The 72,080-nt window shown below is 42.6% G+C and overlaps 1 protein-coding gene across 1 annotated transcript; it reads right to left on the bottom strand.

Annotated features, from left to right (window-relative positions):
* Positions 1-38,307: 38,307 nt before the first annotated feature.
* On the bottom strand, positions 38,308-62,103 carry LOC116817534 (receptor-interacting serine/threonine-protein kinase 2-like). Its single transcript, XM_032767732.2, has 13 exons — positions 62,010-62,103; positions 59,433-59,681; positions 55,754-55,927; positions 51,630-51,783; positions 51,233-51,388; positions 50,898-51,040; positions 47,929-47,978; positions 44,690-44,851; positions 43,561-43,646; positions 41,789-41,857; positions 41,449-41,608; positions 39,278-39,484; positions 38,308-38,635 (listed from the first exon to the last, which is right to left on the bottom strand). The coding sequence occupies exons 3-13, from the start codon at positions 55,903-55,905 to the stop codon at positions 38,313-38,315; spliced, it is 1,662 nt and encodes a 553-aa protein (XP_032623623.1). The 5' UTR covers positions 55,906-55,927; positions 59,433-59,681; positions 62,010-62,103; the 3' UTR covers positions 38,308-38,312.
* Positions 62,104-72,080: the final 9,977 nt, after the last annotated feature.

Genomic DNA, 72,080 nt, shown 5'->3' with positions numbered 1-72,080 from the left:
GGGACAAAGGACCAAAGGGGAGACCAGTAGATGAATGGAGTGCTGGGAAGACTCCTGATAATCAAGCATTAAAAAGTAGTAGCAAAGTATCTTGTATAATTATACTTTATGCTGACTGCCTTTTTGAAGTGTTAGCGAAAGAAACAGAAAGTGGAAAAAAAATGTCTACCTTGGAGACAGAAATTGATCCATTTCAGATGACTGCGTGCTAACTTACTGCAGGGGCACATGACATCGGGCCTGCAAACAAATCCGCATCAGTAGTTGTAGAAGAACTTCAATGGACGTTAATCTCCAAATGTAAATAGTGCAAAGTTTACCAACATTTGAGTTTTAAAGGGGGTACTGGTGGGGTAAACCACGTACAAGTCAAATTCCCTTGCTCAGGCAAGACTCCTGAAGTCAAGAGGAGCTTTGTTGTGAGTAAGGAAAATAGTAAAAGTCTCAGATTGATTCCTGTATTTGTGAAACACACACTCTGCCTTATGTTACACATAACACCCAGGTTATAAAACTTATGAATTCAACTCTCAGCTTTACCTATATAGTGCAGCTTTAGTCTCACTTTTTGCATATCAACTTAGGCTTGGAGAATGAGGATAGACTAGTCAGTTTTCACTATTGTTTATATTCAGGTTTGTAGTTAGTTTCTTTAGGCATTGTAGCCTGCGCCTGAGCATAAATAATAACTGGGGTGCCTCATTCTTGGAAGACAGGAGAAGGAGGTAAATGTGGTTAGCAGGCGAAAAAGGATTCTTTGTGCTAAAACTAAGTAAATGGGTCGTAGCTAAGAGGACAGAATGTAATGTTCTCCAAGATACAAAGGGGACACATCCCAGGGCCTCTTTACTAAAAAAACAAAAAACACAAATAAATGCAAGGATAGTCAAGAATGTAAAGATGGAGTAAAGAGTCAGGTCCAGCGTCAACAGTATGTGAACAGGGATTGAGTTCGTGACCCATGTAACCCCAGCCAGCTCCAAAATGTGTAATGCAGGTATATAGTAATAGGCTAAGATTTTGTCCATGTTCTATTTTTAATAAAAGTCATGGAACAGGTCCTAGCACCTGCCCTGAACTTTTACTAAAAATATCCATGATAAAGTGACAGGGTATCTGGGCAGCTGTGGAGTGGCTTGGAGGCCGCACCATCCACCCCAATAGGGCTCAGCAGCTCCGGGGTCCCCCTTACCCACCAGCTAGCGGAGGGAGAGCTGCAGGGTCCACCCGCGTCCTCCCCATGGCGAGGAAGTGTGGGAATCGCTCTTGGCGGCTCACCATGGCAGGAGCTTCAGGGTTCCCCCTGCCCTCCTGGGGTGGAGGGGAGCTGCCAGGGTCCGGCCCAGCGCCTGCCACGGGGGCAAGGGAGATGGGGGTCCCCCTTGTCCCCGCTGCGGGTGTCCAGGCTGAGCTGTGGGGACTCCCTCTTGCTATCATGGCTGGTGTGGAGCTGGCAGGGATCCCCCATCTTGCCTGTGGCGGGTCGGAGTACCCCTGCTGGTGCCAGGGGGTGCTGGGCACTTGGGGCATCATTGCACCTCAGCTCGCCTGGCTGGTGCGAGAGGCGCAGGCACCCTGCATGCTCCAGTCTCGCGCGTGGGGGCCATTTGCCGGAAGACAGCGCGTTGTCTTTGGAAAGCATGGATTCCTTTATGTTTTAAACCTCGGGGGCAAGAGGACATCTATTTAAAAACAATTTCTTGAGAATTCTCTGATCTCAACCTATACATCAGCCTTTGATCAGACAAGGACAAGTAAAACTCATCTGGACAATTCCCTGCTCCTTTTATAAGTTCAGTGAACACCCGAGGCTTTAACTGCTTAGTTGGCTTGTTTCCGGAAGTTCGTATGCTTGTGTTCTCTCTTCCCTGGGATGGCTAGATCCTAAGGGGGGTGTTAATCAGCCTTAGCTTACCACCAATTCACACCAGTCAAAGATGTGGTTTAACATTGGTTCATTAAATGTAGTTAATTTTAGGTGTCTCCATATAAGAAACCACGCTCTTATAAAACAATGCACATTACCAAGTGGTGCAATTTGCACAAAATAAGTTCGCCAAAGGCAGATTAAAAAACATAACACTGCACAAATGTCAATAACAGAACCTACTAGTAGACACATAAAAGGAAAAAAAGGCCTTGGACCTTGCCAGAAGGAACGTTAAGAAGGAACTTAAAAGGATAGATTGCACTGGCAGATTGGTGCTTTCTTTTGGCTACCTGTGTTGGCGCCAGAGCGTACCACAATCAGGGCTAGCATGTTGTTGAGTTAGGAGGTTGATATTGCGAGTCTGAATTTCTTTTATGTATACTACTTTACAAAGAATGTACATACGTCCTGTTTTCATCTAATACAACAGGAGTAAAACAGCAGGTGACAGCTTCTATGCCCAGTGTTCCAAAGCCTTTTCCTGCACAGCACTTAGTTCCACAGGTTCTCTCTAGGCCTTTTTCCAGGAACTACGTCCTGATGCTGTGTCATTGGATTATCTGCTGCTGCTCTAACTCAGCTTTTCTCTGGTTGCTTCCTTTTTTCTCACAACATCTACAACACATCACAACACATTCTCCTAAAACTCAATGGCCGTGGAAACCTCTCCTCCCACATGCAGGCCTGCTCTTTTGTTTGACCAGTGCTCTATTATTGCAGCTACTTTGTCGCTGAAATGGACTTAAGGGCATCATTAATATTTATCCCAAATGTAGGTCTGGTTTTACAACCACCAGTTTCACAAGGTTACAACAATACACAATAGAAGCCTTCAGAACATAGGCTTCTTGATATCATTTGAATTGTGTCCAGCCTTTTGAAAATATTCACTTCCCACTATGCTCAGCTCTATACAGCTATGATAGAGTTGACAGAAGTAGAAACTGGACCTTCATACACTGTCATGCACCGGACAGTTGCAGTGTGTATCAACAGAACCGGTAATTATTGATAAGTGTTGATGTCATCATGGCCTCATGTCTCCCAGCTCCAAGCTACGCTACCATGCCCGGATCTCAGTCAAGGTTTATTTTTCTAACGAGTGTAGGAATGAACGAACGCTGTTTAACCAGATTCTAGTCCCAGGCTTCGAAGCCACCTTCCGGGGGGCTCTGGCGACATTAACCAGCTTCTGGCAATTTCCAGCTTCACTGCCAAGCTCTACTCCCCCACTTGGAGCAGCAGAGTACAGGGCTTTCCCTGGCCGCTTGTTCTAGGAGACTGCCACAAGAAGTTAGCTCGCACTCGTACAGCTTCCTTCTAGTGCCGGTTTCAAAGCCTGTCTCATCCTTCCTCCAGATGCCTGCTAGCTAGCTCCTTTGTAGGCAGGTGCCCTAGCACCTCTTTATTAGCTTAATTCCAAGAGGCGCTGGCTCTGTTCTGTCCACAGGGACCAGCTACCACTGTGACTGTGTTGGACAAAAATGGGTAAAAGGACATGTCACGGCATAACACAGTAAACATGTTACTGAAAGATAACAGAGGCAGGAACGGGTGAGAAATGAGGAGAGGAAGTGGGATGAGTGAGTTTATTTCCCTACTATGAACTTTGCAGACTAGGGAGTGCAGACCAAGATTTTTCAGTACTAAAGGGCCTAAAATTCAAGCCTCAAAAGCATACCGAATAGAGCATCGGAACGTTGGCTGGCTGTCAACAGTACTTGATAATCAGACAATATTTAAGTGCTTATTAAATCTATAAGCAAATATAGATTTAGAAGCCCAAATGCAGACATTTTTTTTAATCTTCAACTGCATTTTTTTATCCCCCCTCAAATTGCCATTAATTTTGTCGTTGTATGGTGTTTGCACTCAACCACTTGCCTTGAGTGGGCGTATGCATGCTCTTGTTAAGATCTGTTGTAACACCTCTAACCAACCTACATATTCTCAACCTCCTACTATACCTGAAAAAAAAAGTCTCTCTTGTTGACACAAAGTTGTTTGTTTTTGTGGTAGAATATATGTTCACAAATACAGCACGGGAACAGAGGTAACACTGTAAGTAAATTAATCGTTATCCATCTTAGAAAAGCAAGAGCAACAAACAACGAGCATTAAATTGCCTAAACAAGAATCTCTTCTGTTTCTAAAGTGCAGCGGGAAACATTATACATATATATGGATACGAGGATGATGCACTCAGCACCAGCTATATGTGCCCATGTATTCGAGAAAATTTTTCCAAAATCCACATATTAAACCCTTGTTCCAGAGAAAGCATGTGAAGACTGAGGCGAGTAGAATATATGGAATTTTATTTTCCATTTTAAAAAGCATTCCATAACTTGTAACCCAAAAATAGTGGACAAAGCACTTAAATTTGTAACATCATTAGCTTCGAATATTTCCCTCTACTCCTAAGTCATGCAGAATGATAAGGATAGTAGTGCACTGAGCTCAGGTTGATACGGTTGGAGGTAGTGAGGTTGGTACATGAACATCTTACAAGGAGGAGTCCTTAGAATTGGAAAATCTGCCAATAGCAATTTGTCCCACCCATAGTAATACAGTCTCTCTCCAAAGCCTATTTTATGAGCCCACTGACAAATCTCCGCAAGAATACTTATAGCGGATGCTCAGTAAACATCAATAGAAGCTGGAAAGTGACCCAACACCCAACTTTGATGGCGGAACTTCAGCAGGGGTCCATAGTAGTACTCACAATGTGCTCACTGATAAGTCAGCCTCTCTCTGACATTGCACTGGGGATCGAGTCATTCAGTGTCATGTAACTGTTATCTCTACTGGCTCCCTGCAGGGCCAGTTCCCTACGGGACTTACTATCAGATGTGCAGAGCAATGGCCCGCTCTTCTTGGATGTTAAACGGTATGAAAGTGCTTTGCTGGCTTCATAATCAGGACCAAATTTCGCCAGTTAATAATATATGGACTAGTGTGCTTGATTGCTCTTAGTTTGGCAGAATTCCCCTAGTTTTGTCAGATTTGATTTTTGTTTAGTTTCAGGAGCGTTGTATGTCAGTCTTTCCTTCATTATTATTTTATTTGGTCTAGTGATTTTCATTGTTTCGATTTTTTTTTTCTGTTTTGTTTGTTCAACACTGCATTTCTATGTTGATGTGATTTTGACTTGAATCTTTGGCTCTGTCAACAGGGTAACTTCCGCCCTTGGTAAAAGCCTGGGGTATGAGGCTAGCCGTGGTTACAGATGAGCTCATCTGAGAGGAGGCAGGTGATTCTCAAGATATACAAAGGCGAGCCACAGATATCGGCGAGGGTTTGTTAGATGGATGAGCTGGACCAGCGCTCAGGCGCTGCTCAGAGCAGACTGGCTGAAGTCTGCCTGTTTCTTGGGTTGCCCTTACCATGTAAAACTAGGAAAGACATGGATTGGTTTTGCGGGATGGTTTGTGAAAACTCTGCTGTCAGCTTGAGAGAGTGGAATGCAAGGCACTTAAGCCAAATGTGAGTGGAAATGTGAGTTGCCTTAAAGGGACCCCTGATAAGGGGAAATGGGGATTAGTAGCAGCTGCGAACTAGGCTCAAAAAAAGGTAAAACTCAGATACTCATTAGTTTTTATAAGCCGCTGTTCTGGTGGATCTTTGGGGGGGCAGAGGGAGGAGACATAGGTGTGTTTACCCTTTTTAGAACTAACGTGGTAAAGGGCTGCGTGAAGAAATATCTGACTTCTCGCATAGTCTTAATTGCCTTGCGTAGTCATGCACAAAACTACGAGTCCTTATTCTTGTTATAGTTTGTCATGGTTGAGCCAACTTGCATATAACACACCTTTTTCCTAGAGATGTGCATTTTAAAAATACTCATTATCCAATCCAATATTTTGTATATTTCTACTGTTATTGTTAGCAAGTCTATATTGAGTCTCACTTAGGCACTATTATTTTGTCCTGGAAACTTAAATCTAAAAAGATCACAGTCTGTGAGTTATGAGTGGATATAATATCTCACTTGAAAGATAACAGGGCCAGGAGGTTATTATACTTCCCCTCACTGACTACCTGACCCATGGGTGAACCTTACACCTGTTAGGAACAGATAGTAAATGCAATAAAGCTTTGCAATGCAAGTCTTTAATTGTTAAAGATCTCAAGGGTGATATTTTTTCAGGTCCTGTGATATGAAGCAAACAAGTTCTTGGTCTTCACTCATACTTGATTCAAGATCAAGAAAAGGATACTTAACATTTAGCGAAGATACTTAGTGAAATATAGATTGTCCGTGTCTCTTTGAGGTTGTGGTAACCTGTATTGTTACTGTTAATGGATAAATTACCATGTGTACTAATTGCCCATTATTTGGAGAAGGAGTTAAGCCTATGTTTTCCCTAGGCCGAAAGGCTGCTAAATGGATAAAGAACCCTGGACATATCCTATTTCATCTCATCCCTGCTTGGGTTTCAAGGAGGGGGAAATTTTAACCACAAGGATTGAGCATCCCAGTCTTGACTGGCACCGCCTGAATATACAGATTGGACGTATACATTATGAACTCTATATGAAAGGATTTTTGGTAACTACACTCACCTTCTGATTATCTGAACCTCCAAGAATGACATTAAGTCGTATCCAGCTGATCCTTTTAACCAATCTCGCTTCTTTTTAATAGGATTTCAGCTTAGTATAATAGATGGCTAGTTAGTGTTATTTTGGATAGATCTAAGTTATTAAGTTGAAACCTGGGAGTGGCTTGATCTTTGGATGAAGAACCTTTCTTTCATTGATGCGGTAACTTTTCAGTAATCATTTCATATCCTGATGTGTGGTGTCTGGACTGAGGCCTGAGCTGGGGTACTAAGGAACTGGTGCGTTTTGGACTCTAATAACCCAGTGAGGACTAGAGAAGTGTTGTTGCTGGCTTGTAAATCTAAGTAGAATAACTACCCACTGTTTGGGGTTTGTCTGCCCCAATATTTGTGTTGCCGTTCACCCTGATTGAGTGACCTCAGCTGGGCCCCGAAAGCACTGTCAACAGAACTGAAGATGTAATTTGCAATTCCAGAGTTCCTGAAATAATAACGTATGGATTCCACGGTCAGACGGCGACCATTGGATACATTAGTCTGACCGTTACTACAGGCTATAAGAACTTCCCTATAATAATTCCTAGAGCAATCTTTAGAAAAACATCGAGTCTTGATTTTAAAATTTGCACAATGAAAGTTGCATGTAGAATCCCAATCATGACCTTGGAAATGTTCATGGTTAATTACTGTTAAATGATAGGTTCAGCTAAACTTATTCAACTCTGTACGCTTACTTGTATGTTTGTAAGTCAGGGCCCGGGTAGCTCTCTAGTGTCCCTGCGTAGTAAGGATAGAGAAGGGATGGTGCGCCTGAGGGAGGAGCCGACTTTACCAATGTACATTGGCCAAAGAAGCACAGTCAATAGTCAGCGCCCCTTCCCAGTGCCTCACCCACGGCAGCCCACCGATCAGCACCTCCCCCTCCTCACTTCTCTCCGATACGTTTAGTGTTAACAGGAGGCTCTGGGGGGGGGGGAGGAGAGGAGTGAGTATGGGAGGTGGAGTGGGAGCAGAGCCGGGGTTGAGCAGTGACGCCTCGGCACATGGGAAGTTGGGTGCCTATAGCAAGCCCGGAGTCTGTCTTTAAAAAAGACCTATTAACTTTGAATTGAGCCGAATGTGCCTAGCCACCCAGTGGTTGCCATCCCCTGACTGGAGGCTTACACTGCTCTGCCGTATCAGTCGACCCGGAGACAACTTACTGTGCTATGCCCATAACCCTCCTACAGATGGGTATAAAATCTCTACCTCACATGATAATTGTGAAATTAGTTCTACTGAATCTATCCTTTACCATAAGAATAAGACATCCTGGATAGACCAATGGTCCATTTAGCCCAGTAGCCTGTTCTTCCGACCATGCCAATGTAGTGCTTCAGAGCAAATGAACAGAACAGGTAATCATAAAGTGATTCCTAACCCCTGCACCAGAGTCCCAGCTTCTGGCGCAAAGGCTAGGATGCTCAAGCATGTTATTCTGCGTACGGGCTGAGTGAGTGAGTAATAGCCATTGATGGCCTATCCTCCATCAACTCAGCAGTTCGTTTTTTTTTTTTTTTTTTTTTTAAAGCCAACGTTTAGTCTTGGCCTTAACATCCTCTGGCACAAGGGTTCCACAGGTGACTGCTGTGCTTTTGAAGGATATCTCTTGTTTTACACTCTGCGCTATTACTTTCATTGGTGACGCCTTGGCTTCTGTGTATGGACGATGGTAAATATCTTATGTTACTTTTTCCACCCCATCCATGATTTTATAGACCTCTACATTCCCCCTTAGTATCTCTTTTCCAAGCTGAAAATCCTCGGTCTATTAATCTCTCCTCATATGAACGTTCCAATACCCAATGCACTTTTGTTGTCCTTTCAGTACTTTTTCCAATTCTAATATAGCTTTTTTTGGAGCATCACCAGACCTGCATGCAGTATCAAGAGGAACATACCAGGATTTACATGTGGCATTTAGAATTTGCTGTCTATCTACCTTTGGCAAATGAATTCCAAACAGTCCAGCTTTACTGCTGCTTGCATACTAATGGATGGTATTTCAGGACTATCCACATGACTCTCTCTGTTCCTTTAATGGGTAACAGCTAATGGAGACTCCATTTTGTATGCATAGTGGATTATTTTTATCCCAATGTCATCTTTGCCATTATCAAATTTGGATTTCATCTGCCATTTTGGTCTCTTGGTAACTCTCATACTGTTTGGATCTAACATTCTTGATAGTTTTGTATCAGCCAATTTGCATCTCACTTCTTCTACCCTTATTATCAAATGAGCTGGAAATGTGAATAACTGGCCAGTACAGACGCTGGGAGACACTACTATTTACTCCATCTGAACTGATCATTTATATCTAGCCTTTGTTTCTAGTGGTTACGCGGTTACAGATCCATGAGAAGACTCTATCTCTTCTACTCGACACTTTACTTTGGCCTAAAGCCTCTGGTGAGAGATCTGTCAAAGGCTTTCTGAAAATCTAAGTACACATCAGCCACTGGATTACCTTGCCACATGCCTTGTGTGACCCCTCAAAGAATTGCTCGAATGGTACGCATGACCTTCCCATTCAAAAAACTACCACTGACTCTTCCAAAAAATCTGGTCATCGATTTCTGATCAACTCTGTTCTTTACTATAAGTGTTCAACCAATTGCCTGGTACTGAATTAGGCATTACTGGTCTTAAAGTGTCAAATCACTCTGGAGCCTTTAAAAAAAAAATCACATTAGCTAGTCTCTAGTCATCTTGGTAGCAGAAGTGAATGAAGTGAGAGGTACCTCCCACCAGCTGGTAGTTCTGCCTTTCATTTGAGGTCCTCAGAACTCTTGGGTGAATACATCTGGTATGTACTTCTATCTTTAATTTATAATTGTTAACGCCACCCAAGTGGCTCCAAAGACCTGGAGTGAGTGAAGGACCTGCCCCCAAAATGCCGCCCAAGACTCCGAGCACTCTCCGGTGAGTACAAACCCCACGTGGTTTTTTTACATTTTTTTTAAGTTATCCCTGCGGGCCCCGCCAAAACTGTTCGAATTGGGCCCGGCCCTGGGGAGATGATGGTCTCTGAAGCTCAGGAACTGCGAGCCGGATTTTCCTCTCCGTCCTCAGCGCCGCGCCTCGCCCCGCAGCTAGAAGAGGGGGGCGGGCGGCGCGGTCCTCGCGGCGGCGGGGGATGCGCTGCCGGATACCGGCACGGGGGAGGGGGGTCCCGCACGCCTCGTTACGCAGCGGGCGCTGGCAGGAGACGGCCGCGGAACCTGAACCCACCCAGCCAGCCAGCCTGCCGCAGCCCCGGGAGAGCCCGGCCACAGCGCCAGGCGCTCGCCGCGCTCCCTCCGACCGTCTCACCGGCGCTCCCCGCCCCGGCCCGGCCCCTTCCCTGAGGAGAGTTTTACCCCCTCTCCTCCCGGCGCCCCCGTTACCTCTCCTGCTCCCTGCCGTTACCGCCCCGGTCGCCGCGGCTTGGGGGATGCTCGTAGCCCGCCCAGCCTCTGCGGAGCAGCACGTGATGCCCGGCCCGCTCCGCCCTGGATTGGGTGGGGATGGCGGGTGTTTAGGCACCGCCTCCCGCCCTTGCGACGGGCCCCTCACCTCAGCCATGGCTGAGCCCCTCGCCCCCCGAGTGTGACCTGCGCTCCCCACGAGCGATTTGCGACGCCTCCCCCGTGTGGGGAGCGAAACGCGCCCGTTCTGCGGCCGGGGACTTCGCGCTCCCGTGGCTGTGGGACGGGCCTTCCTCAGCGCCAGGCGGGGTAAAGCCTCCCCCACAAAGGTAGGGGAGGGGGCAGTGCATGAGTCCCCTCTCCCGGGTGTGTAAGCGATCTCCTGGGGACTCGAGAGAGCGTCCACCGCCGCCGAGGGGACCCTAGACGTAGGATGGAGGAAAGGGGCTCCCTGGAGTATTTAGGCTAGTCCCCTACCCCGAGGCAGGACTAAGAGTTATCTATACGGTGGTTCTCACTCAGAGGGCTGCATCCCCCTGGGGATACGTAGAGGTCATCCAGGGGGTACATCAGCTCCCGGAGATATTTGCCTAATTTTATAACAGGCTAGAGCCCTGCAGCAGAACTGGGATCTCCTAGGTCCGAACGGACCAGCTGCCATCATAGCAGGAGCAGGATAAAAATTCAACAAACAGAAGAGGAAAGGGTAATTGTGGGAAAGGAAGGGGATTAAAAAAAATAGGCCTTGTGCACCACCATTAACACCTCGGCCAGCAGCCACTAGGCTTTGGCTACCCACCATTAAAGGTAGCACGGCCACCAGCAGTAGTACAGAAGGGTGGCACTACCAAACCATGCAACTGTCACTTCTGCACTGCTACTGGCTATCTAGCTCTGAAAGGGATACAGTAGTTTGGAGAGGTTGAAAAACAATGCTCTGCACCCCCCCCTCCCCCCGGACAGGTGTTTGTATTTGGGTAAATCTCTCCCACCTCCTCCAGAGTAGATAAAGGAGACTGCTGGTTATTTGTGGCATCAAAACAGCAGCCTGTGCAGATACCGCCTGTACAGCAGGAAGACAATCTGCTAGTACATATGTGAGGTATATTATGATACTTCTGTGCATGGGTGTACCTTGGACCACATAGGTTTCTATCCAGATGGGCAAATTCATCCCTATTTTCACCCCCACCGGAATTAAAACAAGATACATTTGGCCCTGAAGTCTAGCCCCTGGTTTCTTTGACTGTTTTGTAGGAGAAGTCCAGGGAAGCCAGGCACACCAAAGTAGCAGATTGTTCCGCGGAGATCTAGAGGATGAAATTTCATTTAGACCTTCAGAAGAGATTCCTTATAAGAGCATACCAGCAAGATACTTTCAGGAAGACATTAATAGATAAAACCCTAAACACTTGTTATATGGAGGGCTTTGGCGTAAGAAGCTACAATTATTGCTCCGGTGATGTGTGACAACAGAGCAATCCCATAGAGGTACTCAATTAAAAGCACTTACAAAGCAGAGTGCTTACATCCATCAGAAGCAGGAAGCTGCAAACCACCAGTGGGACGGACAGGCGATTGAGATGAAGGAGCACTCAAGGAGATAAGCCATTGCAGAGAAATAAATGATTCTTTGCATCAATCTCATGTCTGATGTGAGGGAGCTCAGATTGTCACCTGAAAAAGCATGGCTCAGGTTTGGGAAACGCCAGAATGAGTGCTGCGTAAAACAAATTGATAAATTAAAGATAAGAAGTACAATACCAGATGTATTCACCCAAGAGTTCTGAAGGACTCAAATATGAAAGAGCAGAACTACCAGCTGTGGACGGTAACTCTCACTTCACACAGCTTCTGTACCAAGATGACTAGAGAGTAGCTAATGTGATATTTTTTTTAAAAGGCTCCAGAGGTGATCTTGACATTATACGACCAGTAAGCCTAATTCAGTACCAGGCAAATTGGTTGAACTATAGTAAAGAACAGAATTATCAGAATCGATGACCATGATTTTTGGGAAGGTCAGTGGTAGTTTTTAAATGGGAGGTCATGCCTCACCACAGCAGAATTCTTTGAGGGGTCAACAAGCATGTGGACAAGGGTAATCCAGTGGCATAGTGTACTTAGATTTCAGAAAGCCTTTGAGCAGATCCTCACCAGAGGCTCTTAGGCAACAGTAAGCGATGTAGAAGAGATAGAGTCTTCTCAGGATCTGTAACCGCGTACACTAGGAAACAAAGGGTAGATATAAATGATCAGTTCAGAGTGGAGTAAATAGTGATGTCTCCCAGGCGTCTGTACTGGGACCAGTTATTCGACATGTTCCAGCTCATTATTAATAAGGGTAAAAAGTGAGATAGCAAAATTGGCTGATACAAACTACTCAAGAATGTTAAGTCCAAAGCAGTTATGAAGAGTTACAAGAGACAAATGGCAGATGAAATCCAATTTGATAATGCAAAGTAATGCACATGGATAAAAATAATCCCACTATGCATACAAAATGGAGTCCCATTAGCTGTTACCATTAAGGAAAGAGAGAGTCAATGTGGATAGTTCCTGAAAACATCCACTAGTAGCGCAGCAGTCAAAAAAGCTGACTGTTTGGAATCATTTGCAAAGGGATAGATAAGAAGCAATCAAATGCCACATGAAATCCATGGTATGTTCACATCTTGAATACTGCATGCAGGTCTGGTGATGCTCTCAAAAAAAAGCTATATTAGAAGGAAAAAGGTACTGAAAAGGACAACAAAAGTGATGGGGTATGGAACGTTCCATATGAGGAGAATTAATAACACGAGGAATTTTCAGCTTGGAAAAGAGATGACTAAGGGGGATATGAAGAGGTCTATAAAATCAGAGATGGGGTGGAAAAAGTAAATAAGTATTATTACTCTGTCTCATAACAGAAAGCCAAGCGGTCACCAAATGAAATAATAGGCAGCAGTTAAAAACAAAGAATATCCTTCACATAACACATCAGTCAACCTGTGGAACCCTTTGCCAGAGGATGTTGAAGGCCAAGACTATAACCTGTAAAAAAAAAAAAAAAAAAAAACGAACTGCATAGAGTTGATGGAGGATAGGCCCCATCAATAGGCTATTACTCACTCACTCATGCCCGTAGCAGAAAAAACCATGCTCTGAGCATCCCTAGCCTTTGTCGCCAGAAGCTGGGATTGGTGCAGGGGATAGATCACTTTATGATTACCTGTTCTGTTCATTTGCTCTGAAGCAACCTACTTGGCCATGTCGAAACAGGATACTGGGCTAAATGGAATTGGTCTGATCCAGGATGTTCTATTCTTATGGTTAAAGGATTAGATATCAGTAACTAATTTCCAATTAATCATGTGAGGTAGAATGTTTATACCCATCTGTAGGAGGGTATGGGCATAGCACAGTAAGTGTATCTCCAGGTGTCACTGATGGCAGAGCAAGTGTAACCCTCCAGTCAGGGATGGCATATCCACTGTGCTCCAGAGCCACATTCGGCTCTTCAGAAGTTAATATGGGTCTCTTTGTATAGAGACAGACTCCAGGGCTGGCTATAGGCATCAACTTTCCAATGTGCCGAGGGTGCTCACTGCTCAACCCCTGGCTCTGCTCCCACTCCACCCCTTCCTATACCCTCACTCCTCCTCCTCCCCCCCCCCCAGAGCCTCCTGTACACCACTAAACAGCTGATCGGGAGGAATGGGAGGGGGAGGTGCTGATCGGTGGGGCTGCCAGTGGGTGGGAGGCACTGGGAAGGGGCTGCTGACATATTACTGTGGCTCTTTGGCAATGTACATTGGTAAAGTCTGGCTCCTCCTCAGGCTAGCCACCCCTTCTCTAGTCCTTACTGCAGGACACTAGAGAAGGCTACCCCGGCCCTGATCTTACAAACATACAAGTAAGCTTACAGAGTTGAATAGTTTAGCTGAACCTATCATTTTTAACAGTAATTAACCATTGGAACATTTACCAAGGGTCATGATTGATTCTACATGACTATGTCATTGTGAATTTTAAAATCAAGACTGGATGTTTTTCTAAAAGATATGCTCTAGGAATTATTATAGGGAAGTTCTATAGCCTGTATTATACAGGGGGTCAGACTAGATGATCACAATGGTCTCGTCTGACCGTGGAATCCATAAGTTAGTATTTCCAGGACTTGGAATTGCAAATTACATCTGTTCAGGTTGCATGTGTGACAGTGCTTTCCGTGGGAGCCAGCTGAGGTCACTCAATCAGGGTGAACGGCAAACAAAATGGGGCAGACAAACCCCAAACAGTGGTAGTTATTCCAATACTTAGATTTACCAAGCCAGCACAAAACAGCTTCTATAGTACCTCACTGGTTACTTAGAAGTCCAAACCACGCAGTTCCCTTAAAGTACCCAGCTTCAGGCCTCCATCCAGACACACACATCAGATATGAAAATGATTACTGAAAACGTTACCGCATCATATAAAAGAAAAGGTTCTTCCAATCCCAAAGGATCAGCCACATACCCAGGTTCAATTATAACTTAGATCTTATCCAAAATACACACTAATAGCCAATTCTTATTAACTAAGCTGAAATCTATTAAAAAAGAAGAGAGAGTTGGTTAAAAGATCAGTGTACATACAGACTTTAATTCAATTCTTGAGGTTCAGATACATAGCAGAGGTGAGCTTGTAGTTACCAAAAATCCTTTCAGATATAGTTCATAAGTTATAGTCCAATCTTTATATTCAGGGTGGCTCCAGTCAATGACTGGGGATCTCAATCCTTGTGGCTTAAAATTTCCCCCTCTTGAAACCCAAAGCAGATCTGAGATGAAGTAGGATCATGTCCCAGGGTTCTTATCCATTTCCAGCAGCCTTTCGGCCTGAGAAAACAATAGGCTTAACTCCTTCTCCCAAATAGTCTGGCAATTAGTACATGGTAATTTATCCATTAAAACAGTACAAATACAGGTTACCACAACCTTCAAAGAGACACAGACAATTCTACTATTTCACTTAAGTATCTTCCTAAATGTTAATATTCCTTTTTTGATCTTTGAATCAAAGCTATAGTGATAGACAAGACTTGTTTGCTCATATCACAAGACCTGAAAAAATATCTACCCTTGAGATCTTTAACAATAAAGACTTGCATTTCAAAGCTTTATTCATTTACATATCTTCCTAACCAGTCTTAAGGTTCACCCATGGGTCAGGTCAGTCAGTGAGGTGAGTTAATTAACTCTCTGGCCCTGTTATCTTTCAGTGAGATATTATATCACACTCATAACATCACAGTGTGATCTGTTAAGAATTTATAGTTTTGCCAGGACAAAATAATAGTGCCATAAGTAAGCTCAAATATAACTTGCTAACAAAATAACAGCTAGAAATATAAAAAATATTGATTGGATATATGAGTATTTTAAAATGCACATCTCTAGGAAAAAGGTGTTGTTATAATGCAAGTTAGCTCATACATGACAAACTCATAACAAGAAATAAGGCACTTCGTAGTTTTTGCATGACTTAGCAAGTCAAATTAAAGACTATGGAGAAGTCTAGAATTTTCTTCACGCAGCCTTTACCACGTTAGTTAACACAAGGTAAGAACACACCATTGTCTCCTCCCCTCTGCCCCTCCCCAAAGATACTACCAAACAGGGCTTTATAAAACTTAATGATGTATCTGAGTTTTACCTTTTTTTATGAGCCTAGTTCTGCAGCTGCTACTAATCTCCATTTCCCCTTTATCAGGGTCCCTTTAAGAACTCACATTTTCCACTCACATTTTGAGCCTTAAGTCCTTTGATTCACTCTTCATCAGGCTGACAGCAGAGTTTGTCAAAAACATCCCAAAACAAATACAGTCTTTCTCTAGTTTTACATAGTAAGGTGGCAAACCCCAAGAAACAGGAGACTATCAGACCATCTGCCTCTAGCAGCCTGAGCTGCTGCTTCCATCCATCCATCTAACCAAACCCTCCCTATATCCTGTGGCTGCCTTTTATATTTGAATCACCTGCTTCCTCTCAGATGGAGCTCATCTTGTAACCACGGCTAGCTCAACCCCAGGCTTTTCAGCCAAGGGGGAAGTTACTCTGTTACAGAGCCAAAGATTTCCAAGTAAACACATCAACATAGAAATCAGTTGAACAAACTAAAAAAAAAAAAAAAATCGAAACAAATGAAAATCACTAAACAAATGAAAATAAAATTTGAAGGAAAGCTGACATACAAGGCTCCTGAAACTAAACAAAAATCAAAATCTGACAAAACTAGGGGAATATCTGCAAATAAGAGCAATCCAAGCACACTAGTCAATTATTTATTAACTGGCGAAATTTGTCCTGATATGAAGAGCCAGCATAAGCCTTTCCATACCGTTTAACATCCAAGAAGGCAGGGTGCCATTGCTTCTGCATCCCTTGTATAGTGATAGTCCAGGGGAACTGGCCCTGCAGGTAGCCAGTAGGATAGACAGTTACATGGAACTAGATGACTCAGTACCCAGTGCAAATGTCATAGAGAGGCTGCTTATAGTGACACATTGGTGAGTACTTATATGGACCCCTGCTGAAGTTCTGCCATCAAAGTTGGGTGTTGGGGTCACTTTCCAGCTTCTATTGATGTTTACTGGACACTCCTATAGTATTCTTGCCGGAGATTTGTCAGTGGGGCTCATAAATATGCTTTGGGAGAGAGACTGTATTACCTATGGAGTGGACCAAATTTGACTAATTGGCAGATTTTCCAATTTCTAATGGGACTCCTTCCTTGTAAGATGTTCATACCAACCTCACCACCTCAAACCGTACAACCTGAGCTCAGTGCACTACTATCCTTATATTCTGCATAGCTTTCAGGAGAGCAATGGAAATATTTCAAGCTAATGATGTTACAAATTTAAGTGCTTTTGTCACTATTTTGGGTTAAAGTTATGAATTGCTTTTTAAAAATAGGAAAATAAATTCATATATTCTCCCTCAGTGCTTCACATGCTTTTCTGGAACAAGGGTTTAATTTTGGATTATTGGAAAAATTTTCTAATACATGGGCAGCATATCACTGGTGCTGCAGTTGCTATCCTGTCCATAAGTATTTATGTTTCACACCCTGATTTAGAAACAAAGAATCATTCTTGTTAGGCAATTTAATGGCCTGTTGTTGCTTGCTCTGCTTTTCTAAGATGGATGTAAAGATAATTATTCTTACTGTTTACCCGTGTTCCCCAGTGCTTCATTTGTGGAACAATATTCTACACAAAACAAAGCAACTTTTGTGTCAACAAGAGAGACTTTTTTTTTTCAGGTAAGTAGGAGGTTGGAATATTAGGTGTGGTAGAGTGTTACAACAGAATCTTAACAAGAGCATGCATACGCCCACTTCAGGCAAGCGTGAGTGCAAACACCATACAACAGACAAAATGTATGCAATGTTGAGGGGGGAGATAAAAAAATGCAGTTGAAGATTTAAAAAAATAAATGTCTGCATTTGGGCTTCTAAATCTATATTTCTTATAGATTTATAAGCACTTAAATAAGTTGTCTGATTATTCCAAAGTACTGAGCAGCCAGCAACTTCCTTTATTCGGATGCTTTGGAGGCTAATTTTAGGCCCTTATACTGAAAATCTTGGTCTCACTCACTAGTCTGCAAAAGTTCATAGAGGTGAAATAAACTCACTCATCCCATCTTCCTTCCTCATTTCTCACCCGTCTGCCTCTGTTATCTTTCAAGTAACATTTTACTTGTTATTGCCTGACATTGTCCTTTTACCCATTTTTGTCCACAGTCACAGGGTAGCTGGTCCCTGTGGACAGACAGAGCCAGGCTCCTCTGGAAATTAAGCTAATTAAAGAGGGCTAGGGTACACCTGGGCCTACAAAGGGCTGCTAGCAGGCATCTGGAGGAAGGACTGAGACAGGCTGAAACCGGCACTAGCAGAGGAAGCTGTACTGGAGTGGAGCTAACTTCTGTGGCAGTCCCTAGAGCAAGCGGCCAGGGAAACAGCCCTGTGACTGCTGCTCCAAGTGGGGAGTAGAGCTGAGTGAAGCTGGAAAGCTGCCAGAAGCTGGAATGTCGCCAGAGACCCCTGGAAGAGGTGGCTCTGAAGCCTGGGACTAAGAACTGGGTTAAGACACAGTTTTCTGTTCATTTCCTAACCTCAGTTATGAAAAATAAACCTTGACTGAGACTGGGCATGGTAGCGTATGCTTTGGAGCTGGGGAGAAGTGATGGGCCTGATGACATCAACACTTATCAATAATTACCGGTTTGTTGATACACACAACTGTCGTGCGTGAGTCCAGTTTCTACTTCTTCAACTCTATCCATGCTGTAGAGCTGAGCTGGGGAATGATATTTTCAAAAGGCTGGACACAATTTCCAAATGATATCAAGAAACCTTGAATGTTATGGGTTTGGTAAACCTTGTTGAAACTGGTGGTTGTAACAACCAACCTACATTTGGGATAAATATAAGATGCCCTTAAGTCCATTTATGGAACAAAGTAGCTGAAATAATAGGAGCACTGTCCAAACCAAAAGCACAGGCCCATGTCAGTGGAGAGGTTTCACTGGGTAATATTTTAGGAGAAGTGTGTATGTGTGTGTGTGTGTATGAGAAAAATAGGAAGAACACCAGAGAAGCTGATAGAGAAGCAGCAGAAATCCAATGACACAGCCATCAGGAACGTAGTCCTGAGAAAAGCCTAGAGAGACCTGTGGAACTAAGTGCTGGCAGGAAAGAGGCTTGGAACACTGGGCAAAGAAGCTGTCACCTGCTGTTTTACTCCTGTTGTGTTAATGAAAACAGGAGTATGTACATTCTTTGTAAATAGTATTACATAAAAGAAATACCAGACTCCAATATCAACCTCCTAACTCAAACAACATGCTAGCCTGAATTGTGGTTAACCGCTTGGGCCAAAAAGGTAGCACAAGAAAGCAACCAATCTGCCAGTGCAATCTATTCCTTTTAAGTCCTTCTTAACCGTCCTTCTGGGCAATGTCCAAGGCCTTTTTTTCCTTTTATTGTCTACTAGTAGGTTCTTTATTGGACATTTTGTGCAGTGTTTATGGTTTCTTTAATCTGCCTTTGGGACTTATTTGTGCAAATTGATCACTTGTAATTGTGATTGTTTTAAGTGTGGTTGTCTTTATTATGGAGACACCTAAAATTAACTACATTTAATGAACAATGTTAAACCACATCTTTGACTGGTGTAAATTGGTATAGCTAAGCTGATTTAAACCCACTGAGGATCTAGCCCATCTCCAGTGTAAAGAGAGAACACAAGCATAACTTCCTGGAAAACAATATAGCAGTTAAAGCCTCTGTTTCACTGGAACTTATAAAAGAGCAGGGATTTGTACAGATAGTGTTTACTTGTCCTTGTCTGACTCAAAGGCTGATGTACTAGGTTGGAGTCAGGAGAATTCTCACAATTGTTTTGAAAAATGTCCTATTTGCCCACAGTTAAAACAAAAGGAATCCATGACTTCCAAAGACAACCGTGTCTTCAGCCCGGGCGGCTGGGAGCTGCAGGGTCCTGCCGCCTCTCGCACCAGCAGGGAGCTGAGGTGATGGGCCCCCAAGTTCCCAGCCCCCTTGGACAGCAGGGGTACTCAGCCGCCACAGGCATGGGGATCCCTGCAGCTCCACACCAGCCATGATAGCAAGGAGGTCCCCACAGCTCCCTGGCCACCGCAGCGGGACAGGGGGACCCCCTCAGCTCCCTTGCCCCCGTGGCAGGGCTGGGGGACCCTGGCAGCTCCCCTCCACCCCAGGAGGGCAGGGGGAACCCTGAAACTCCCTGCCATGGTGGCGCCAGAGGGATTCCCACAACTTCCTGCCACTGGGGAGGAGGCGGGGGGACCCTGCAGCTCCCCTCCGCTGCGGTGGGTAGGGGGACCCCGGAGCTCTGAGCTCTATTGGGTGGTGGGGGCCTCCCAGCCACTCCACAGCTGCCCAGTCCCTTCACATTTTATCATGGATATTTTTAGTAAAAGTCAGGGACAGGTGCCTAGGACCTGTCCATGACTTTTATTAAAAATAGACATGACAAAATCTTAGCCTTTACTATATACACTGCATTACACATTTTTGGAGTGGCTTGGGTTACATGGTAGAGACTAATCCCTGTTCACATACTGTTGACGCTGGACCTACTCTTTACCTCATCTTTACATTCCTGACTTATCTTGTTCATTATCTTGTTTGTAGTAAAGAGTTCCCTGGATGTTCCCCTTTGTATCTTGAGAGAACATTACATTCTGTCTCTTAGCTTACTGACCCATTTACTTATCTTAGCACAAAGAATCCTTTTCAGCCTGCTAACCAATTTACCTCCCTTCTCCTGTCTTCCAAGAAATGAGGCACCCCCATGTTTAATTATTTATGTCAGGCCAGGCCTACAATCCTAAAGAAACTAACTACAAACTGAATATAAACAATAGTGAAACTGACTAGTCTATACTCATTCTCAAAGCTAAGTGATATGCAAAAAGTGAGCAAAGTGCATATATAGTGTAAAGCTGAGAGTTTGAATTCTAAGTTTTAATAACCTGGGTGTTATGTGTAACATAAGGGAAAGTGTGTGTTTCACAAATACAGGAATCAATCTGAAGACTTTTTACTTGTTCCTTACTCACACAAAGCTCCTCTTGACTTCAGGGAGTCTTGCCTGAGCAAGGATTTGACTTGTAGTGTTTACCCCAACAGTACCCCTTTAAAACTCAAATGTGTAACTTTGCACTATTTTGACATTCTGGAAGATTAAGTCAATTGAATTCTTTACAACTACATGAGGATTTGTTGCAGGCCCATGTCATGTGCCCCTGCAGTAAGTAGCACAGTCATATGAAATGGATCCAAATTTCTGTCTCCCAAGTAGACATTTTTTTTCCAACTTCTGTTCTTTGCTAACATCAAAAGGCAGTCAGCCATAAAGTGATAATTACAGATAACTTTGCTAACTTTCTTAATGTGATTTCAGGAGCTCCCAGCACTCCATTATCTATGGTCTCCCCTTTGTTCCTTTGTCCCGCACTTGACTTTTGATTGCTTGATGCATACAGTGTCCCACTGAGCAAACCAGTGGACTAATTAAAAACTACTTCAAGCTATGTGAGATCCTCACAAATATGAAAAGCCTTTTCAAAGCCATATGGTTGTTTACTCTGAAGTGCCATAAAATTAAACTTTGAAAAACAATCAAAGCTCTGTGCATATACTCCTAAGTATATTTCAGTCCAAGAAAAAAGCTGTTACTTCTGTTGTACGTTGCTACTAATCTTTTTTCACTACCCGATGGCCATTACTGAATGCTACGTGGAAAAGCTTTTTGAATTCTGGCGATTTGATTCCATCAGATGTGATTACATATGACAAAACTGGAGAGACATTTACCCTTAAATTTACTTGATCCAGAAAATATAATTGAAGTACAGGCCCAGCATTAGTGAGTTTATATCACAGTTCAGTCAATGTGACAAGGGAAACCAAACCTCATGCCTCTGTATGTCATATAATTGCCTGTGGAGGTCAGGAAGATGTTTTTGTCTCCATATCATATCATATATATGTAAGCAGGGGAATGGTCCCACTATTGTGAGGAACTTTCCTGGCTTCTGCACTACCCCGGTGCAGTAGGCTAAAGTAGGCTAGCGAAAGGATCTGAGTCCTCGCTCCCACTTCTTTTACCCAGAGGCCTCTCTGCCCTTGAGGACTCCCCTTCCATTCTCCTGTCTGGCAGAGTCCTCATAACCCTGACAAGGCTGGCCCCTGAATTCCTGGGGGGCTCAACCCCCAACCCAGCTGTGGTCACCCAGGACAGGGGCTAGGGTTTCCCCACTCCAGGGTACTCTCTTTGCACTGCGCACCACCCTGACCCACTGATCACATCATACAATTTAAAGCAAATACAAGTTATTTAATTAACAATTTTAAAAAAGAATAAGGGAAAATGGGAAAGGTTAAAGGAAAACACTTCACCCTGCTCTGTGGCAAACAGTGTCTCTGGACATCAGCGCAGTTCACAGCCTGTTCCTTGTAGGTCCCAGGTCTCCCTCTCAGGCCCTGGCTGTGCTGCAGCAATGCTGCAGGTTGGACACTTGCTCTGGTGGTGGCCATACACCTCTGGGCTTTGGGTGGTGGGACCCTTCCCAGCGTCAGTCCCCGTCAAGTTAGGATCCTCCTCCCAGTCTGGCCTGTAAGGACCCTTGGCTGGGGGTGTCTTTCTGTGCTGGGCCCCTTTGCCCAAGGTCCCCCCTGTGGCTGGCCCCAGTTGCTCACCACACGTGGCTCTGTGGCTGCAGCTCTGCTCCCAGCACAGGATCTGTTCTCCCTGGGCTGTCTCTAGCTTCGTGGCTGCAGCTCTGCTCCCAGCACAGGATCTGTTCTCCCTGGGCTGTCTCTAGCTCCGTGGCTGCAGCTCTGCTCCCAGCACAGGATCTGCTCTCCCTGGGCTGTCTCTGGCTCTGTGGCTGCAGCTCTGCTCCCAGCACAGGATCTGTTCTCCCTGGGCTGTCTCTAGCTCCATGGCTGCAGTTCTGGCCGCTCTGGGTCTGGTAAGGCTCTGGTCCCCAGCTCAGCTTGGGCTCCTGCTTTCTCCTTAGGTTGGCCCCACTCTGTCTGACCCAGGCAATTCCAACTCACATGGAGGACAAGACGGCCCCACCAGGACTCCTGACTCCCTGATTAGCCTGTCCACTCTGTCAGCCAGGCTGACCTGGAGCATTGACCTCTCCCCATTGTTACTGGGGACTGTCAGTCTCAGGGTCTTGATTTCCCATCGACCCTTCCCCTTTTAGTTCTGGGAGCTAGCCAACCAAAACACCCCCACTGAATATTAGTAAGGGGGCAACAGGGTGAGCAGACAGTAAAAGTGAAAAATCGGGATGGGGTGGGGGGTAATAGGAGCCTATATTAGAAAAAGACCCAAAAATCGGACTGCCCCTATAAAATTGGGACATCTGGTCACCCTAGCAACAGCCCCTTACATATAGCATAATTGGGGAACCTTGACCTTCTCTTGAAACTTAATGGCCACCAATGGAAGCAGGAAGATAGTCTGGATGGGCCATCAGAGTGATCCAGTATAACAGCCTTCGTGGTCAGAGTCTTGCAGAGTTTGGAGTGCCACTGGCTCACTTTGTAAGATCAGGAGCTGTGCTCTTAAAAGCTCAGACTCTCATGGTCTTCCTTTTAGTGTTTGTTACTGAAGTGCTTTTGGAACAGTGGGGAACCTCTCCCTCTTTGGATTCAAGTTAGACAGTCCTACACTGGTGATGATTTTCTCTGTTTTCCCCAACCTGAAGCAGATACTCACCAGCAACTACACACCACACCACACCACAGAAACTCTAACCCAGGAACCAATCCCTGTAACAAACGTTATTGCCTACTCTGTCCCCATATCTACTCTAGCGACACCATCAGAGGACCCAACCACATCAGCCACACCATCAGGGACTCATTCACCTGCACAGCTACCAATGTGAGATATGCCATCATGTGCCAGCAATGCACCTCTGCCATATACATTGGCAAAACTGGACAGTCTCTACGTAAAAGAATAAATGGACACAAATTGAATAACAGGAATAGTAACTATAAAAGCCAGTAGGAGAACACTTCAATCTCCCTGGTCATTCTATAACAGATTTAAAAGTAGCCATACTTGAACAAAAAAACTTTAAAAAGACTTCAAAAAGAAACTGCAGAATTAAAATTCATTTGCAAATTTAATACCATTAATTTGGGCTTGAATAGGGACTGGGAGTGGCTGGCTCACTACAAAAGCAACTTTCCCTCTCCTGGCATTGACACCTCCTCATCAATTATTGGGAGTGGACTACATCCACCCTGATTGAACTGGCCCTGTCAGCACTGGTTCTCCACTTGTTAGGTAACTCCCTTCTCTTCATGTGTCAGTATATAATGCCTGCATCTGTAATTTTCACTCCATGCATCTGAAGAAGTGGGTTTTTTTTACCTATGAAAGCTTATGCCCAAATAAATCTGTTAGTCTTTAAGGTGCCACCAGACTCCTCGTTGTTTTTGTGGATACAGACTAACACGGCTACCCCCTGACACTTTTCACTGTTTTACTTTGCCAATGTAGTTACAGCTCTACAGTTGTTGTAGTTGTCATGCAGCTAAATTCAGTACCTATGAGATCTAGCAAATGCAGCCAAAGGCAAAACAAAAAGATTTCATCTCGTGGCCAAAGTACTCAAAAGTCACAAATTAAGACCAATTCCTGTGAGCATCTCCTCCACAGCTGGCATAATTGGTACTAGTCAGTGCAATCAGTTGACACTGTCACATTCTAAGAACTGTTGTAGCTGTGTTGATCCCAAGGTATTAGAGAGAGAAGGTAGGTGAGGTGTAATATCAGAAAAATATATGGGAAGATTAAGCTCCCCTCCCTCCCAGGTCATAATTGTAGGTAATGGGCTGAGGGAGAATGAGAGTTTACATTTCTGGTGCCCGATTTGAATTAATGGACTTTGGCCTCCAGGACTGCCAATCAACTACCTTTTACCAGCACTGAAAATTCATTTTCTTTTGTCTTAAAACCAGACAAAGAATTAGCTACAATTACCAGAGAGATTCCATCTTAACACATGAAGGAGAATAGCCAAGACTATTCCTCCCGCTGAATTACAATAATTCATTATCAAAGCTGAGCAGTTCAAACAAATAACTACATTCTGTATTACATACAGAAAATTAAATGGCAAATTATCAAATCTTGGCCTAGATTTGTCAAGAAAAATCACAGGTGCTCATATTTCATTTACTTACAGCTCAGTGTCCAAATGTCTGCTCTTCTGACATCTTTCATTTAATCTAAACCTAAATAAATGAGGTTTCCTGCTTCAGCTATAGTGCTAAAGTTCAGAATAGAGTTGCCGTATCTTTGGTGAAAAGGGCTTTAGCCAGTGCTGCAAAGATCCATATTTGAATTTGTTTTAGGATTCATGTCATTCAGACTGGGTGGGATGAGGCAGGAGTATATGCTTGTTTTTTCAGACAACTTCTCTATGTTGAAATCTTTCTTTACCCTTAAAGTCTGCTTTTTCTTACATGTGAAACTTGCATTAAAATGACACAGTCAACCTAATAACCATACTTCTGTGTGAGATCTTACCAAACAGATACAAGTAATCCTAATTAAAGAAGATTGGAGAAACATTTCTAGTTTTTTATTGGCATTTGACAACACTTCTTGTATACTCAGTTTCTCATTTTGTTCATGTGGCTCCATGACACTGCAACAGTGAAGAGAAAGTATCTTTAACCCCCTCCCCCCACCCCCACAGATACATCTGATTGTAAATCCAGATAAACTGACAGAGGAGTTTGGGGAACCTGCAGACCTGAATTTACTTTTAACTAGGTCTATCAAGTGATTAAAAACTTAATAGTGATTAAATATTTAAATACAGTATCTCCTCGCTTTACGTTGTAGTTATGTTCCTGAAAAATGCTACTCTAAGTGAAATGATGTTAAGCAAATCCGATTTCCCCATAAGAATGTAAATGGGGAGGTTAGGTTCCAGGGAAATTTTTTTCACCAGACGACTATATATATATATGTGTGTGAGAGAGAGAGAGATAGGGAGAGACAGAGACACACCTTGTGTGTGAGAGAGACATTCATTGCTCCTTTAAGTATGCTGACCCCACTATAAGTACACGGCCTTTTTAAGTAGATCAGCAAGTTGAGACAGCAGCTGCTGCCAGCAAGCTCCCTCTCTCCAAAGCTCTGTTGTATCCTCCCCACCCCGCTCTGTGGAGATGGGATACAGGAGCAGGGGAGGGGGACACCCTGACATTAGCACTCCTGTTCCTCTCTCCCCCCACCCCCCTATGCTGCACAGCAAGCAGGAGTCTCTGGGAGCAGCTCCAAGGCAGAGGGCAAGAGCAGCATAGGGCAGTGGGGGGAGGGACAGCTGAATTGCCAGACAATTGATAGCCTGATGGACAGCTGCCACACAGGGAACTTTGTGGAGCTGATAGGGGGGCTGCTGGTCCACCATGGTTCCAAGCCACCACCAGCTAGCTCCAAAGGCTGCTCTTTCTGTGAGCAGTAGACAAAGCAGGCAGCTGCCAAACAGCATTATAAGGGAGCATTTGCGCAACTTTAAACAAGCTCGTTTTCTAATTCATTAGCAACATAACAAAACAACGTTAACCAGGATGACATTAAAGTGAGGAGTTACTGTAATGGTATCCTATTGTTTAAATAATAGAATACCATTTATTTAAATATTTTTTATGTTTTCTACATTTTCAAATATATTGATTTCAGTTACAACACAGAATGCAAAGTGTACAGTGCTCACTTCATATTATTTTTATTTACAAATATTTGCACTGTAAAAAAACAAAAAAAATAGTATTTTTCAATTTACCTAATACAAGTACTGTAGTGCAATCTCTTTATCATGAAAGTTGAACTTACAAATGTAGAACTATGTACAAAACAAACTGCATTCAAAAATAAACAATATAAAATTTTAGACCCTGCAAGTCTACTCAGACCTACTTCTTATTCAGCCAATAGCTCAGACAAACAAGTTTCTTTACATTTGCAGGAGATAATGTTGCCCACTTCTTGTTTACAGTGTCACCTGAAAGTGAGAACATGCGTTCTCATGGGACTGTTCTGGCCAGCATCACAAAATATTTATGTGCCAGATGCGTTCAAGATTCACATGTCCCTTCATGCTTCAACCACCATTCCAGGAGATGTGTCCATGCCAATGAGGGGTTCTGCTTGATAACAATCCAAAGCAGTGTAGACCAATACATGTTTATTTTCATTATCTGAGTCAGATGCCACCAACAGAAGGTTGATTTTCTTTTTTGGTGGTTCGGGTTCTGTAGTTTCCACATTGGAGTGTTGCTTTTTTAAGACTTCTGAAAGCATTTCCCACACCTCATCCTTCTCAGATTTTGGAAGGAACTTCAGATTCTTAAACCTTGGGTCAAGTGCTGTAGCTATCTTTAGAAATCTCACATTGGTACGTTCTTTGCAGTTTGTCAAATCTGCAATGAAAATGTTCTTAAAATGAACAACATGTACTAAGTCGGAGACTAATAAATTTATCTGAGCATAAGCTTTCGTGGGCTACAGCCCACTTCTTCGGATGCATCCCACGAAAGCTTATGCTCAAATAAATTTGTTAGTCTCTAAGGTGCCACATGTACTCCTGTTCTTTTTACAGATATAGACTAACACGGCTGCTACTCTGATTCCCAATATGCATTTTTTTGCCAATGTGACTCAGCCTAGAGGTGGAAAGCCTAGTTCTCAGATTAGATGGCAGTTCATATATAGCCTTCTCAAATGATAGTCATTTTACTGAGGCAGCCACCAAAGGAGCTAATTATGCAGTTTATTTACTCATTAATCATTATGGGCACCCGAGTCCCATCAAACAGGGTGGGCAGTAGTGTTTTCCTACAGTGCAATACATTCATAGGGCTAGAGTGTCAACACTAGAGGGCAGTGGCTTTTGGCACTCTGGGACAGGGTTACTTTGACTTGGGTCTGTACATTACAGTGTGGATACCAGAACCCTAGGTTCAAGCCTAGGTCAGAAAATCCTCAAGCTATGGTTAAAATACAGTGCAGATTCCCAAGGGTTCCCTGACATAGGTCAGCTGACTTGAGTTCCAGTAACCCTAGGCTTACATTGCTGTGTAGACATATTCATAGAGCTCTTCTTCAGGTCTGGGAAAGGAACTCCCAGCATCACAGCAAAATGCCAGGTGGAATAGAACGTTTACACAGGGGTTGGCAACCTTTCAGAAGTGGTGTGCCGAGTCTTCATTTATTCACTCTAATTTAAGGTTTCACGTGCCAGTAATACATTTTAACGTTTTTAGAAGGTCTCTTTCTATTAGTTTATAATAGTATAACTAAACTATTGTTGTATGTGAAGTTAAATAAGGTTTTAAAATGTATTAAAGCTTCATTTAAAATTAAATTAAAACGCAGAGCCCCCGACGGTTGGCCAGGACCCGGCAGTGTGAGTGCCACTGAAAATCAGCTCGCGTGTCGGCCTTCAGCAAGCATGCCATAGGTGCGTAACCTCGTTTAGCGATAAGCAATTAGCACATATTGTAAGGATATTCAAGACATTCTTGAAGGCTGGTGTGCGCTGTGCTAACATCTTAGAACTTTTTTTGTTTCAAGACCTACAGTAGAAATCAATTTCTCTCTCTCTCTCTCTGAAAAAAAGCTTTTCCACAAGCGCATGCTGTATTTCAAACAATACAACAAAACAGGTAAGTTTCTTAATATGAAGAATAAGCTAATATATAATCAGATTCACAGTTTGATACACATTGTAGAGTTGCACATTGTTATTCTGTAACGAACACACAGGAAAAATGTTTCTATCTATGGCAGAGTTACAAAGATAAATTGTTAGAGCAGTGAAATATTACACGTGCAAATTCACATTTGGCATGAAGCGCTAACTCTCTGTTTTTTTTCGGAGTTTTTCCAGACTGGCTGCCACACTTAATCTTCTTTACGTTACATGGTATATTAAATCTGAGTTAACATTACAGATAACTCCGTTCCTCGTCTAAAGTGTCCCAGTTAATGTTTCATTGTGTCATGTTGCGCATCAATTTAGAGAACTGCCTTGTTTAAAGTTGTGCCAATGCTCGCCTTATAACGTTGTTGCAGCGCCGCTGCTTTGTCCATGCATTGCAGAGAAGAGCAGTCGTCTGGAGCTAGGTGGCGGGGGCTTGGAATCAGGATGCGGCAGCCCCCCTATCAGCTGCACACCCTAAGTTCCTCGTGCGGCAGCGATCAGGCAGCTATCAATTTCAGGGCAGTTCAGCTGTCCCGTCTCGCCCACTACCATTGTGCTGCTCCTGTCCTCTGCCGTGTAGTTGCTCCCGGAGCCTCCTGCTTGCTGTGTTGGGGACAGAGGAGCTAATGCTAAGGGTGTCCCCCACCCCCCCTGCTCTGCACCCCATTACCCATCTCCATTAGACAGGGACATGGACAGGACTCAGGACAGAGGAGCTGCTGCAGCAGCTGCTTCTCTCAACTTGCTGATCACTAAAAACGGCAATTGGACTTAGAGTAGCTCAGCATACTTAAAGGCTGGAATATGCTCTCCTTTCACTCACAAAACAGGGTGTGTGTGATCTGTCTCGCTGCCATGCCAGTCCTCCTTCCCTTCCATTTTGTGCTGCCTTGCTTTAGATGTAGGCCTACATAACAATGTGCTTAACTCTTGCCGCTCACCAAGTCTATTCATTAGTTCAGCAGTAATGCATTCCCTGGGAAATATCCCACCCTCATCCACCCTCTTGACTTCACCATCTCAACCAAGCCTTCATAATCATCATGACTGTGCTACAGTATTACATTGTTTAAAACTTAACTCTGTGTGTGTGTGTATAGTATAGAGAAGAGAGAGAGAGAGAGAGTCTTTTGTCTGGTGAAAAAAATTTCCCTGGAACCTAACCTCCGCCACCCCCATTTATATTAATCCTTATGGGGAAATTGGATTTGCTTAACATCATTTCACTTAAAGTCACATTTTTCAGGAACATAACTACAATGTTAAGCGAGGAGTTACTGTAATCCTGGCTAAATTCTTTGGACTAAATGGAAAATGCGACTGAGTCATAGAACCAAGCAAAAATTATAGTAGATATAAAGGAAAAGATGGTTGCTACCAACTGAGCAATGATACTCCCAGTTCTGAACTAACACACTCCAACTAAATGCAGAATGCAATGTTCTCCTTTCTCACCTGGAACTTTGTGTATGTTTCTGAGTGACTGGCCCATGCTGCCCTTGCTTCATTGCTGTTCTTATTTGAGTTAGTTAAATCAAAGCTAGCTCCGGTGTGTCAACATGTGCTGCAGTCACACCTCTGAGTACAGTGTAGATATACCTATTCTTTGAGTGCAACAGAATTGTATTAGTTCATAATCAACCTGACTGTGCTCTAGAATGTTTATCTTTGCAATCATAAGCCCTATGGAGAAAAGACAGAGGAAATGTTGAAAATGAGTGCTCCTTAGAACACCTCAGGCCTCAGGTTTCTCAGAGTGAACAAGTTTTTATTCATGTAAATAACTAGCCACCATTTCATTTAATCTCTTATTTTTGTCCGTTAGGCAGGGCCTACCTGAAATCTCAGCAAAGCAAATGGCTGTATGGCTCCCCATAGCTCTGCAAACCCTGATCTGACATATTTTAGGGTGTGTGACCAAAAGGTAGGAAACAGTTCACCACTAGACACCATTCCCAACCCCACCTTTCATGTTGGGACAAGGGTTAGAGGTCAATCATCTGAACCTGATCTCTCCCCCACCATTTTTGTCATGTTGGGATCTCACAAAGCAAAAGGCTTGGACTGGCAGGAATCTTTTCTTAATAATAACACATACCAAACTTAACTAGACAGTAAATGTACCTGGCTAGTTACACTAACTTTAATATAACACTGATAACTCATTAACTGTTTGCCTTGCAGGCCTGTCAGCTAGCTTAATTTATGATGGATTTGACCTTCACATTTTAGAAGACTTGTTTAACTTGGCCCCTGTCCACCCAACCACATGCTAAGCAAATGAGTGCATTACCAGGCAAGGCGCTACTTCCCCTGATAAAGAGGAAAGATGAAGTAATACTGAGGCTACCTGAGCACCTATATCACTGTTTGATAATGTGGAAAAAATAAATGAAGGAACATAGGGGCAAGATAATAAGACTTAATTGAAGGAGAATGTAACTAATAGCTCTGTAGCGTTATACACATTATTAAATAATAGTAATCCAGTATGCTAAATCTTTACAGAGAATCCAGTGGAGAAGCTCTCTGCCTCAAAGAGATTACAGTCTAATACTCCCAATCCTGCTAATGCTTACACACATCCTCACCAGATTTGATTGGCCGGGAACTGCCGCCAATGGGAGCTGCGGGGTCAGTGCCTGTGGACGGGGCAGCATGCAGAGCTGCCTGGCTGTGCCTCCACGTAGGAGCTGGAGGGGAGACATGCCACTGCTTCCGGGAGCTACTTGAGGTACCATCTGGAGCCTGCACTGCCTCCTGTACCCCAGACCTCTGCCCAAGCCCTGATCCTCCTCCTGCCCTCTGAACCCCTTGATGCCAGCCTGGAGCATCCTCCTGCACCCCAAATCTCTCATCTCTGGCCCCACACCAGAGCCTGCACCCCAAGTCCCAGCCCAGAGCCCCCTCCCGCACCCTGAATCCTTAATTTCTGGCCCCACCCCAGAACCCGCACCCCCAGCCCAAAGCCTCCAACCCCCGCCTCAGCCCAGAGCCCACTCCCATACTCTGAACCACTCAGTTTCACCCCCAGCCTGGAGTTCACTCCTGCACCCTAAACCCCTCATCCCTGGGCCCACCCCAGAGCACGAACCATAAGCCAGAGCCCTAACCCCTCCTGAATCCCAACCCACTGCCTCAGCCCAGAGCCCCCTCACATATCCTGAACTCCTCATTTCTGGCCCCAACCCAGAGCACACACCCCTAGTCGGAGCCCTCACCTCCTCTTGCACCCCAGCCCCCTGAGCTAGCCTGGTGAAAATGAGCGAGTGAGTGAGGGTGGGGACAGCGAGCAACAGAGGGAGGGGGCAGGACCTCGGAGAAGGGACAGAGCCTCAGACGAGGGGCAGGGTAGGGGTGAGGCAACGGTGTTTGGTTTTGTGTGAGTAGAAAGTTGGCAGCCCTAGTTAGGATACATATTATGGAGAAGCAGTAACCTGACCATAATGAGGCTGATGATATATTATCAAGAGAAACTTGATTTGTCAACCCCAACCATAGCTTCCTCCCTCCCAAAAAAATAAAAATAAAAAAAAGGGCCTGACACAACAGCAACCCAACAACAAATTTCTATGAATTATCACATATGGTCCCAGGATTTATGAGTAGAATAATATTATGAATGGAAATGACATGATTGATCTGTTTGATTGGTGGTATGGGATGTGACTGTAGGATGATACAGCTCTGTGTCAGAGTGTGACATATTTTTAACTATCAATTTTTGGAGGTGAGATATGTTAGTTATACTGTACTGGAAATTTCAAAATGTGATTTCCTAATCACCTGTTAGCTTGCTTTGGTTGAGATGATAGCATGTAAAGAAGGATTAGACAGTGGGGAAACGGCTGAATCCCCTGTCTGCTCATTTCTGGGCTTTCTGCAGAATTTGTATAAAAAATGTAATATTTTCCTTGGTTGTTAGCTCACCTCTAAAAATCAGCTAGAATGTTTGTTTCAATCAACATACTTTTGTTTGGGTAATTTTTGTACAGCTAATTCCAAAACACAATAAACCTCGGGTTCCTAACCTATTTGGTACTAACAGTTTCACAGACAAGTTGCAGCAAACCTGAGCGCCAAACCTCAATTGCATATACTATTTATGCATTTTTAAAATGGTAAATTGGTACTGAAGGGTCAGTAGGTAGTTGCTTGAAAACAAATGACCTTTTAAATCTGTGTGACTCTTATATTCTCTCTTCAAAAGCTTAATGTGTGGGTCCAGGAACGGCGCCAGGGTTTCTGACGCCCTAGATGGACGGCCGTTTCGCCGCCCCCTACGGGTCCGGTGGAGCTGCCGCAGTCGTGTCGGCGGACGGTGCGGTGGTCTAAAGGCTCCGGTGGACCTGCCGCCGGAATGACTGCAGTAGGTCCGCCGGAGCCTTTAGACCAGCGCACCGTCCGCCGGCACGACTGCGGCATCTCCGCCGGACCTTCACAGCAGCGGACCATCCGCCGGCATCACTGTGGTAGGTCCCCTGGACCTGCGTGCCACCCCCCCCCAGCAAAATAGCGCCCCCCAAAAATTCTGGTGCCCTAGGCCATTGCCTAGGTCACCTAAGTGGTAGCGCTGGCCCTGTGTGGGTCTGTTAATACTTGAATTGAGCCAAATTCTACAATAACTTAGATCCTGTGAAGCTCCAAGCTAATGTGTTTTGACAGAGTATAACTGGGTCCCACGTATACTAAGCTTGTTGGGTCTACAATAACAGTGGCTTTTTTTAAGTATATGTAAATATTTTATCTTGAAAGTATCTACTTGATGCCTTGCCTAGTTGCACCTAGTGTGTTCTCTGCCTTATTCTATAAAAAGTTTGCTTCCATAAGGAAAATTGAAAGATGCAAAGTCACATGTTATGCACATCAGCCAGGAGGCAGATGATGGAAAAGGAGTTCCCTTGTGCATGAGACACTGAAGAAGTTTGCTATACCGATTCATACACTTCTACAAACTTCCTGGCCCTGATTAAATTACCTCTCTCTTCAATTACTATATCTATGTTAAAATACTGCTGTCACTTAGATAACGTGCAATGAAATTCCATGTAGTTTCAATCCTTCCTAGCTTGTTTTCACATACATCTATGATAATGGCAGATCTTTGTGTACTATAGCATGATATAAAACTGGGAGCTGATCTGTTGACTAAGCAGTTGCTAGTTTTATACAGCTGCTCTTCAGAGTGTCCATCTTCCTGCATACAGGATATACCTTGTTAATATTTAACTTAATTTATAACAAAGAGAATAGTGAGGTTGATTCTCCATTCTGTTACCAGTTCTATTCTGGTGTGTCTCTTTACTTCAGTTGAAATACACTGACATAAGGGAAATGAAAGGGTGGTAGTGAATGCCCAATGGCTGCATAAATGCACATTCTGTCAAGAACATTTAAAATTGTAGGGACCAGTATGAACAGCACAGAATTCGGATGGGTAACCAAGGCCCACTCCTGCTTCCATTACTATCAAAGTGAGGAACTCATCCCAAGAATAATCGAATCAGGAATCTTTGAATCCAGAAATTGCCTCAGTTTGTCACAGAGAAAAGTGTGCTGCATTTTATTACTAGTGATATTTGTCACAGTTTCATGGTAGTTGCACCTGTATTTTCTCCTCCAATCTACAATAATACCTAAACTTAATATAATAAGAAGTCCAAGGATATTGCAGGAAGCTGTAATATCTGTCACATCTCTTCCCTGAAGAAGTGGGTATAACTAGAGTGGTTTGACTGGCATCCTAGGGCAATCTATAGACTTATTTCCTGGACAGAGCAGCCCCCACCCTATGGCCAAGATAGGCCACTTTTGCCATCTCCATCTTGCATTTTTCTACCTTTACAGTAAGGCTTGTTGCCTGAATGTCGTGAAGCACTCTCCTTATGTGCTCTTCCCAAGTCTGACTGAAAATAGAAAGAAATATCATCTATATATACCAGGGCAAACTCCTCCATCATATCCAGTATCCAATCTACCAGCTGCTAGATGGTAGCCAGGGATCGATCACCCACCATTCCAGTACGCTAGTGATTTTTTTTCTCCATGCTCTGGGCTGCTTTCTCACTTTTGATTGAAGCCTTGGCTCTCATCTCCACCCAGAGGACAACAAGTGAAGTGCATCCAGGCTTACTGGAAAATACCTGTTGATAAGCCCGCAACATCCCCTTGAGCTCTGCTTGTGGTGTTCGGGTTAAGTGATCAAAGAAGGCTATGGAGTTCACCCAGCAGCTGGTCCCTGTTTCTGCTGCCAGATCTATGATGGGATCCTCTCCCTTCTCCTCTTAGTGCTGCAAATGGCCAGGGCCATATTCTCTCTGTCTGTTATGGAGTGTTTACTGCACACTTGCCCTGAAAGTGCTAGTGCAAATTGAGAAGGGGACTGATTAACCCAACAGGCCAGAGCTGAGGGAAATCAGGTGGCTAAGTAATCCCTTGACTTGAGTGAGGGAGCCCAGCTGAGGAGGAATAGCTGGACTGGATGTACAAAGACAGGAAATTGGCAGTAGAGGGGCTGCAGAGTAGTAGTCTGCAGTTGCTCTCTGGGGGAAGGGAAGTGTGTTTGGGAATATAGAGATATATAGCCTACAGTTGCTCCTTGGGAGGAAGAAGTTTGTGCTCAGGGGAAAAGCAGCAAGGTATGGGATTGGGAACGCAGCGTAGGGGCAGGCCCAGGCTCCCCTACTAGCCACAGGGGATAGAGAACTCAGAGTAGGGGGCAGGTCCAGGTTCCCCTATCAGCCACAGAGGAAGTGACATGGAGCAGAGAGTAGACTGCCTGAGACAGTTTGCCTGGGAAGATTTTGATACCTTGGACTGGGAGGACCACAGTGAGCTGGCAGGAGGGACAAGTTGTGAAGAGGAAGCTGCAGTTCCTGGAGAAAAGGGGGCCTCAGAGAGAAAGCGGAACAAGGATGGAGAGACTGCCAGAGGAGGGTGCAGTTCCTGGAAGGAGCTAATCCCCAGAGGAGCCAGGAGGAAGTGCCTCTATCAGCGAAAGAATCTTGTGACACGGTCATAAAAAGGTTTTGTCACATTCACATGATATTGGGTGCCAATGTGAGCAATTAGATGGCTCCACCACCGTAGTTCACCTCATTGAGTTGTTTGATGATTTTAAATGGCTCTTTCCAGGCAGCCTGGAGTATATTCCTCCACACTGACTAGCTGACTCCTCTGCTGTTTATAACTCGTTTTCCCCATCTCTCTTTTTGCTGTTCCCTTCCTGAAAAGACTGAGACTTTTCTCTGTGCTTTTTTCTTCTATGGTACTTGCTTTCACTACTGTTGGCACTTTGGCAATTCATGCTGTCGTAGATCCCACAGATGCTGCCATCATATGCCAGTTTCAAAGTACACCTCTACCCCAATATAACACGGTCCTTGGGAGCCAAAACATCTCACCGTCTTATAGGTGAGACTGCGTTATATCGGGTACAGTTTTGCCGGTATGCCATGCTGGACTGGACCAGCTTCCTCGACGGTGATTTAAAGGGCCTGATGCTCCAGCTGCTGCGGGGAGCCCTGGAACCTCTAAATCACTACCGGAGCTCCGGCAGCAGGGCTCGGGTGGTGCTTTAAAGGGCCTAGGGCTCCCTGCAGTGGCACTAAGGAATTCCAAGGATATTGCAGGAAATTGCCATATCTGTCACAATACTCTCTTGTACCTGATAATCTCTTTTCCATCTTGGTGTTTAATATTTACATCCTTCAGGTACCTGTGAACAATTATTTTCCTCTTCTTCCTCCCTCAGTCCTCATGTCAATCTCTTTAATGTCAGTAGCTCTTGTCTGGACTCCAGGCCATATCTGTCCATTAATTGGATGCCCAGAGCTTAATGTAATATTCCTGTTGTGGTCATGCCAAAATCGTATAGAAGGGACTACAACAGTCATACTTCATTACATGAAATCTGTATACTCAGTCCCAAAATGCACTAGCCCTTTGTCTTGCTATATCACATTGCAAATTCATATTGCTCTTCAAATACACAGGTATCGGGTTTATATCCATGGAAATCCACATCCACGGATCATTCTTGTGGATTGCATGCGGATACAAATTTTATATCCATGCAGGGCTCTACAAATTCATATGCAATTAGCTGCCCACTACTACCACTTACAGGTCTCTTGGTCACTATTACTGCTTATCTAGTTTCTCCCACATTGCATCTCTGGGTTTCAGATTTTCAGCAGATACATTAGACTACATTTTTTAAAGATGAATCTGTATTATTTTCTGAGTATTTATTTCTATCCACTTGGTCTGCTTTATTTTGGAGGATGCTAAACATTTAAAAGACCACTTAGGAAGTAAATCTATTATATTAATAGATATTTGCATAATGGATTTCACTTAACTTACAGAAAATACATTGTTAGTATGGGTTGCTGAGGTTCTCTGTAACTGAATGGAAGTAAATAGAAGTGAAAGTTTTGTGCAAATGTGAAATCTTTCAGAGACTGATGGAGGATACGGGTGCACAAAGACTAAGTTATGCATTAAAATCAGGCACTCATTTCAAAATGTATCATAAACTAGGGTTGTCTACTGCCCCATCAATGTTATATAGAAGTTTAAAAACTCCAGTACAACAGTTGAATGGAATGATTCCTGATACCTGATATTTAAGTCTTCACAATTGTGCTTCCTTCCACAGAAGGAAGGAATACAGTGGAGGGACTCGTTCCCTTTTTGACCAGTGACAAGAGCCCTATGTTGTACCAAAAGCTGTTCTGTGGTCTGTTGGAGAAACAGAAGTCTCATTTAAAATGCAGCATGAAACATTAAACTTCTAAGAGCTAGAATGTTGCCCCCTTAATAAAGTAAAAAATGACATTTCTAACACACTTTGACACTGCTTTAAATTTTAGCCATTTTTAGTCACAAAGCAGCCTTAAGACAGTTTGACTGAATTTTCTAAAATGTTGATTTAAAAACTTCTAAAGCTAGTGGTTTCAAATTACATTATGTGGAATAAATAATCCCTTGTATAAATATGCCTTAAAATACTCCACTCTTGTATTTAAGATTCCAACACATCAAACCACAGGATTAATTGAACATCTTAGAAATTAAAAGAACAATTGCAGTGTAGCGAAACAGAACAATGTAGCTTGGCATCTGAAATATCTATACATCTTGTTATGATAATGTTCTTGGGCTTATCCAGTGCCATGACTAGTGCAGGCATCCCACTGTGCTTTCTAATGGAGGCACCTTGCACACTTCATTTTCGTTTTAACTAAGATAATATTTGATGTTCGTATCTTTATTTACAGTTCAATGGAACTGTCCTTCCAAAGTGGCCAGTTTGGCACCTCTTATCTCACAGCTTAACTTCCACATTGTATACCTGTATCATTCTAAACTGAATAACACTGACATGCTGTATCCAGGTAACTTTAACCTGTTTATGGGCATTTTATTTCAAAAGAGTCTCTGAATTTGCACCTGCTAAATGTCAGTGTACCAGTTTACAAGGACAAATGAGCATTTGTGCAAGAAAAATTTCAAAAATGATTCAGTTTGCAAGATGTTAAATTTCAGAAGCTCGTTTGAAGCGATCCTGAAAAGTTATTCCTTAATGCTTTTCACTTTCACTGTGACAGTTTGCTTGGCTGTTGGCAAAAGCAGCTTCTTTCTTCCTTCCCAGGCAGCAGCCCATCCTTAAGTGCCTTTCAGACTTGGAAGAGCTTAGCATCAATCTTCCTCTCAACCATCCACCAATAAGTCACAATCAATTTACCTCCATCAAGAAACCAGGAAATAATAAGTGACATGTGACTTGAACTAGACTCTGGCACACTCCCATAATCCTACCATCTTAGAGGTCCAAGTTGGAATATATATTACCAGGCTCTGTTATTTCTGCAGGCAATGGGTATCTTGAACTCTTAGAGGACTAACGTCACTGAGCAATAGGAAAAGGAACAGACTTTTTAGTCAGTGGGTAATGAGAAATGAACATGAATTAATGTCATTCCAAGTTACCAGTGCACCGATCCATGAAATATGCCATGGAAAATAACTTAAGTCACTGCAGTCGTCTATTTAATTTAGCAGAACTGTCTGTGATGTGGCTGCCTCGTGCCAGAGGGCTACATTTGCTAGTTGAGAGCACAGTCACTACAACCTGAGCTGCCCCCTCTCCAAGGCAGAGGCAAGTGTCCAACAAAGCACGAGTGCGGCTGGTCAGGGTGGGGAAAGAGGTGATCATTTCATAGTCCATTTTAGACAACACTTGCTGGGAGCGAAGGACATCAAGAATGTGGTTGAGGCGCCCTTCTGTCATGCAGCTCAAGATAGTCTGTCGCCCACAGGCTAGGATCTGGCAGCAGTTGCCTTTGCAGCAAGGACCTTGAATAAAAAGGTACAAAATTGTTTTTACAAACTTTTTCATTATAGAAAAAAGAGGCAGCTTTCACAGACCAAAAGTCAGCCTTATCCATATCTGCTCAGTAGGAAGATTGCCCAAAGAAAGTGGTGAGATGGAAGGGAAGTCTTTTTCCAACTAACCTTTTGCATTCCCAAGAACTACCTTGCTGGAGATGTTTGAAACTGTCACAATGAAAGGTTAAACCACATACAATAGATTTTTTTCCCCATTTGTTATAAACTCAGTGGGCCTATTTCACCATAAAACTTGCTATATTTTGTGGGGTTTTCCTTTAGACCCCTTTCCAGTGAAAGCCCACTTCTGAACAATGTGCCTATTCTGAACAAAAGTTGGCTTTGAAGGCCAAAGTCTGAGCTTTTAGTAACACAGGAATTACCACACTGGAGCAGACCCATGGTCCATCTAGTCCAGCATCCTGTTTCTTACAATGGTAAGTACCAACTTCAGAGGAATTACAGTAATTACCAGTAAATACACAAGAATATGGCCAAAGTACAGTTTTTATCGGAAACACTGGCGAAAGTGTGGCAAAGTAAAATATTACTATACCACATTCCCAGTCGCTTCTGGTTTTTGGACCAAACTTTTCTTTGGAATCTCACCTGTTAATGTTTGTTCAAACTGTGTGCTTTGAAATTGGCTATGATGGGGACTGTGCTCAGGTGGCAGTAATAACTGTAATGGCTGCTGCTGCCACACCTTTGGGTCCCTTTGACACTGACCACCATCTTCTCTGCTTGCATGTGGATCAGAAGTACAAGGAGTGGGAAAGGAATGCTGCACAGCTGATTCTCTACTGCCTGGATGAGCTGGGAACAAATAAAGATGGGTGAGATAAGACTTTTAAACTGGACTACAGCTGAACATAGAGATTCATCAATGGATAGTTCTGGATCTCTAATTAAAACAGAGTTTAGAGGACTAACTTGTCTGTAAATATTACATTCTGTGAACACTTGCTGCTAGATCCTCCCTCTTATGAAGTTTTGACATGTTATGTACATACTCCATCTCTCACACTTTAAGAAAATTGTTTTATGCAAGAGTATGGATGATGAATTCCCAGGAGTGGAGCATCATCTTTTCAAGCACGATACCACCTGTTACACTACACGTAATGGGACTGTTGTATATGGCCAAATAATACATTTTTATTTGTAAAATTAGAAATGTATAAGGGACACTAAACTTAAATCATATATTGCAAAAAGGAATGTGCATCAGTTACTGAATTAAAAATGGAAATTTTTTTTTTATCTCATCTTGAATATTGTCAGTCACTTTTGTTTAGTCAGCTTTTTGGTGCTGCAGTGTTTGGATCTCATACTTTGTTCCTGCCCCAAAGAGCTACAATCTTTTTTTGTTATATGTTTGTACAGCATCTAGCACAATGGAGCCCTGGTCCTTGATAGAGCATCCTTGATACAAATAAATTAATAACACTGCAACTGAATGTCTAGGTCAAATGTTTCAACTGAGTTTTAATTCTAGAAACTGTTTTATGGGTTGTAGATTTTATAAAAGGTTTTTAACAAATGTAAACTTTGGGCTACATCTGAGTTGTCAGTGTCCTTTTAACTTGTTGATTATAGTTGTGGACTACTGTAAATTTGTGGATGAAGTTGAGGAAAATCCTGTTCTATCCAAAAGGAATAGCCACTAATCTATTTCAGTACTAAGTATTAAGAAACCTGTATCATAAGTCCCATGTATTCAGATAGATACACCAAAGATAGATACACCTCTACCCCAATATAACTCGACCCGATATAACATAAATTCGGATATAATACCATAAAGCATCGTTCGGGGAGCGGGGGCCTGCGCGCTCTGGTGAATCAAAGCAAGTTCAATATAACGTTGTTTCACCTATAACGCAGTAAGATTTTTTGGCTCCTGAGGACAGCGTTATATCGGGGTAGAGGTGTAACAGATTTTCTGTGGCTCAGATCTTGTAAACAAAACCATCAAAGAACAAAGAAGAAATGTTTAAGTCAACACCTCCAGTCCGCTTATATACATGAAATGCACATGGATTTAAATACTTTGTCAAAAATTTGCCAAGACAAGCCCACGTGAAAAAACAGAAGGATATGGTCAGGTAGGAATGGCTAATATGAATCATTTGTGGACTTCTGAAGAGATGGGACTCTTCCAAAGCAATTACTTTCTAATGTGGAGACATTTGACAGCAGGTATTGGAAAGCAGAGAAAAGTACTGTGGTGATTGAGGGCCATATAAGTACCTTGGTAGAGGGCTAGATTCACTCATGGTGGCAAAGGCAAAAGAAATTGCCCTCTCTGTTCCAGCAGGGTCCACTAGACCCAGGATGGATTTACTCTCTAGGGAAGAGCAGGCAGTTCTTGGAATGCCATGGAAGGGCAGCTTTAGGTTGTGGTCAGAGCACCACAGGTGTCTGACTGGTGGAGGTGTTCAGGGTGTACACTAAATCAGCAAATTTTATGGCTTCCTGGTTTATACCACTGAACCCAGTGAATGTCCACTCACGTATGGGAATACACTGGCTAGCTGTGAGTTCTCCTTGTGGAGGAATGGTTGCAAAAAATCTTCCACCATTGCAATTCTCAAGGCAGACTCTTGCTACTGCAGAGGACTCTGTTACTCTGGTTATATTAAGAGTTCTATCACAGTTGCACTCTGAAGAGGGAGACATTTGGCATGTTTTTATGGATACTGAGCCAACAAGTAATTGTTCAATATTTTGATAGTACTTGGAGATAAAAACATCTCAAGATGGTCAGTCCTGCATACCTCTTTTTCGTGTTGTGTTTGGCGTAGTGATATCTGCAAGTGCCATCTGATTAGCCTTCTCTCTTCCTGCAGGGCTGTCAAGAACAGTTGACAATTCCTGTGCTGTTAGATGGACACACTTGTCGATAAGCCGGTTGCTGTTTTTCTGTGCACAGACGACCTGACAGGGATGAAAATGGATAAGAAATTACTTCTATCTTCTTAATAGAAAAGACCTCCCTTACTAGGCAGCCTCCCTTAGGGAGTCTAAATGCCTTAGTCACTTTTGATAATGGGATTAAGATACCCTTGAAAAATTTTCCTCCCCAAGCACATATGTAAGAAGACACAGTTTGCTCACCTCTAGGTTGTGCACATGTGTCTGACGCATGTGTGGAACTGAGCCTTTGCAGGCATTTACTGCTCTCTCCTGAAACAAAAAAAATACACTCAGTAAAATATACACAACATTCAGTCCAAATGAGACTAAAAAAATCAAACATTGAATATTCATGGACAGGGCTGGCTCCAACTTTTCCGCTTCCCCAAGTGGAAAAAAAAAAGACGAGTGGCAGCACTTTGGTGGCAGCTCAGTCGCGCCGCTTATACAGCAGTAGGTCCTCCCTCTCTCCCTCTTCAGTGGCAATTCAGCAGCAGCTCAAAGAGGAAGAGAGGGAATGAGGGACCCGCCGCCAAATCCCTGCCGAAGACCCGGACGTGCCGCCCCTTTGAATTGGCCGCCTCAAGCACCAGCTTCCTATGCTGGTGCCTGGAGCCGGCCCTGTTCATGGAAGTACTGCCAAAATATCAGGCATGTACACCACATGATCTGCAACAAGGAATAAAATCACCCAGAGTACAGTTCTGTTACCTACTGAAACAATATTGGGTTGTTGTGCCTCTCTACAGGTATTTATTTCATATTCGTCACCGTGGGCGTTGGGGAAAACTGGGCTTTTTTGGTGTATTACAAAAATCACGTCATAAATGTCATGCCATCACAAAGACTTATGCTTGGGAGCTCCTTCTCCTTTTATGGGGTACTTCTACATCTGGTCTTCCGCAAACCACACCTCCCATTTCTCAAATTGCAGTTTCTACAACTTCGAGTTCAGAAGAAGTATAAAATCTCCCAAAATCTGGGATACAAGACTATCCTCATCAAGTCAGAATCCAGCACAAGTGAGGTAAAACCAGGAGACTTTTCACATTTTTCACGTCACAGATTGTGAGTTTAGTACCATGAGAAATCCCAGCTGCATCAGTATCCTGTGCTACCTTCCCTCCAGGCTGTACTGATAACTGATCTCAATCCTGACATCAGACATTGCTCTGCAGTCCCAGCCCTGGACCTGATGTAACTGAGACTAATATTCACTCACAGCTATGTTGTGGCCTGATTGATTTTGGGAATGGATACTAGGATGAAGCTGCATTTTACAAGTAACCTCAGGCAGAAAGTATCAGAGGGGTAGCCGTGTTAGTCTGAATCTGTAAAAGCAGAGAGAATCTTGTGGCACCTTATAGACTAACAGACGTTTTGGATCATGAGCTTTCGTGGGTGAATACCCACTATGTCAGATGAATGTAGTGGAAATTTCCAGGGGCAGGTATATATATGCTAGCAAGCAAGCTAGAGATAATGAGGTTAGCTCAATCAGGGAGGATGAGGCCCTGTTCTAGCAGTTGAAGTGTGAAAACCAAGGGAGGAGAAACTGGTTCTGTAGTTGGCAAGCCATTCACAGTTTCAGGCAGAAACTGACTTGGGGACTTCAGAGATGAAAGGCTAGTGCACTAACACATCTGGTTAACCTAGAACCATCCTTCTATTTGCTAGTGCTGAAAGAATGGTGTGAGGGGGCCCTCCAACTGTCTGTGACTCTTGCATACTTAACAGTAATACAGTATGGAGAGTCTCACTTGTGAATCCTGGATTAAACTTTTGAGGCTGAGTTTAAATGTTGGATTGACGTATTTTAGCTCTATCCACTCTTCAGGATTGATCTTGAAATTTTAATTTATAGCCCTTTGAAGCAATAACAAAGAGACAAATTCCTGTTTGATTTCAAAGATGGAAATCACAGAAAGCAGGCAATGCAATTGTATGGGACCAAATCTGAATTTTGCACTAACCTTTGCATCAATCAAAGTGTAGATTGCACTGGAAATCTTCTCCTTGCTAAAAGCGCTCAAAATTCTCCTTAAGAGTTCTGCACATTCTGTGGGAAGAAAAATGCATTTTAAATGCAGGATGTATGCATATCCAAATAAGCAAATATCTACGCACCAATGTGCTTCCACTGATTTTATTATTCTGTTGCACTCATATTAAAATCTTTTAAATCACCTCTAAGTAACTTTGCCTTATATATTCTTATTTTTTGATCTAATATAAACAAATTAGGATCAGATTTTCAGAAATGCACACACAAAAACCTGCATATTTGAACCTAATTTATTCATGACTACACAAAGCAATCACAGTAAAAGCATGTGCGGATGGCTAGTTGGACACTTCTGTGTACAGGTCTGAAAAATCGTGGTCATAATTTATCATTCATGTTTCAGGGCTGTCTTTTTAGAAACAGAGAATTAGAGCCTCAGCTGGTATAATATAGCTACTCTGACTTAACCAACAGTGGGATTCGCTCTAGTGGGAATGGTGATTAATTTGAGATGGGATTGTTAAAGGTAAATCAGCCATTCTTCAAATACTGAATTTAGCTGGCAATCTCCAGTAATTTCCTAGCCTTTATCTATGCTAAATTTACTACACTATATTTAAACTAAAAATCTTGAAATGACTAAGCCACCTTACAGGAGGTAGGGTGACTAGATGTCCCAATTTTATAGGGACAGTCCCAATTTTTGAGTCTTTTTCTTATGTAGGCTCCTATTACCCCCCACCCTTGTCCTGATTTTTCACATTTACTATCTGGTCACCCTAACAGGAGGGCACGGCATCCTTATTTAAAAAACAACTCAAACCAAAACACTACAGTATGCTGGTGACAGTGCCCCAACTGTTTCATCTCACACTGGGGTTACAACATTCTATTGTGCCATCATTACTGTACAATGATCTAGGACATTAAAGAGACAAGGTGGTTGAGGTAATATCTTTTATTGGACCAACTTCTGTTGGTGAGAGAGACAAGCTTTTGAGCTCACACAGAGCTTCAGGTCTACAACAACACTGCATTACTTAGGACACTCGAACTGTTTGTGATAGCAACAAGGGAGAGCAAATATTGAATGTTACCTGCAGTTTGGGGCCTGTAATCTGGGTCTTGGTGCCAGCACAGTATGATGAGCTGTAGCAGCCTATTTCTCTGAGGCAAATTGCTCTGTATATACTCTGCTTCAGTCCCAGGCCGCAGGCCACTACAGACTCCTGTCACAACTTCCAGCAGGGTTTTTTTGCCTGCAAGAGAATGAGAAAATGTTATTTAAAAGTTTAAATCCTCAGAACTATTTTAAGGTGATGTTTAGTGCAGGTTATTTTCTGTATTTTAAAACTAAGACTACTCTCTAAAAACAAAAAGAAAAATCCAATAACACACTCTTAAGTAAAGCTTGACTAACTGTGACAATACTCATTTATACCTACCGGCAGTAGTCCATTTATTTCTGGTTGGAAGCATTGTTTAAGCAATAAGTCACAACTGGGTATACATCCATAACTGGTAACCTGCATGCACAAATACTCTATTTGCAGTTATAGTTACTGTATGTGCAGCCTAACCACACAGTTCTGTATGCAATTCTGCGTGCAAATTTTTAAAAAAATTGTTCCCTTTATGCACAAAAGAATCTAATTCCTCTGGGCAGCTACAAAATGGCAGTGAAAAAAATATGAAAGCACTTCCTTGCGTAAGTATATTGTACATAGTATTTTTAATCTGAGCCTATAAAGTCTGCCAAAATGAAAGCTGTTATGTAGATAAAAAACAGAGTAATCTGCTAGGTGACTTGTGATCAGCAAAGACACTGGCTTATTCTGACATCATGTACACACACACACAACCTCACAAATGTGATTGCAAAATTACAGCATGCTGCCCCCCTCACCTCTCCCTATGGCATATGCCTGCATATTCTGTACTTGAGAGCAGGCTGGTGGTTGAAATACACAAGTATGTAATTCTCCTCATCATTCATAGTAGAAAATGAGAGGCTGAACTTGTGGAACATTACATATGGAAAATGAGGTGTATGGGGTATTTGTTGATGAATTTTGCAGGAGCCCTGCATGTCTTGAGAAATCACTAAGGAAATTTGAAGAGATGTAAAATCATGAGCCTGACCACTTGTGGTCATTTAAGTTTCCATGGCACTCTTTGTAAGAATGAGGATGTTTGCTAGCCCTGCTGTAATGGCCAGAGTCTCGCTGGGGTAACTGCATCCCACCAACCTTCATTCTCTCTGCAATTTTAGTTGGATACACTATCCTTCATTTTTTGTCCAAAAGGGTTGTGCAATGTTAGTGTGCGTTGAATAGTTATATGTTCCACTCAAGAGATGGTGAAGCGATTCTCATAAATAAATGTGTATGATCTTTGGGGCCCTTTTGGATGAATAGTGCTATACAAATGTAATGTGACTTGTTTTAGAGTCATATTTAATAGAAATAGTGATTAAACAATTGCCAGGAAAAGTTCCACATCTTGCTGCTTTAAAAACCCCTGATTCTTGGGTTCTGTAGTATTTAGTGCACCACAGGCAAGCAGGTAGTTTCCTTTCCTTGGACTGTGTAGTGAAAAAGAAAGTCCCATAGGTAGATAGACCATTTTCCAGATAGAGGAGAGTACCAACTGTAATGTAGTTTGGTAATCAAGTACAGAGGCACATACTTCTTCACATATGACTGCTCAAACTGAAATCTCATTGCTAGAGCAATCAGCTGTAAGAGAAGGAGTAAGAAGGATCATATTCAGGAACATGATACAGCACTGTCACTTTCATAGAATTCAAGAGAGATTAGAAGCGATCCTTCTTTAAAGTATGTTTACTATAAGTTAAAAGGAGCCATGCTTTAAAGAAATGAGAATGGGACAGAAATCAGCACTCCAAAGTCTAGTTGTCAGCTCTGGCTGTCATGTTAAACAAATTATGTACCACTGCCTCTGTTTCCTTATCGGTAAAATGGGGATAATTTTCAGGCTATTATACAGTGCTTTAAAGATCTACAACTCTGTAAAATTCCTCATTTTCATTTTCTGGTATAAAATAAGCAGAAAGTAGCATATTTTATAGTAATATAAGTCTCGCAGGAACTAAAAGTTCCTATTTGAGACCTGAAACTCTCATTGATTTTTAAACATGTATAAAGGCTCAGTTCTACTCACTGGACAAGTTACTTGCCACTAAGGAAATGTCTACACTGACGTAATTTCCAGCTTGAGTAGGCCTACCTGCACTAGCTCTGATTGACTGGGATTGTACTTGAGTAGGTAGCCCTTCCTACCACTCATGCTGCCATGGCTACAATTTAATTTTTAGCTTATTAGTTGGATCAGGGCTAGCGCGAGTGTGTCACTCAAACTGGAAATTATGCTCTCCAGCTTCAGTGTAGACATACCCTAAAATGCTGCCTAATGTCAGTATGCTGGATTGTGATGTTAGTAAACTGAGTGTCACAAGCCAAAGAGCTGTTGCTATGCATTAAAGATAAGCAGAAAGGTCAAAATAACAATTTAATAGGGTGCTACAGTGAACAAGCTTAGGTAGTACATAGTAAAAACTATGCCATTAAAGACACGTTTCAGAATAGCAGCCATGTTAGTCTGTATCTGCAAAAAGAACAGGAGTACTTGTGGCACCTTAGAGACTAACAAATTTATTTGAGCATAAGTCTCTAAGGTGCTGCAAGTACTCCTGTTCTTTATGCCATTAAAGCTGCCCCTGAGAAAGTATCTGTTTCTTTTACAATAAGAATCTTCATTTGGGGCTAGTACTCCCTACAAGAGATGCAGAGCTATGGAACTGTGCATTATTGAGATACACAGGTGTCAGAATTTGATTTTTTATAATTTTGACAGATAATACTGTTTATTTTTAATTTTTTCCCAATTTTATTGAATTTTTACAGTTGCAGAAAATTATGAGAGTATCAGACAATTATTTAATGACAGTTGATGTTGAGGTTCAAAAAGTTAAAGTTTTATAACCATTCAAACACAAATTGCCAATATCACATGTCAAAATATACAAAGTAAATATCCTTAAATCAAACTCTAGTAAGTTATCAAGCAACATTTTTCTTTACTTTGCCTATCTGTAAATTTCAACTATCATTGGAAATATTTTTGTTTGTGCGTGTACGTTGAAATCAGTATTTTCTGACACTTACTGATCAAAAATTAATCCTTCCAAGCACTGTGATAGGGATTTGAGATAAAGCGAGGTCTGAAAAGACAGGTCTGTTGGTATCAGTGTTGCTTAGAGGAGGATAAACTCAGAAAAAGATAATTAACCATCAAGAAAGAGAGAAATACGTACCTTCAAAAGGTTTCTGTCTGCTTACACTTTCCCAACATAGCATTCCAAAGCTAGAGGCAAACAATAATGAAATTGTGCTCGTTAATTTGGAATCTGTGTTGGTGTTATGATTACTTACTGAAAAACTGAGTTCATTAGTTCAAGGAAAGGGTATTTTCCATGTTACACGAAGTCAGGGGAGGACAAACTACAGCCTGTGGGCCAGATCCGACCTGTTATGGCTTTCAATTGGGCCTACAGGATTGCCAGCCCCGTGGTGCAGCAGGGCTCAGGCAGGCTACCTGCCTGCCCTGGCCCTGTGCCACTCCTGGAAGCAGCCGGCACCACATCTCTGTGGCCCCTGGAGGAGGGGCAGGAAGACGGCTCCATGCACTGCCCTCACCTGCAGGCTCCGCCCTGTGCAGCTCCCATTGGCCAGGAATGGGGAACTGCAGTCAATGGGAGCTTCAGGGGTGGTACCCGCAGGAAAGGGCAGTGCACAGCGCAGCCGCCTGCCCCACCCCAACCCAAGGAGCCACTGCTGGACACGCTGGCCACTTCTGGGAGTAGCACGGTGCCAGAGCAGGCAGGGAGCCTGCCTTAGCTCTGCTGCATGCCGCTGCCACCCTGGAGCTGCTTGAGGTAAGCAGCATCAGGCATGAGCCTGCACCTCTCCTGCACCCTGCACCCCAACCCCCTGCTCTGAGCCCCCTCCTGCACTCCACACCCCCTCCTGTACCCCAACCCCCTGCCCTGAGCCCCCAACCCCCTGCCCTGAGCTCCCTGTAGCACCCTGCACCCCTCCTGCACCCCAACTCGCTGCCCTGAGCCCTCTCCTGCACCCCACACTCTCTTGCACCCCAACCCCTGGTCCTGAGCCCCTTCCTGCACACCGCACCCCCTTCAATGCCCCGGACTCCCTCCCACACCCCAACCCCTTGCCCTAGTCCTACATTCATGGCCCTGCATACAAATTCCCCACACAGATGTGGCCCTCGGGCCAAAACATTTGCCCACCCCTGCACTACGCCCTTCCTTATTAGCAGGATTTCCATTTTTGCATACTATTATATTCAGTTTCCAGTTGAGCTGTCCTTATACAATACTCAAGGGATATAACAAAGACCAGCTAGAATTCTGTTTCAGGGCAAGCTTTGCTCTTAAATTCTATAGATTATTTGCTAAAATACCTCACCTAATTTCCATTTGTGGGTTTCAAAGCCTTTCACTTCCTCTTTTTTTTGCTGCAGTAATTATGAAGTGTTTGGTAGTGTTGAGCATACTGACAAGGGAATGAACTAGCTGACCCACTAAAGCTTGATCTAAAGCCCAATGAATCTTTCTTTACATCAGTGAAATCTGCATCGGGTCCTAGATCTTTTTTTTCCATTTATAACTTCTAGGAAATATCACTTTAACATTTAAATGTACTTAAATCAACATCAATATTGGTGTAAAAACACTTGGACAAATACGCAAAACAAAAAGTATATTCCATGTCACACCACTGCTGGACACACACAGGTCTCATGCAATACCAGTCACTTCTAAATATCTATAATTAAAAAGGTGTGACACCCGAGAATGGGAATTATGCCATCTGAAAGTGAGACTCAAATGTATTCTTCATGGACAACGGAGGAACAATCACATCATTCACAGGTGTTATTAAATACATATATAATATGACTAATTTTTGGTCACTGCTTTGATGACAATAGAAAGGAGCTGAAGTTGTTGGCTCCATGACAAAAATAAAAGATCTAACACTAGAAAACTGGCCTATGTAATATTAGGTATAAAGTTTGTCATAGACTCTGTGGTGCCAGCCATGAAGAGTCACACAGTTGCTACTTTTGGATTGTCATTCGTCCAGAGTATCATGTATGTGCCCTTTGGATGTGTGGCAGACAAGATGGTAGAGTAAATAACATGCATTCTTTATGAAAGTCACTTCAATTAAAAGGTAATGCCTGATTAGGCATAGCGAGTTATTTCAGAAGAGATTCCACAGGACCTTAAAGGGACATCATCAAGATAAAAATCATATTCTTATTTTTAACTAAATCTCAACCAAGCATCCAATAATTGTGCCTAAATGTTAAATACCGGCACAACTGTCTACACCACCAACAGCGGCCATTTAAAAACCTAACTACTTGACTTGTTGATGATACATTTCTAAGAGGATTGCACTTGTGTGTGCAAATAATTGGGTCTACAGTTTTGGCACCCACATTGGACATTTAGGCCCCAATGCTAGCATTTATAAAAAGAATCTTCAGATATTTATAAAACTTTATATTATTCAAACTGAAAGAATTTGGAAACTTAACTCTTGCTGCTTGACTACCTGATGTCTAAGGCATGCCTATTTTTGTAGGCAGATTAAGTTTTGCGCAGATGCTTGAAAACACAGAATCAGTTTAGTAGCTACAGTTAAAAGTTTGGTCTCTTATCTGAAAAGAGTATGTTTAAAGAAAAAGTAAGTTTTGCTAAACACTAGTCCTTCACCTACAAGGATTTGTCACTCTCTCCTTGTGTGCACAGAACTCCTTTTAATTTATTCAAGTAAATCTAATATAAGCATCAAGATGAGAATATACTTCATAGCATGTCATCCGCAGCAGTATTCTACTTTTTTCACTGTAAATTAATATTTTGAAGCTGAAGTTTGGCAATTGCTTAACCTAAAGGTAGGGCCATAAGTCTTAATTTTTAATATAACAAATTGTATTGAAATAATTTCCTTCAAACATTAGGAATTTCAAGTTTAACTAAATGCTGCAATATTCCTAGTCTGGAATGTTATGCAGATATGATATGTGTAACAGCTGTTATTTGAATGGAACACAGTGTCCTGTAGGTTTCACTGTAGTATAATTTTACAATATTTTCTTGAAAGAAACATTTAATTCAATACTATGTGAATTGCTCTCCAGAAGTAGATCTCTTTTAGCTATAACTTTCTCTTAAAAACCTGTACTAACCTGTAAATATCTCCTTCTTGTGAGGGTACACCGCCTTCAAGTATTTCAGGAGAAAGGTATACCAAATCCCAGCAGCTTCTATTGCAGTTCTGCAGGACTGATCTTTGCTGCTTCCTCCAGGAGGTTAGACCATAATCTGTTATCTGTAGAGAAGAGTGAAAGGTGAATTGTAGCAACAATACAGCATTATTGGTATCAAATATTGATCTGGTATTTTATGTTAGGATAGATGTCTGATAAATAATCCTATAATCAAGCATACCTTTGGAGAAGTTGTTCTGGTTTCATGTCAAGAAAATAATGAAGACAAAAAACTAAATGTAAAAGGGCCTCACCTTAGCTCTATATTGTGTATCCAAAAGGACATTGGAGGGTTTCAGGCTGTAGTGGAGGAGAGGAGGGTCTAGGCTATGGAGATGATATAATCCTTCAGCCACATCTGACAGGATCCGCATGAGTAGGGGAAAAGGCAATTCTGGGTATAGGTGGTGCTAAAAATCAACATTTATTTCAGTGTAATATTCCACAATATGTATATATCTTTTAGAATTATAAAGCAGTCATTAGTCACACTATCTGTTGAGATCTACACATGAAAAGTATTAGCAACACTATTGTAAAATTAATATCCATAACTGAGGTACAGTTTGCTCATTTTATTATTGCCCTAGCTTCTAAACAGTTTTAATACCCATAAAGGAGCCCCTCTAAAAGATCCCTACTCTTCCTTACCTCGTGGATGAGTGAGTGGAGGGATCCATTGGACATCCATTCAGTCACGACCCCCAGAAGTCCCTGAGATTTGTAGATCCCAAGACAAGGCAGGAGCTGTTCAGACTGAATGCGTCGTGTGTTTGCTACATCTTGGAGTAGCACCTTCAACTCACTGCAAGCGGAGAACAGGGGTTAAAGAGGCAGCATTTCAGACAGACATGCTGAGTAACAGTCATATTGTGTGATATTGGAAAGAAGGATGACTTGGTAGAGTTTTCCCACCACTACGATTATCTGGTGTTTAATACCAACAATGTTTTCTGGAGTACAAAACATCTTTCACATTAAAACTGTAAAATGTACAAGAAAGAAGCGAGTTCCATTAATATCAAAATATATTTATCAGGATCTAAAATGCAAGGGCAGGAAGAATGTTTGGGACAGTTAAACTAACTGAAGAAATGACCGGTCTGAACTGATTTTTTTCCTGCTGTTCCTCCTAAAGTGTGCTTTCCTCACGCCATCAGTGAGGTCCGTTCCACAGTGCAAATTCTACCAGCTTCAGTCATAGCCTGTATGGATGGGATCAAACCACATCAGAGAGTAAATGTAAAGCCATGAGGCCAAATTTAGACCTAGTGAAAGTGATAGGGGTAACTTTAGGGACTTAGTGGAACTGCATCTGCTTCTACTCAGATTGGATTTAGTCTTAAATTCAGCGGGATGTATTTTAAAAAGTATAAGGAAAACAGATTTTGCTAATCGGTAGCAGATTAAGACTATTTGAGAATTTCAGACAATAACTTCTTTGTTCAGTTGTACAATGGTAGCACTGATCTGTGGATCAGATCAGAATGTTCAGTTTCAAGGAAGATAAATGAACTGGTTCTGCTACAGCCAGGGTGGCCAACCTGTGGCTCCAGAGCCACATGCGACTCTTCAGAATTTAATATGCAGCTCCTTGTATAGGCACCGACTCTGGGGCTGGTGCTACAGGCACCAGCTTTCCAATGTACTGGGGAGGTGCTCACTGCTCAACCTCTGGCTCTGCCACAGACCCTGCCCCCACTCCACCCCTTCCCACACTGAGCCTGCTGTGCCCTCGCTCCTCCCCACACAGAGCCTTCTGCATGCCACAAAACAGTTGATCAGGATGTGTGGGGAGGGAGGGACAGGTGCTGATCAGTGGGGCTGCCGGTGGGTGGGAGGTGCTGGGAGCAGGGGGGAAGGGGTGGAGCTGATGCAGGGGGCTGTTGACATATTGCTGTGGCTCTTTGGCAATGTACATTGGTAAATTCTGGCTCCTTCTCAGACTCAGGCTGGCCACCCGTGCTACAGGATCACTCCTCCCTAAGTTGCATTTAACTTCAAAGATATGATCCCATCTCTAATATGTTCTGAATTGCTGATTCTGTGCATGAAATCTTCAGCCCATAGAAATCAATGGTAAAATTCAATGGGACCAGGATTTCAACCCGTCATTATTTTAAAGACTAACCCCAGTTACTGTTTCCTGTTGAAAACCAAATCTGTATATTTAGGAAGAGGGTCCGGCTGCATAGTTTGGCTTTTGATACCAACTGTTCCAAAGTTTGGGAACTTAATTCAATCCTAAACATTGCACACCATGTAAATCACAGATTTGCTATTCTCTGTATGTTTTTAGGCTGTGGGATATATTTATTGCAGCAGGTACTCTTTGATAAATCTTAAGATCTTAACTTCGATTCCTCATGCTTCAGCAAACTTCCGTTGAACTCAGTGACAGTCTCATCGACTTCAGTGGGAGTATGCCTAAGTAAAAACTGAGTACAGACATCAGGATTTAGCCAGATGACACTACTGATAATGCTAGCACCCTGGACCCTATAGTACTTGCTTCCTAACTGTATGCAATGGCTCCTGGTCCTTGATCAGCCTCAGCAGCATGCAGGAGATTGTTTTATCCCTGAACTAATGCCCATTCCCTGATCTGTCTCATGTATTGGTGTAAGAGATTGAGAGATATCAGACAACTCCTCAAACTAGCCTCTGTTTTCCAAACCAGCTCCTGTTTCCATTCCCCCCAGCAACTGCTAACACAGGAGGGAGACTATTTTAGAAAAATTCTCTAAAAACTATTTTAAGCAGGTGTGGATCAAATTTCTCACTCATCATTATATAGCCCAACACTGCTTGCCAGTGCCCAAGAGGCTGCTGGTAACTGCCCTTCTGCTGGAGCACAATACTGTGAAATGCATGGTGGAAATGTAAGGCAGGGACTAACAGGTGTAGCACAGTCCTAGCATAGTAAAAGTTGCTTCCTGTATTTTTGCTTTTTATTGGAATCCTCTCTGGTGTGCATGTGATATACAATTCAGGGAAGTATATAAAAATGCAGTTATAGGAAGAAGCGACTAAAAATTACATTGTGGGTTCCATATTTGGGGGTCACTGATTTCCAGATCAAATGTATTTGTGAATGGATATTGCATGGGCAGTGGCAGTAACAGCACACTCAAGTTAGATGTGCAGCTATGCAAGCACTTCTCACATATATAACTGAACATGCATTGTTTAGAAAAATCAGGCCAGGCAGTCCAAGTTGGGTTCTTTTTTAAGGAAGGAAAACAGTCTTTTCATTGCAAACATAATGGACATTCAGTATGTTAATACCCATGTTTATAAATAAATTGTGTCTCCAAAGTTTCTATACAAATTTTGCTTATTTCTACCTCTTAACATCATTATTAACAGTATGGATTTCTACCATTGGAACTAGGTTAGCAGTTCAAATGATGGGCAGGATAGAATCCATCTTATTCTCATTGCTGGGTTTACTCTAAGGTGGTAATAGTGTGGGTGGGTGGGTGGAGGAACAAACAGAGACTTGACATTTAAAGAGCAGATATGAGTAAGAAGGTTCATTTTCCCATAATCACTTTTATAACTAAAACAGCACTTTAAATCCAGAAAGGAGAAAATAAATTATTAGCTTTTGTTGTCTGATATAACTTTTTTTTTTATTTAAACAAAAAGTGGGGAGCAAACAGGGGAAAGAGGGCAAGCCTTTTAGAAAAACACTACCAAATAAATATATTCTTATTTTAGATTAGTAAGTTATTGCAGTTCTATTGAATTTAAAACATAAAAAAGCAGAACACTCAAACTTAATTCATTTTTGTCCTGATCCAACCTCCATGGAAGTCTTTCCACTGATGTCAGTGGGATTTGGATCAGGGCCCTGAGCCCTATAGAGGCCCTCACTAAAGACAGACTCGTTCTTGTTTCAGGATTCAAATGTGGATGCCATAAATGAAAGAATTTAGACTGAAGCACAACCAAAGACCAAACATGGGAACCTTAGATGCAAGCACCCCAAGAATTTTAGGGGGTGTTTGAAATCTGAGTTGGATTAGACAAATTGTTCCTGTCTTTGTTTTGGAAAAAACGACCTCTCCATATCCTACTTTAAGATATTTGAAAACTGAATTTTTCAGTTTAAGCAGACCTCCTACAAAAACCAGCTAAGGAGCTACACTTCTCAGATACTACAAAGGCCATGTTCTGCTCTTGGATGCCCTTTCAAGAAACTGAGAGCCTAATGAGTGCATTCACTAGAGTGATTTGGTCCCACACCATTAAAAAATAGTATGGGCCTGACCTCAAAATTCCTATAAGCCTGTGACTCCAATGAATTAAATTGAAGTTATGTTAGTGTTAGGCTGACATCCATTTGTGATAGAATTTGTGGTTATGACTAATACATGCACTCAATCCTATCTCTACTGCAATTGTCCATTCTCCCTTTCTTCTCGTATGTGTTCCTTTATTCACCTATCATGTTTTGTCTGAAACTTGGCTTGTGAGCTCTTTGTGTTTGTTTGTATAGTGCACTGTACAACGGTGCACTGAACATGGATTGATGTCCTTTGATGCAATGACAACACTATTAATAATAAGCCCCATTGTCATTACATATGTCAACTTTCTCATCTAATGCAATTCAATGTATTTCTTCCACTTTGTCTCTGTTAATCAGTTGGGAGCCACTGAAGTGAAAAGGTGAACTGGGGTCAGAAATGCTACAGTCCATGTTGGTATCCTCTCTGCACTACTGTCCTCCTGAGCTGTTTATATAGTAAATCAAATAGGATACCCACCTCTCTGTTGTATTCTGGCTGGTCAGCAGCTTCAGTGATATGTTAATGTTCTGAGGAGCATGAAAGGCTTTGAGGGCGAAGCCAGAACTTGTCCTGGTGAAGATAAAGTTATCCAGCTCTTCCTGGGCTATTACAGGCATCAGATTGGCCATTTTCTGCTGTCTAGTGAGGGGACTGAAATGAAGAAAAACAGGCATCCTTAGATTTGCTTTTTTTATCATTGCCAAGGTACACTGAAGTTGCACCACACTTTGCTCCCCGAACTACTCTTCACCTTCATTCAAAAAGCTTTGTATTACCATGCTCTGGGTCAGATTGTTCTTTAAAGATAGGGAAAAAATCTACCTACCACACAGGGACATCCTGAGATTTACTTACCCTTTGTAAATAAGAGGTGCTAAGCTCAATATTATGGCTGGTTCTCATTATAATCACCTGGAAATATGGGGGCATTATTTACATTAATATAATACAATGCTTGACTTCCAAGGATAGTGTTTATAATTTGGGAAAACAACAGATTAAAATTCTTACAGTTCCATGCTGGACAGAAAGATAATTTCCATGAAAAACTGTAATGATGCAGTAATCCAGTGTTTCCCAAACTTGGGACACCACTTGTTTAGGGAAAGCCCCTGGTGGGCCAGGCCGGTTTGTTTACCTGCCACGTCCGCAGGTCCGGCCAATTGCAGCTCCCACTGGCCGCAGTTTGCCACTCTAGGCCAATGGGAGCTGCTGGAAGTGGCAGCCAGCACATCCCTTGGCCTGCGCTACTTCCAGCAGCTCTTGGCCTGGAGCGGTGAACCGTGGCCAGTGGGAGCCGCGATTGGCTGGACCTGTGGACATGGCCAGTAAACAAACCGGTCTGGACTGCCAAGGGCTTTCCCTAAACAAGCGGCGTCCCAAGTTTGGGAAACACTGCAGTAATCCATTCCAATCTACCTCCAGAGCCATGCCCTTTACAGATGTGCCATTATTTACTAGGATACTGTATGTCGACAGAACAGCAAAACAAAAGGCCAAATTCTCTAATGTGGTACATTGGCAAAACTCTACTGAAGTCAGTGGAGCTGTGCCCATTTACAGGAGCAGAGAATTTGGCCCATCGGTTATATATAGTAGATCCCTAGGGCCACGTGCATATCTGCCTTAATACACATTGACTAGAGATAACAACCTCCCACACAGCCACTTTGTGTTAATGTAGAAGTCAGGTGTTATTAATAACAGGTAAGGATGTTTTAAAAATATAGTGAGCATAAAAATCCACTATACTTCGTGCTGAAAGAAAGCAACAAGAACAGACAGAGCTGAGACAAGGAAAACAGAGAGGGAAGAAAAGGGGTCTTCAGAAGCCCGTTTATGAGAATATTGCATGGTTAGAGATCAGAAGCTCATAAGATCTCAAAATGGAATGCTCCCCTCAGACTCAGCAGATTTCCACTAAGAAAGTCATGCAGGAATTAATGCTGCTCTAAACTGCAGATTTAACTAGTGAGTAAGGGGTGTAAGTTGAGAACTCTCTTTTTCAGTTGAGGGTTCAGCTAAAGTGTGGTCTTGTGGTTAAGGCATTAAACTAGGATGCAGAAGGTCTGATTCTAGTTCCTAACCCTGCCACAGAAAGCCTGTGTGATCTTGAGCAAATCACAATCTCTCAGTGACTCTGCCGAGCATCTACAAAATGGGAATAACCACACACTTTTATTTTATCCTTTGTCTATTTTGCCTAATTAAATTGCAAGGTCTTCCAAGCAGAGTCTGGCTGTTACACTGTATATTGATATCACCTAGATCAGTGGTTCTCAACCAGGGGTCTGGGGCCCACTCAGGGGCTGCAAGCAGGTTTCCTGGGGTCCACCAAGCAGGGACAGTATTAGACTTGCTAGGGCCCAGGGCTGATGCTGAAGCCTGACGAACTTAGCTTCACAGGGCCCCAGGCAATTGCCCTGCTTGCTACCTTCTACCGCCGGCCCTGGCTTTTATATGCAGAAAAAAGCAGTTTTTGTGGTGCAACTGGGCTGTGGAATTTTTATAGCTGGGGTGAAGGGGGGGAAGGCACTGAGAAAGAAAAAGGTTGAGAACCCCTGACCTAAAGCACAATGGGGTCCCAAACTCCGTTAATGCCTCCAAGTGCTACCCTAATTCATATAATAATCAGACTAAAATGTCCACTGGTTGACTAATAAAATTCCCCAGTCTAATGTAAGTTTGATGCAATGAGATGGGTTAAACCTTTTGTTTTTCATTTTAAACAACAACATTCTAGATTGAATCTGAAGGCACTAGCTGTGGTTCCGGCAGGAACTATTAAAAAAAGGCACTCATTCATTAGCTACATAATGGCCTCTCAGAATGACTTTGCAGGATTGTGACTGATCCTCTCTATGCTGCTATGAACGAATTATTGAGCTGGATGGCAACAACTATGCGGAAGGAAAGATTTCAGACACATGAGATTTCTCTGATGCCCAAAATGAAGAGATTAAGTACATAATCTATTTTTTCATATACATCTACTTCAAGCAGTGTACCTTGTAAATACACATCCTACATCTGCTTCAAGCAGTGTACTTTGTAAAGGACACATCCAATATGGCATGAGACCAACAGAGCCAGGCTAGTCATTTTATGTGCAAAATTATACAAAGCTCTTCCAAATCAGAGACAGGCAAAAAAAAAGAACCATTTATTCCTCAAATATTATGGGGATTAGATAAAGTGGAACCTAAATTTAGTTTTGGTTTCTGTGGAGAAAAATAAACAATCAAAAGGTTTTCAAAACCAAAATAATTTTTCATCTCTAAAAATGTGTAAACCAGAATCATTTACTCAAATCTCTAAATGTTCAGGTTCAAAAGAGTCTAATAATGAGTCTTGGCTCCCAATTGCTCCTGGTTTTGCTCGTGGAATCAATTATTGAAACTTTAGTGGCACAAATAAAAAGAGAACTAGGTCTGAATCACCCCCATCTTTTGGTTTTGCAAAATCTAACCCTGACCAAAGAGGTTTTGAAACCAGAATGACATCTGTTTTCACCACTTGTTGTTTTTATACAAATGAACTACAGCTGGAAGCAGGATTTCCCCCCATACATTTAGAGGTTTGGGCAAGATTCTCAACTCATCTGTAAATTGCCGATTTACATCGAGTGAGGATCTGACTTTAAAATCAGAAACCCCAGTTTTGCTACCTTTACACATATTGGGAACTATCTTATTTCAGAACTAGTCAGTGGGACTAATCATCGATTAAGGTACTATTTAATTTCAGTAAGGTGGCATAATCAGTCCCTAAATGGGATGCAAAAGGATCCTTCATTGGGAAAAAAGTTCTCAGTGCTGCACTACCAACAGCTGTGCTCTAGAGATTTTACTCCTTTTAAAATCCAATATCATTTTACTGCCCACACTACGATGTAGTTTCTAACCACAGCTTGTCAAGACTGGCAGTTTGGATGAGGGGGACTACAGAAAGTTGTGAGAGGCTTTAAATGTCTCATTGAAACACACTGTAAAATCCTGCATTACAAGAGCTGATCCTTTAAAAACTACCTTTACGCTTAATTCATAGTGAAAGTGTTTCCATCCATATGAGGGAAGTGTGGCTGGGGGCTGATTTAATGTTTCAGTGTCCAAATAAAAGAAATGAAAACAAACATACAAAGAATATTGAGACTTACCTCCAGACGTGTGGGCATAGAGACTACAGGAGTGAGCTAGTGCGAATGCAGCAAAGAGCTATGATCTGCCTGGAACAGTGTTGCAATCACAATCTAACCCTTGCTGGGTATGAGTCAGCTGCATTGTTTATCTCCTCTTTCATTGGTTGCCTACACACATCCAAAATTTCCCCTAATTGTGTGTGCAAACTGTAACTCCTTAGTGACTGCAGTCATCTAGGTTCTCTTCATGGGCTGGCCAGTTAATTGCTGAAATAGGCAAGAAGAAGTTAAATAGTAAAGGTTAGAGAAGCTGAGTGGACGGTGTGATGGCCACCAGTACGAAGAGAAAACAATAAAATTGAGATGCATCAGAAACACCACCCTGGATCCAAATACCCCCCAAAACACAGGGATGTTCAAATCTGGATCCAGACTTTGCAAACCACCCGTATCTCTACAGTGGGGTGAACCAAAACCTGCTCACCTTTGGTAAAGTTTGAATCTGAATTTTGTGGCTCAGGCCCATCTCTGAATAAAGACAAGGAAAACCATTCCCTTTTTGGTTACAGTAGAGTGTGCACAGAGGGAGTGGATATGTAGTAAAGGCCTGATCCTGCTAGGTGCTGGGCTGCATCCATTCTCACCAAAGTTAATGGAACTGGAGGATGCTCAACAACTAGCAGGATGGGAACTTTAAGGAGAAAACAATAATATTTTTGAGTGTCCAGCTTTATTTACAGAATATAGTGTAAGTGTAGTTTTGTGAATGGTACCCTCTAAAGGGTCTGATCCAAAGCATACTGAAGTTTATGGGAGTGACTCTGTTATCTCCATTTGGCTTTGGATCAGCCCCTAAATCAGGGGTGGGCAAACTACGACCTGCGGGCTGGATTCAGCCCACCAGCTGTTTTAATCTGGGCCTCGAGCTCCATCTGGCGAGTGGGCTCCGAGCTCCAGCTGGGGAGCAGGGTCAGGGGCTGCTTCATGGAGCTCCCGAAAACAGCGGCATGGCCCTCCTCCGGCTCTTACACATAGGCAGCCAGAGAGCTCTGTTCTGCATGTGGCCCCCGCCCCAAGCACCGTCCCCACAGCTCCCATTGGCCGGGAACCGCAGCCAATGGGAGCTGCAGGGGTGATGCCTGTGGACAGAGCAGTGGGCAGAGCCGCCTGGCCATGCCTCTGCATAGGAGCCGGAAAAGGGACATGCCGCTGCTTCCAGGAGCTGCTTGAGGTAAGCGCTGCCTGGAGCCTGCACACCTGAGCCTCTCCCCGTTCCCTAACCCCCTGCCCCAGCCCTGATCCCCATCCCACCCTCCAAACCCCTCGATCCCAGCCCACAGCATCCTCCTGCAGCCCAAACCCTCATCACCAGCCCCAGCCCTGATCCCCCTCCTGCAACCTGAACTCTTTATTTTTGGCCCCACCCAGACCTGCACCCTCACCCCCTCCCACACCCCAACCCAAATTTTGTGAGCCCGCCGTACAATTTCTATTCCCAGATGTGGCCCTTGGGCCAAAAACTTTGCCCATTCCTGCCCTAAATGCAGAGAGGAAGCAGAACCACTGAACATGTCCCCTTCCCCCTTCCTCTGAGCCCAAAAAGCCTCTCTTCACCAAAATAAGTAAAATAGAATATATATATATATATACACACACACACAGCAACTGGATAGCGTAGTGGTTAAGAGTGCTGCCCTTTGATATGAGAGACTGGGGTTCAAATCCTGGTTGGTACCCAACTTTCCAGTAGGGGTCCTTGGGCAAAAGACCCCCTAACGCTTCACCTGCCTACCTCAAATATGAGAGTGACACAAACTAGGAGAGTCATGCTGGCTTGGATGTCCCCCAGATTAACCAGGTGCTGAGGAACTAGGACAATCTGATGATAAGTGGGCTACTGGAACAAACCATTCATGGATGAGACAAGAGAACCTGGAATTGATGGAATGCTACTACAACAGTAGACCTAATGAGAGGGGATATATGAAACGTATGAGGGGACTATGGATGGACAAAAGACCTACACCACACTTCTGAGAAACAAGCTAGTTACCCAACGCTTCAACATAGTAAGAGGAAGCTGCTCTCACAGCTTGAGATAGACCAACTCCACATTCATCCCAGACTCAAGAAGACCTGGAAGAAACAAGTGGATGTGCAGAGAGCTGGAGAAGTATCAGGACCTGAAAGAGGAACTAGAGAGGATGTGGAAAGTGAAGGCCAAAGGGTCCTGGTGGTAGGAGCATCGGGCTGTGACTTCTAATGGCGTGGTAGCTCAACAGATCCCAGGAACAACATCAGAGCCTGTCCGAGAGAGTGCAGTGCTAAGATACTGTGCAGAACCTCAAACTCCCAGGCCTCTGGTAGAGGACCAAGGTTGAGGAAGACCACACACCACCTGGGTGAGAGGGGATTTTTTTTTTTTTATATACCTATCTCATATAATGGGAAGGGACCCCCCGAAAGGTCATGGAGTCCAGCCCCCTGCCTTCAGTAGCAGGACCAAGTACCGATTTTGCCCCAGATACCTCACAACCCCGGGTTTAGCAGGACAATGCTCAAACCACTGAGCTATCCCTCCTCCCCACTACCCACCAGCATTATGTGGCTTCAGCTCTGTGGTTTTAAAGGAAGAATGCCAAGGATAGGAGGCAGGGAGTAGCCCATCATATGATTTCCTCAAAGCTGCATGGCTATCTGAACAGAAATGAGTGTTACTAGAAGCAGCATTAGTATCCAATCTGTGCCTACGTGGCCCTCAGAGAGTGAGAAATGGGACAGGAGCCTGGAGAGGAGACAGTGGCAGCAAGGGTATGGGCAACAGCCATCAGGGATTGGGGAGACTGAATAGAGAGGGGGCAAGTTATTATGAGTACCACTTCCCTTCACCCCTCCACGCTGATCTCTTTTTAACAATGTCTTCACTACCTGTCCATGGCTTACATTTCTGTAAGCATGATATCAACAGTCTGATAACTGTCTTAGGTATTTATAGACCATTAGTCATTGTCATAGACTCTGTGTTACATTTGTAATCACATGTGAAAGAAAAGAAACCCTTTATAATTAAAAAATCTGTCCTTAAAAATATCTTTGGAGATTTTTTTTGAAGTGCTCACTTTCACAGAAATAGTGAAAAAGGATATGACTCCCTGACACTCATACGTAGTGTACACTGATGCACCTATTCAGTTTTCCATGGAGAAGTGGTCTGAAATAAATAGGTGAAAATCAATAAGGACAAATGCAAAGTACTATGCTGAGGAGGAAATAATCGATTGCACAAACACAAAATGACTGCCTAGGAAGGAGTACTGCAAGAAAGTGTATGGTGGATCACAAATTAAGTATAAGTCAACAATGTAATACTGTTGCAAAAAAAAAGTGAACATCATTCTGGTATTATTAATAGCAGTTTTGTAAGCAAAACACAAGTAGTAATTTTTCCAGTTTACTCAGCACTGATGAGACGTCAGCTGGAGTATTGAGTCCAGTCCAGTGGAGAGCAACAAAAAATGATTAGAAGTCTAGAAAACATGACCTATGAGGAAAGATTGAAAAAATTGGATTTGTTTACTGTGGAGAAGAGAAAACTGAGAGGAGACATGATAACAGTCTTCAAGTACATAAAAGGTTGTTATAGAAAGGAGAATAATCAATTGTTCTTCTTATCCACTGAGAACAAGACAAGAAGTGATGTGCTTAAACTGCAGCCAGGGAGATTTAGGTTAGACACTAGAAAAAACCTGCTAACTGTAAGGGTAGATAAGCACTGGAACAAATTACCTAGAGAGGTTGAGGTTTTTTACAAACCTCCAATGAGCACCCACGGAGTCGGTGCCTATGATTCTACATGCTATGCACAGAGGGTAGCAAAACACTCAAAGTGTCCTTTGTCTGATGCTCTCTTGCTTATTGTTTTCAGCTTACGTAACACAGTGCCAACCAAACTATTAAAGCTTAATTTTAGTGCTGTGTTTGGTATGACTAAATCGTGGTCACACTGGCCAGTTCCTAGATCCGAGCTTAGGTCAGACTCAACCTTCAGAGGCTGGTTTGTCACTACTACTGTGCATTCTGATTCATGAAAATAATTATGAATATCTTACCTTTATATAGTGCCATTCATCCTGAGGAATTCTAAAATGCTTTACAATCTCTCACACAAAATATTTCAGTCTATACATATTGAATAAGGAAAGAGAAAAATTATTTAGGATTGCCCTAAAGAATGTCAGTAGTAATGAGAGAAAATTAAGAAAAGTAAAATTTAGTCTAAATATCAAGAAAAATTTTCTGAGTGTAAGATTTCTCAGGGAAACCATAATAAAGGCCATTAATTCTTTTCAGTGTTTAATTCAGTGTCTATGAACAGAATTCACTTCACTTCTTTATTGCTCTGATGCAATGATGTTGAGGTCATATAAGTACATAGGTACCAGTGAAGTACAGTTAGCTGGGTGAAACACTGACTTTTTAACAGAGCATAGCAATGCTGCACTATGGTCAAGGACAAGAAAAGAAAATGATAGGGCCAAATTCATCCCTAAAGGAAGTCCATTAACTACCATTTAGACTACGTGTATGGAGAAATTCTTCAGAGAATTCAGTTAGTGATCTGAGACCTATTTTGGAGAGGAGAGGAAGAGGGAAGACATTACATAAATAGTAGTGGAACTCATTATCCAATAAACAAATAAATACATCACATCATGGATAGTGTTACATACACCAGGGATGGAATTAACCCAGGGTGTCTGACGGTAGTTGCAGGGAGAAATCTAAATGGGCCGCATGCATAATTATTCATACAGAGATTTATCCAGAACACTAGCTAACACCCCAATTTCTGCAAGAGGTGCCAGGGGACTTTAAAGACTACAGTTATCAACCATTACATCTAACACAAAAGACAGAAGCTCAACAACCGCTAAGGCCACTAAGTTTCCAAGAGGTAAAAAAAATAGATAATTTTGAAAATTGACTTTTTCCTACTCTCATCAAATAAGGGCCCATAAAGAATCAAAAATTTGCCTTTTCAGTGCCAATTTACTTACCTGCCCCAGCCACATCTCTAAAAATCATCTAAGCTGGGCTGTGTGTAAAGAACACGGTAAGAGGAAAACAATCCAAATACACAGCTAGCTGGTCTTAAATCATCCATATTATCCAAACAATATATGAATTAAGGCAGTAATGTCCAAAGGATGGTACAGATTAAAGCTCCAGGACCTCAAACAGGACAAGTCTAGGTATGCTTGCATTAAAAAGTTGTATTAAATCATTAACTTTGTCCTACAATTATGTTGTGATGTGTCTCTATGGGAGCAGTATTCAAGGAGGACCACAGAGTAACAGACAGAATATCTGAGCATGTATGAACAATAAGAAAAAGTGACGCAGAGTGTCGGATGGCAAGGCTTTATGTGCAGAGACATGCAAGTGACCCAAATACCACAGCGTCTGATGTACCGATGTTCAGTGAGCACCTGTGAGAAGTGCAGAAGTGATCACATGAATTCTTCTTTGAAGTGTCAAGCTTGTTATTCCAGTTGAGCATCTGAACCTGACTGGCTTTGATGAAGAGTTAGGGCCTGATTTGCTGTCATCTTGCCCATTGTGGAGTCATTTGTACCTGTGCAAAGTGGGTGTAAAATGCTATCATTCTCATCTGGTGCCAGGTATGGAGATTAATGAATGGAAATGTAATGGATATCGAATGATGTATTTTTTTTTATATTGAATGGGTATTGTAATTTATATGTATACATTTCTGTCCTCAGTTATACCCATGTGGCCATATTAATTTAAATGACTGGATACCAGGTAGGCACAAAAATACTCATGAAGTGTTGTTTTAAATGTCTAAATGCGGAATTCTGATGTTCATTTAGGACGGTCATCCACATTTGAACTAAGGCATTCCATTTATTTCTCCAAGAAAACATTTCCTCATTCCCAACAAACACTCACACGCCGTGATGTTAGAAAATAGCTTTGGCTTGTCATCGTCTCACTAATTAGATGATTAAAAGAAAAGCCTCCTGGCCTTTAGGCAGTTTCTGGAGAATGACAGTGCTAGACAACTCTAATACTGTAATTAATAACATCATGAATTATTTATTAGATGCATTACCTAGCTTTTTAAAACTATGGAGTCTTCTTAATATATAGCAGCCAATACATAATTTGAATAAACCTCAATAAATGCAGGGAACTCCTCCTAAACTACTGGAGGGTGAAGGTGGTCTCATTATAATTTATACAGCATCCAATAGCACGCTAGATGCTTTAAAGAACAAAGAGTCCCCTCCTCACCACAGTCCCTGCTCCAAAGAGCTTGCTATCTAGTTTTAGATGTGACAAATGTAACAAACAATGGAAAAGAGTGAGGAAGGACAAAATCACAAGATTACTCAGTTATGGCATAATCACAGCTAAATGGTTCCAATAATGGCAAAATGACACAGTAAGGGCTAGATTATGCCTGGCCCTTATGTGAATGTGCAGTGGGGTAGGGGTGGGGGGAGGGGAGATGGCACAGGAAGACTTCCACCCTTGCATGGCCTATGTAAGACCCAGACACAATTCCAGCCCATGTGTTCAAGAGAATTTAGCAGATGCACCCTCTTTAGTCTTCTGGGAGTGCACGGCACCGCAAAAAGAGTTGCAAGAAGGCTAAGTCATAGCTGCACCCCCGTATACACCAGCCAGCAAAACTGGCTGGCCAGGACAAAAGGCTGTAGTCTGCACCCTACAACATTATGTAGTACAAGCANATACCCATGTGGCCATATTAATTTAAATGACTGGATACCAGGTAGGCACAAAAATACTCATGAAGTGTTGTTTTAAATGTCTAAATGCGGAATTCTGATGTTCATTTAGGACGGTCATCCACATTTGAACTAAGGCATTCCATTTATTTCTCCAGGAAAACATTTCCTCATTCCCAACAAACACTCACACGCCGTGATGTTAGAAAATAGCTTTGGCTTGTCATCGTCTCACTAATTAGATGATTAAAAGAAAAGCCTCCTGGCCTTTAGGCAGTTTCTGGAGAATGACAGTGCTAGACAACTCTAATACTGTAATTAATAACATCATGAATTATTTATTAGATGCATTACCTAGCTTTTTAAAACTATGGAGTCTTCTTAATATATAGCAGCCAATACATAATTTGAATAAACCTCAATAAATGCAGGGAACTCCTCCTAAACTACTGGAGGGTGAAGGTGGTCTCATTATAATTTATACAGCATCCAATAGCACGCTAGATGCTTTAAAGAACAAAGAGTCCCCTCCTCACCACAGTCCCTGCTCCAAAGAGCTTGCTATCTAGTTTTAGATGTGACAAATGTAACAAACAATGGAAAAGAGTGAGGAAGGACAAAATCACTAGATTACTCAGTTATGGCATAATCACAGCTAAATGGTTCCAATAATGGCAAAATGACACAGTAAGGGCTAGATTATGCCTGGCCCTTATGTGAATGTGCAGTGGGGTAGGGGTGGGGGGAGGGGAGATGGCACAGGAAGACTTCCACCCTTGCATGGCCTATGTAAGACCCAGACACAATTCCAGCCCATGTGTTCAAGAGAATTTAGCAGATGCACCCTCTTTAGTCTTCTGGGAGTGCACGGCACCGCAAAAAGAGTTGCAAGAAGGCTAAGTCATAGCTGCACCCCCGTATACACCAGCCAGCAAAACTGGCTGGCCAGGACAAAAGGCTGTAGTCTGCACCCTACAACATTATGTAGTACAAGCAACTCCACTGCCTCTATGTCCGCCTTCTGGAGCTCCCCCTGGGGCACTGCAGCTCAGCAATGCCCCTCACTATGGTCAATGCCTAAAACTAGCCTTATGTCATTTGGAAACTGATTCTCCTTCAGGGAAGCAGGGTGAAGCACAGATTATCTAATAGAATTAATAGATGGTTAGTCAAAGTAGAGCTCCGCTCCTCTCCTCTCCTCTTCTCCTCAAGTTCGCCTCCCGAAATTTAACCATCACTTTTCCCCAGCTCCCCCACCAATATCACTTCCTTTTACATCCCTGCTCACCAATGCAAACTTAACTAAGGGAGTCTCTACAGATGCCTCCATACTGTATTAACAAAAACCTTTACAGAGTCTTTGTTTTGGAGTTACATTGTATAACTACTTGGAAATGGGATGGGAAGTGATATAATTTCCTATTTTCTAAGAATTTTTGTACCATGAATGTAGTAGACCAATACTGGTCATTCACTTCTTCTCTGATAGCGTTCAAGAGAAATTTCACTCTCTAACTCTAGAAGCCTCTTCCGCAGATTCAGAAAGAGAGCATTTTCTTCATTTCAGTGTATTCAAGTACTTTAGTTCAATGACTAGTTTATTCAGCAGTAAGAAACCGATTGGGAGTGAAAAAAGCAGAAAGGCCTGTTTTCCTCTTCCAATCTATGAATAAAAACTAGGTGTGAGAGGATGAAATCTACTAATTCTAAAATCTTGAAGGACATGGTGACCAAAACCAATCAGTTCAATTTACTAACTATAGATAATACTTCCTCTGTTTAATAAAATAGTAGGTTTTAAATGCAAAATATGTTTTGATAATTTTTTTTCCAGATAGCACTTGACACAAATAAGAAGTAAAAAATATCATCTAGTAAATAAGAAATGTATCAGTCACCATTTTCTAACATCATAAAAATGTAAAAAATAAGAATCTGAGTAAGAATATAAGAATGGCCATACTGGATCAGACCAAGGTCCATCAAGCCCAGTATCCTGTCTACTGACAGTGGCCAATGCCAGGTGTCCCAGAGGGAGTGAACCTAACAGATAAAGATCAAGTGATCTCTCTCCTGCCATCCATCTCCACCCTCTGACAGACAGAGGCTAGGGACATCTTTCCTTACCCATCGTAGCTAATAGCCATTAATGGACTTAACCTCCATGAATTTATTTAGTTCTCTTTTAATCCCTGTTATAATCCTAGCCTTCACAACCTCCTCAGGTAAGGAGTTCCACAGTTGACTGTGCGCTGTGTGAAGAAATTATTTTTATTTGTTTTAAATCTGCTGCCTGCCAGATCACCCTAGAGCCTTTTATATATGGTGTTACATTAGTTACTTCCAGTCATGGCAAAGAAGCTGATTTAAGGACAGGTTACAAACCACAGTTAATAGTTCGCAATTCAAATTTGGTTCTTTTCAGACTCTTGGGTGAAATGCCATCTGGTCCTGGGACTTGTTACAGTAAGTTTATCATTAATTCAAAACTCCTCTAGTGACACATTCAATCTGTGACAATTCCTGAGTGTCCATATCAAAGACGGCTCAGGTTGGGAATCACATATCCTCTCGCCATGAAGACTGAAGCAAAGAATTCATTTGATTTCTCCACAAATGATTATATCCTCTTAAGTGCTCCTTTTGTATTCGTCGATCAGGTCGCCCTCTGGATTATTAGCTAGGCTTCCTGCTTCTGATGTACTTAAAAAACATTTTGTTATTACCTTTTGAATTTTTGGCTAGCTGTTCTTCAAACTCCTTTGGCATTTCTTTTTACATTTTACACTATTGGCAGTCTTTATGCTCCTTTCTATTTAGCTCACTAGGATTTTGACTTCCACTTTTTATAAGATTCTTTATCTCCACTGCTTATTTCATGGTTGTAAGCATGCTGGCTCTTTTTAAATTCTTTACTGTGTTTTTAATTTGGGGTATATATTTTTAAGTTGGGCCTCCTATATGGTGTCTTTGAAGCTAGTCACCATGCAGCTTGCAGGGATTTCAATAAGCACTGTACTTTATTTCGTTAACTACTTCCTCATTTTTACTATAATTCCCCTTTCTGAATTTAAATGCCAGTTTGGCTGTTGAGGATGTCTCCCCACCACAGAATGTAATGTTTATTATAATGGTCACCATTTCCAATGCGGTCTGTTATAGTTACCTCTGGACCAGATCATGCCTCTCTCAGACAAATGGCTGCCTCTCCCTCTGGGGTTGCGATTGTACCAGTTGTCCAAGAAGCAGTCATTTAAAGATATCGAGAATGCTGTCTCTGCATTTGTCCTGAAGTACTTACCAGTCCATATGGGATAATTGAAATCCTCCACTATTACGAGTTCTTATTGGTAGCCTCTATAATCTCCTTTGCATTATCGTCCTGCAACTGTTCTGGGAGGTGGTCAGTAATGATCTACTGTTATATTCTTTTAGAGCAGTGAATACTATCCATAGAGAATTCTATCGAAATGTATTCATTAACATTTTTACTTCATTTGATTCTATTTTCTTCTCATATAGTCCACTCCTAATAATGTATATAATCAGGAGGGAGTATATCTCTTTGCTTAATAAATGTGTACAGTGTGACGACCAGGACCAGTAGTACAGGAGTTGTTATTGGCCTTCTAAGGCTCCCCAGCTAAGGGAGACCCAAGGTCTGGACACCAAGTAATCGTGGGACAACTAATGAAAAACAGGATCAGAGTGAGGTCATAGGCTAAACAAGGAACCTATGGACACCGAGCAGAGAACCGGACACGCCCACTGCTCGTCAAAGGCCAAGAACGTGGCCCGCCCAGAGGACTCTCGGTATCGTGAACGGACAGAGAGCAGAAATAGGCCCGCACAGAGCGAAGAAATCCCACAGCAACCTCCTCTCCTGTGTGTAGAGGCTAGTTGCCAGGCTAAGAGGATGGTTGAGCAAGGAGATCCCGTGACTTTGTGGGGCCACGGATGGGAGTGCGTCGACAAAAAGGAGGGAAAAGTGTAAACCAGAAACGCAAGAAGAACATTCAGGAGTGCCGGCAGACAGAGTCCTGGGGAGGGAATATACGTCACTGGATGAGTTAGGTTTTCTGTTCCTGAGTGGACCACGCCTCTCCATCCTCTGATGCATTTTACATTTTATTCCTATCCTATTTTGTCTTCCCTGAATGTGCTTAAAACGCAGCTTCTCAATCCATTCAAAGGCTCTTCCCCTTACCCATGACAAACCTTAATTTACCGTACAGCCTTTGGTGAGGTATCTTGTCAATGCTTCTGGAAGTCTAAATACACTTAATGTCCACTAGATCCCCTTGTCTACAGTTTGTTGACCCCTGTCCAAGAACTCTAATAGATTAGTAAGGACATGTATTTCCCTTTACAGAAAACCATGTTGATTTTCTGGCCAGCAAAGTTATGGTTCTGCTATGTGTCTGCCACACTTTTATCTTACTATGGGTTTCACTAATTCTACCTGCGTACTGAAGTTAGACTTCCCGTCTACTAATTGCCAGGCATCACCTCTAAGAGCCCTTTTTATATAGTGGTGTTCACAATGTTCTGGCTTACTCCTTTCCCAGTCAATGGGCAAGAAGCTTGATTTAACAGGGACAGGTTCAAACCAAAAAAGTTAATAGTTTCTGCAATTCAAATTTGAGTGTCCTCTTTTCAGATACTCTGAGGGTCGTACATGCTCTTGCGACGCACTCCTAGATGGAGCTAGACTTGTTACACGTAAAGGGCCGGCTTAAGCTTAATCAGCAATTAACCTTGCAAAACGCTTCTCTATAGTGACTACTTCATCTGTGACAATTCCTCGGAGAGTGTGTCAATTTTAAAATCACCGAAAGGACGGCTCACGGTTCCGAGGACATCCTTCCCTATTCTCAGCCATTGAAGACTGAATGCAAAGAATTACATTTGATTTTCCACTCCAGAATGAGTCTTTGATCATCCTCTATAAGTGCACGTACTGAGGACCTGAATTTATGATATTCGTTCGAGTTCCGTGGCCAGTTGCCGGGACCCTACTGTGTAATATATTAGAAGTCCACCAGTGCTTCCTGCTTGCTGATGTACTAAAAAACATTTTGTTATTACCCTTTTGAATTTTGGCTAGCTGTTCTTGCAAACTCCTTTTTGGGCATTTCTTATTACATTTTTACACTTAATTTGGCAGATTGCTTTATGCCTTCCTCTTTCACCTTAGCTTCACGAAACTAGCGGAATTTAACGCGACGCTGGTGTCCACTTCTTATACGAGAGGTCTAATTTATTCTCCTCACTGGGCTTCTTTTACATGGTTGTAAGCCATGCTGGCTCTTTTTAATTCCTTTAACTGTGGTTGTTTCACATTTGGGGTATAATATTTAAGTTGGGCCTCCTATTATGGTGTCTTTGAACGGAGTAGACCCATGCAGACAAATTGCAGGGAGTATTCAACTATAGTCACTGATAACGCGTGTAGATTCTGTCTTAACTACAACGCATTCCATACATTTCTAAAGATAGACTTTCGCAACCACTATTCGGTGAGTAATTTATTGTAAGTAATGTGCCGGAACATAAGTGAGGTCTGTTGGTTCCGCTGTCTGAGTGGACGAGAAGCACGCAGAAGGTAGTCATCGTTCCCGCCGGATACGGAATGTTAAGATTATAATACTATGGTCACTGCAAATCTGCTTAACGTACGGTCCTGTTGAAGTTTAACTGCAGTTTTTCGAGTTCTTTGGACCAGACCTGCGCTCTGCGCGTTGATATACTCTATAAAGAGCAGTGATGGTCGAGCCAGGAAACCCTAAATCGAGAACTGCTCTGAGCCCTAAGCAACCCCAGACTTGTGGCTGAACACGGGAGCTTTTGCAGGTAGTGGGAGCCTAGTCTTTTGTACCTATGCCAAGGA

The sequence above is a fragment of the Chelonoidis abingdonii genome, chromosome 19 (genome assembly GCF_003597395.2).
Source record: "Chelonoidis abingdonii isolate Lonesome George chromosome 19, CheloAbing_2.0, whole genome shotgun sequence".
NCBI lineage: Eukaryota > Metazoa > Chordata > Testudines > Testudinidae > Chelonoidis > Chelonoidis abingdonii.
This window is presented reverse-complemented; position numbering and strand designations above follow the sequence as displayed.

What these genes read in the sequence shown, in the direction of transcription:
- LOC116817534 (XM_032767732.2), bottom strand. Translation starts at nt 55,905, where the DNA reads ATGGCCAATCTGATGCCTGTAATAGCCCAGGAAGAGCTGGATAACTTT. An exon ending in TCCACTCACTCATCCACGAG is followed by an intron (nt 51,389 to 51,629) that starts GTAAGGAAGAGT and finishes GTTGATTTTTAG; the next exon opens with CACCACCTATACCCAGAATT. An exon ending in GTTTGAACAAACATTAACAG is followed by an intron (nt 38,636 to 39,277) that starts GTGAGATTCCAA and finishes TTTTTATTCAAG; the next exon opens with GTCCTTGCTGCAAAGGCAAC.